The 71,111-nt window shown below is 35.0% G+C and overlaps 8 protein-coding genes across 12 annotated transcripts; 3 read left to right on the top strand and 5 right to left on the bottom strand.

Moving 5' to 3' along the window:
- Positions 1–839: 839 nt before the first annotated feature.
- On the bottom strand, positions 840–5,181 carry LOC111984985 (uncharacterized). Its single transcript, XM_024016605.2, has 6 exons — positions 4,666–5,181; positions 3,879–4,151; positions 1,921–2,078; positions 1,638–1,743; positions 1,382–1,507; positions 840–1,252 (listed from the first exon to the last, which is right to left on the bottom strand). Exons 1-6 carry the CDS (start codon positions 4,855–4,857, stop codon positions 1,115–1,117), a joined length of 993 nt encoding a protein of 330 aa, XP_023872373.1. The 5' UTR covers positions 4,858–5,181; the 3' UTR covers positions 840–1,114.
- A 10,903-nt stretch (positions 5,182–16,084) lies between these two features.
- Positions 16,085–18,175, bottom strand: LOC112006237 (uncharacterized). The gene is made up of 5 exons (XM_024038530.2): positions 17,780–18,175; positions 17,598–17,669; positions 17,414–17,499; positions 17,032–17,234; positions 16,085–16,240 (listed from the first exon to the last, which is right to left on the bottom strand). The coding sequence occupies exons 1-5, from the start codon at positions 17,974–17,976 to the stop codon at positions 16,085–16,087; spliced, it is 714 nt and encodes a 237-aa protein (XP_023894298.2). The 5' UTR covers positions 17,977–18,175.
- A 5,274-nt stretch (positions 18,176–23,449) lies between these two features.
- LOC111984981 (uncharacterized) lies at positions 23,450–30,943 on the bottom strand. Its single transcript, XM_024016602.2, has 5 exons — positions 30,533–30,943; positions 30,323–30,394; positions 30,131–30,219; positions 29,756–29,958; positions 23,450–23,682 (listed from the first exon to the last, which is right to left on the bottom strand). Exons 1-5 carry the CDS (start codon positions 30,721–30,723, stop codon positions 23,608–23,610), a joined length of 630 nt encoding a protein of 209 aa, XP_023872370.1. The 5' UTR covers positions 30,724–30,943; the 3' UTR covers positions 23,450–23,607.
- A 13,552-nt stretch (positions 30,944–44,495) lies between these two features.
- On the top strand, positions 44,496–46,330 carry LOC111984969 (RING-H2 finger protein ATL54). The gene is made up of 2 exons (XM_024016584.2): positions 44,496–45,760; positions 46,030–46,330. Exons 1-2 carry the CDS (start codon positions 44,794–44,796, stop codon positions 46,056–46,058), a joined length of 996 nt encoding a protein of 331 aa, XP_023872352.1. The 5' UTR covers positions 44,496–44,793; the 3' UTR covers positions 46,059–46,330.
- A 4,150-nt stretch (positions 46,331–50,480) lies between these two features.
- Positions 50,481–53,132, top strand: LOC136067456 (uncharacterized). Its single transcript, XM_065773357.1, has 2 exons — positions 50,481–51,152; positions 53,055–53,132. The coding sequence occupies exons 1-2, from the start codon at positions 50,481–50,483 to the stop codon at positions 53,130–53,132; spliced, it is 750 nt and encodes a 249-aa protein (XP_065629429.1).
- A 1,420-nt stretch (positions 53,133–54,552) lies between these two features.
- LOC136067455 (probable glutathione S-transferase) lies at positions 54,553–55,296 on the bottom strand. Its single transcript, XM_065773356.1, has 2 exons — positions 55,282–55,296; positions 54,553–54,894 (listed from the first exon to the last, which is right to left on the bottom strand). Exons 1-2 carry the CDS (start codon positions 55,294–55,296, stop codon positions 54,553–54,555), a joined length of 357 nt encoding a protein of 118 aa, XP_065629428.1.
- Positions 55,297–55,580: 284 nt separating this feature from the next.
- Positions 55,581–60,311, top strand: LOC112037329 (pentatricopeptide repeat-containing protein At3g04750, mitochondrial). 5 transcript variants are annotated; one of them, XR_010628933.1, is made up of 3 exons: positions 55,581–55,697; positions 56,074–59,281; positions 60,110–60,311. XR_010628933.1 is itself a non-coding variant. In XM_024070141.2 (2 exons), exon 2 carries the CDS (start codon positions 56,982–56,984, stop codon positions 58,932–58,934), a length of 1,953 nt encoding a protein of 650 aa, XP_023925909.1. In that variant the 5' UTR covers positions 55,581–55,697; positions 56,609–56,981; the 3' UTR covers positions 58,935–60,311. The 5 variants fall into 5 exon arrangements, 4 of the variants coding, with proteins under 4 accessions (XP_023925909.1, XP_023925908.1, XP_065629405.1 ...); XM_024070141.2 differs by having other exon boundaries at positions 56,609–60,311; XM_024070140.2 differs by having other exon boundaries at positions 56,504–60,311.
- A 429-nt stretch (positions 60,312–60,740) lies between these two features.
- Positions 60,741–70,258, bottom strand: LOC112037332 (mediator of RNA polymerase II transcription subunit 14). Its single transcript, XM_065773335.1, is given in 9 exon segments — positions 60,741–62,064; positions 63,076–63,283; positions 63,286–63,387; positions 63,389–64,141; positions 64,258–65,275; positions 65,475–65,649; positions 66,013–66,110; positions 66,427–67,506; positions 69,619–70,258. Coding segments are annotated over 9 exon segments (4,515 nt in total). The 5' UTR covers positions 69,898–70,258; the 3' UTR covers positions 60,741–61,262.
- Between the last annotated feature and the right edge of the window lie 853 nt (positions 70,259–71,111).

Below are 71,111 nucleotides of genomic sequence, written 5' to 3'. Positions count from 1 at the left end.
CAAAAAATATGGATTTGTGGCAAGTTTATTCAATTAGAATTAGCTCAATTCTCTACCCCTTTTTCGTTTTGGTGCAAACAAGGTGAAAGTCAAGTTTTCCCTAACTTCTTACAATGGTTGCATAGAGCATCCTTCTTAGAGAATGTAACCCCAAAATCTACAAGGGCGCACCATGCAAATGTTGCAGGAGTTACACCATGATGCATGGTATGGTACATCAATTAAAATTCTAGGCAATCTTTGTCCATAAAACGTAACCACAATTCTTTAAGTGTATGCAACTCTTGTAACTTCGTGCATGTGAGTCACTTTCCCAAACCATAAAAATAAAAGAGTGTGCCATTTGCAAGTGATAAAACTACCCCTTGTCACTAAAACTTAAGTTAAAAAGTTTAAATTATTAAGAAATGACAAATTTAATCACTTAACCATCATGTATGAGTCCAAAATCTCATTTGACAAGTGAAACCTAACACGTGAGATTTTTAAATTTAAAATAAAAGATAGAATGCATATTTGAACTCAAGACTAGGAAGGGGGGGGGGGGGGTGGGGAGGGATCACATATGAATATGAAAATGTGCAGCACATGGGACATGCAACAAGAATACAGATTACATGACACCGCAAGATCATTTTCCAATACTAAGAGGCTGTTTGGTAAACAAACTTCAACATATGTTTTCAGTTTTTAAATAATATTACATGCATTTCTACACATTTTCTTACCCACACATATTTCCATTCATATTTTCAAACACATGTACCAAACACCCCTTAAGAATTCATGGGGAAGAAAGATACATCATGTCCTAAAATTCTCCATTAGGAGCTAATAGGAAGCAAACAATTTCCTTGTAGTATTATCTTGAAAATACATTGACAAGATTTCCAATCTTTCTCAGCAACATATTACTCAAAGTACTCTTAAATTTCGTTAGATTGGTGTTGTCTAGAGTCTAGACAATCCGACTAAGAAGAAAGCCATTCCTTTCCTTGAAATCTTAGCGGCAGAGAATAACAAGAAAAATTAGTTCCAAATGGTAAAAATTGTAAACACCATCCTGTTTACAAAGGGGAAAAGAAGTAAACATCAACCTACTCATGAAAGTTTGTTAGAATTTATGCATTTTAGAGTCAGGGGAGTTATTTCGCAAGGGTGAAAGGGGATGTCTTGCTAAATCCACATCATTAAAATCAAGCTTCTTCTCAACTGGGCTGCTTATCTTGGGGCTTGATTTTCGCTTGTTTGACTGCAAGGAAGTCATATAGAACATTAAAGCTGAGACCAGAAACAGTACCAGAAGTGATTCAAAACACCACACAAGCTTTTTCTTTTTTAAGTAAAAAAAAATTGTGCAAGTTATTCCTCTCTTTCTCACCTTAGCAGAAGCAGTGCCAGTGTGTTTCCCACTAGAACTATGATGGCTTCTTTCTTTCTGATATTTCCTAAGCAACCTCTTATTTTCCTCATCCAATACATTGTTTTCTTCGAATAGCAATTTGACCTACATTTTATCATTAATAATTTAGATGAATATTTGGAGAACATACAATCCAATGCATGCAAATGAGAGAGAGAGAGAGAAGCGGGGGGTGGGGGCTCATCTGGCAAATGGGTTTTACTACTCTTCTCACCTCCTCTTCTGCTCTAGCAAGGTTGATCCTTAAATGTTCCTTATCGTTCTCAAGTGTCTTTGCTTCAGCAGCCAGTGATAGAATCTTCTGAGTTGATGGCCTCAAGCTACCACAATATCACAAAAAATGTTTTTTAAGTAACAAAGTGGCAACTCAAATATGGGCAACAAATTATGATGGTAAAATTACCTAAAGGCATATTGTAATTGTACAAACACAAAGTCACCACTAAATAAATCAGCCAAGGAGGAATTATGTCAAAGTAAAAGAAAAAAATACTCACCAATTCCACATTTTAAGCAATCTTTGACATGATTCATGACTGCTATTGGCCTCCAAGAATGCATGCGCAGATGAAACATCATCTTTACTGATCAATGTTGTTAACACTGACTCAAGTAAACTGTTCTCAATAATTGTGTCCTCAGCAGAAGAATCAACCTTCAGGTTAACAGAAAATTTAGGTTTGTCAGCCCTAATTCTATTTAAGATAAAATCAAGCTCTCTATATTGCTCTACCTATTACAAACTCATTATCAAAACAGAAGGTGAGAAATATCAAAGAGACAAAGACAACTTACTAGCAAATTGTTTTGACTAAAGTCAAATTTTTTTATCATAAAAATATAACACTGATATTAGTCTCCTTTGCACGGTACATTAAGAAACTTGTCATTGTAAACTGTAACTATGAATTGTTCCTCTGTTGTGCATGTGTGACACTGTTACTGGGTTTGGCAAACCAAAAGTCAGTTGTCAAAGAACTGTTCAGATGTTATTACACCATAAGGGATTATGTAGATTTGAAAGAGAACTGTTTTTATCATTTAGCTTTATAAACACCATGAATGCAGCATGACTGCTGGATTAGTAAATTTCATACATTAAGATATTTTGAAACTGCAATTCCCACATACCACAAATAACTCATCAAATTCACCTTCCAAGCATTTTTAGATGAAAATTACATTGAAAACCTTAATATTCATAAAAAACAATGTAAAATTCACCTTAGAATAAGTTTAAATAAAAACAATGTATTAAGGGAACCTCTTATAGTCAACAGGATACACGCAGCAGCACTCAACCTTAAACAAAATTGCATGGATAAGACATAATATAATACACCACACTCTTTTTCATCCAAAATTCCTCCAACCAGCTTCACACAAAAATGCTCCCTACTTACATCAAATAAAAAATATTGATTCAATTTGAGAACAGATTTGCGCCCTGCTATCTGCATCTTATCTGTTCTGTACATCTTTTCATTACTGAAAGCACATCATACTGAAAAGACTACTACTAATTCATGACTACTGCATCATATTAGGGGTATAACCAGCTGCTAAATAATTTTCACTCGAAAGACATGATGGCTTCATTAAAAACCACTATATTGTATTGAGTTTGAACAGGATTTATTGTTAATTTATATTTTTACTGTGTTTGTCAACACATTCATTTCCAAGTATTTCTGTTCTTTGAAGTGCCTGAAAGGGATTGCCCAAGATAAACAGTGAAAGAGAGAGAAAGATGAGCAGAACAAAATTTTTTTTTTTTTATTAAAAAAAAATTGAAATCATAATCTATTTTGGAGATTCAGATAACAAAGTTGATATTTCAATGTAAAGAATACAACTGAACAAAAAATGGGTTCAGTTTAATTCAGTTTAAACTTTAAACTGTGGAAAGAACACCAAGCTTCTCAAGAGTGAAACTCTTGCATGCAGAAAATCAGAACAACAAACAATTTTATTTATTTATTTGAGAAATAAGGACCTTCCTATCAATAACAGTATCAAGGAAAAGACAACACGCACACACACACACACACCCACCATACACACCAAACCATTGCATATAAAGCAACCTATGTTGATGCAAATATCATATACAAATCATATAAATACACACAGAAACTATAGTATCTAAATGTTCAACTTGACAGAATTTAAGTCACCCAAAATATCCTTACTGCAGATATCACAAAATTGACAAGCATCACACTGAATTCTCTACTGGCTCAATTCATTGAATAAAAGAAAAATAATTCCACTTTATAAACCCATCTTCCCTGATTCACACTATAAAAAAATTAAAATACCCACAAATCTATTAAATACAAAATTAATCAATTACCCAAGTACCTTTCTCTTTCAATTTATCAAATTTAAGACAAAAATAAGCACATAAACAGATCAAGTAAAAATAAAACAAGGAAGATTAAAAAATAATTACCATGCGCATCTCACATTCACACTTGTAGAACTGCAATTCCTCCGACAATTTTCTGACCTCCTCCTCCAACTCATGGACTCGAATCTCAGCCTCCTTGGCACGCTCATCAGCCTCATTCCCAAAATCCATCAAGGCTTCCCTATCATGATCATAAAGCGAGCACTCCCTCTCCCACTTATTACACTGGCTCAAAAGATTCGCACACTCCAAAGCCAATTTATGATTCTCCTCCACAAACTTTTTCAACGCTTGAGCATTCATGCTCGCCTCAGCCTATAACATTTCCCCCATCAAAAAAAAAAAAAAACTTTAATTCATCAAATAAAACACACATACATATAAATATAACCACACATAAATACATACATGAATTATAATTCAGCCAATTACATTTTCAAATCAAATAAAAGACACATCAAATTTATATATTTGATGACAAAGAACCACTTCAAGGCAGGGTCACTTCGTGTACCCACCCTTGTCGAGTAAACCCCAGATACACAACCCCGCCTCATACATAACTGTGTATCCAGTAATTAACATTGAGCTAACCCATGTGGGCATATATATATGTATGAATTAAAATTCAACCAATTACATATTCAAAAACACTACGAAAATCTAAAAATCAACAAACAGAACAAACATACAGAAACATAAACATACATACCAATTAAAATTCAGCCAATCACATCTCCAAAAGCATTAAGGAAAAAAAAAATCTTTAAATCAAGAAATAAAAAACATACATACATACATAAAATGGGTAAAATTGAAAGGTACGAACCCTAATGCGGTCGATGAGTTCGTCTTTCTCTCGAAGCTTATACTGTAAGGAAAGGCACCGGTTGCGAAGTCGGCGCTGTGCTTCTTGGGAGACACTAAGCTTCAATTCCAGAGTCTTAGTCGGTAAAGGGAGCCCTAGTGAGTGATCAATGGAATCTTTGATGTAATCATCGATTTCTTGAGGAAGATCCATCTTTTCTTAGAATTTTTTTTTTTTTATTTTTTATTTTTTATCGGGACCGATCAAAACCCTAGAATTTCACAATTGGGAATTGAAATTTTAGGGTTTTGGGAGCCAAAAACGAGAGCGTTTTGAAACCCTAGAGAGAGAGATGAGTTTGGGTTTGGTGTGAAGTCTGAAAGATCGAAACGACAGAGTTTTAGATTGTGTGAAAATTTTCTTTGTTTTTCTCAATCTATGGGGGGGTTGGGGTGTTTGTTAGTTTGTTTGTGATACTGATATCTCAGTTGGGTTTTCAAATGTGAGGGGCTGGCTGGGTAGCCGTTAGGGCGCGATTTCAAATGAAACCAAAATTAAGCTGGGCCCCACGTGGATGGTGGATGGCGCTCCAGTTTAAAAAGTGAAACGTAAAACATATTACGTGGCCCGTAATAAACCATTGGAGATTAGGATTTAAAATAATAATAATAATAATAATAATAATAAATGATAAAAGGTATTGCTATGATCTGATTGGGTAGCGAGGGAGTACATGAGATCAGAGCAGACTGTCTTTTTTTTTTCTTTTTTTCTTTTTTTTCTTTTTTTTTTTTTTTGAGGGGAGGAGTAGATTAGAATTAGGTCGGTACAGAACGAACTTGGAGTGAAGAGGGGGCCTGAGGGGCAACTTGTTGCTGTCCTCTGGTTTTGTTGCTTCTTACCCGCTAAGTGGGGTTTTTTTTTTTTTTTTTTTTTTTTTTTTTTTTTTTTTTTTTTTTTTTTTTGTACTTCAATAGGTAAAATTAGTTGATTTTAGCTTAATTTTTTAGCTTTGTTATTGGTAATTCTTGTTGTTGGACTAATTTTTTTTGGGTTTGTATATTTTGTTTTTAGATTTTAGATGTATAATCAACAGTTTGTAAAAATGTTGTAGAAAAGTTTATACTTATAGCATTACTTTTAAAAGAATTAGCAATATTGTTTAGGGGGGCAAAGTGCAGTGGTAGGTCCAGGAATATTTTTCATGGTGGTAATTAAAAAACTTAAATTACACAAAATTTAATTAAAAGAGAACTTCATATATTGACCCAAAAAAAAAACACACACACACAATGTTGCAAGTTATACCTCTATCAAAATTTTAGTTAAATAAAAATTTTCTTGGGATTTTTCTTTTTGTTTGTAAGGATCTAATATATTGTTAAGAGAACTAAAGTTTAAGGATAAAGTTTAGCTATAAATTTAATTATACCATAAGGCTACAACTCTCATTAAATAAATTAACATGATCAATTTTGAAAATCTAATTGTTGAATTGCATATTCTTTAATCTTTATATTCTTAAAACGCATGTCAAATTTCATTTTAATCACATGTTATTTACTTTTTATCCATAAATTTATTTTTTATGTATAATTTTAGACTACAAAAACTCAAATTTAAAGATTTGATTGATGACATAGTTATTAATCTTTGATCTTTTTGAAGTTTTGCAAATATGGAGGTTATAAGAAGAAAATGTATCTATTTTTGGATTTGTCAAAATTCACGTACAATAAAAAAAAATTTGAGTAGAGTTATAATCTTAAATAAAAATTTTCTTGGGATTTTTCTTTTTGTTTGTAAGGATCTAATATATTGTTAAGAGAACTAAAGTTTAAGGACAAAGTTTAGCTACAAACTTAACTATACCATAAGGCTACAACTCTCATTAAATAGATTAACATGGTCAATTTTGAAAATTTAATTGTTGAATTGCATATTCTTTAATCTTTATGTTCTTAAAACGCATGTCAAATTTCATTTCAATCATATGTTATTTACTTTTTATCCATAAATTTATTTTTTATGTATAATTTTGACTACAAAAACTCAAATTTAAAGATTTGATTAATGACATAGCTATTAATCTTTGATCTTCTAAAAATTTTGCAAATATGGAGGTTATAAGAAGAAAATGTTTCTGTAGGGACTCAATTTGGAAAAACCTTCTAAAATGAAAAGGAAAAAGGGTCCAACAAGCCCAAACAATAAATTTTTAGAGAGTGGGTTCAAGGACTAGGCCCTAACAAACGAAAAACGCCCCAAAATAGGATTTCCACCCGTTGAAGGTCGGCACACTAAGATTATTCATCAAGATTCCTCCTCGGCGTTCATTCGAGGATCCTCTCCTTCGACCCCCTTCCCTGTTCCGTTGGTTCCCCTTATATAGCCCTCCTCTCACTATCTCTTTCTTCCACCTGTTGATCATTCGTGCGCTTCCCTTCTGACTGTCCGTCCCATCAACTGTGTTATCAGTAATCATATGACTTGTAATGGCCAAGGTTACCCTGTCCAGGAGTTACATCTCTATTAGTGTGGTCAGGGGATTAGGTGAGCGCATTTATTGTGGAGATGACAACTTGTCCTGGGCTTGTTCCCCCACTTGGTGTTGTCCTCGGTCCACCGAGGACAGGGTCATCCTCGGCAGGGTCCTTACAGCTTAGGCCTTTATACAACGTCCTCGGGTTATTCCTTATCCTCCGCAGGGGCCTTGGGCCGGATGTAAAATGGGCCGAGGTTATCAGACTTTCAGGCCCCACAATAGCCCCTCAAAATCCTGCTGCCCGTACTCTCGGACGGGGAGGAAGGTTTTGATATCCCCGGGCCTTTATCATGATTCGCCCAATATCGGTTGACGTCAGTGTTGGAGTCTTTTCGCCTGCCCAATGGATGTTTTTGGCGCCTCGATATTCGGCACGCGTTTGTATTAAATTCTCTGTGGCTCCATGTTCCCCACGTCCAACGGTGTGATGGCAATCAATCAGTGGAGATTTCCTGCCTTTATGGGCAGGAAGTTCCGCCTGGTTAATTTTAATTGGGAATATAAATAATCATTTGAACCGCTTGGTCTCCTTATTTGTACATTCAAGAACTTCAGCGCGCACATTCTGAATCTGGTCCAATCTCCACACTGACTAGTGCCCCTTTTTAGCATAAAGAGCCTGTCCGAGGAGAATCTCTCCATTTCTGTAAGTCTCCTTATATCTGTAGCACAAACTTCTCTCTCTAATTTCTTTTTCTCTTTTGTTCTATCTCTTTCGGGTCTTTGAGTCATTACTAGGGATGGGTAAATTTAAGAAGTTAGTTAAGTTTGAAGAGATGATAGAGAAATTCATTGCTGATTATGGGATACCCGGTAATGTCGGCTTGAGGTATTGCGAGGAAGGAGAGTGGTACACTAAGAGGAATGAGGGCGAAATTGTGATTCCCATAGTAGCCTTCGTAGAGAGAGACATGAGAATCCCTATGGGGCCAGTGATGAGAGGTTACCTTAGGCATTTTCGGCTAGCTCCTATCCAGTGCGCCGTTAATATGTTTAGGATACTAGGGTGTGTAGATGTCCTGAATGAGAAAATGGGGTTGAGGTTAACCCATCATGATATGAATTGGTGCTACAATCTTCAGCACCTGAAGGGTAAGTCATACTATATGAAGACAAGGGACGATAGGGTTCGGCTTATCCAGTGCCTCCCCGATTCTAGTAAGGGTTTGACTCAAGATTTTCTCATAGAGTCGGGGGAGTGGCACGAAGGTCTCACTGCCCTACAGTAGAGGGAGAGCCAGGTAGGGTATTTGAAGTAGAAGATGGTCTAACTTCTTTTCTTTTTTCTTTGTCGTATATCTTATTTGTTTGATTGATCATAGGAGTTTTGTTCCTCTTTTCTCAGATCCGCACGCCTTCGTGCGTCATTTTCACCTGGTCAACAAGCAGGACCTAGAAGCCGTTCTTAGGGCGGAGTTTTTTCTGAACGAGACCGATAATCAGGTTAGAGCTGCCCATAAGATCCTCGGATGTAACCCGGCCCAGAAGTCGTTTCTGATCCCAAAGCACGTTATTGGGGCTCGTGATCCTCGGCTTAGGCAAAGCACCGTGCTAGAGGACAAATTTTTATTTTTCGAAGGAACTTTTATTCCGGAAGGCATCCCGTTAGTAGGTTCTTCCTCATCCCATCAAGCAACACAAGCCGAAGAAGGGAGCTTGGAGAAGAGGGAAAAAGTGGTCGAACTAAGCTCATCTGAAGAAGAATTTGGTGTATTTGGTCGAGCTGATCAGTCTGAGGATCCCTCTGGTGATTTGGGAGACCCCCAATTGTCCGAAGCCACCTTCAGCCCCCAAGGGTTGAAATTCAGACGGAGATGGGTTCCAAGAGACAGCCCCAAACTAGTCTTCTTAACCTGCTTGAAGGTAAGTCTGGGAAAGGTATGCCGAGTAAGTCACAGCCCAAACCCCTCTACCCCTGCTTAAGCCTTCGCCTGCGCAGGCCAGGTCGTCCTCCATCCCTCAAATCTCGGACTCTCGGCCTGAGTCCTCCTATCCAAAAAGAAAGAGGCCTTCAAAGGGCAAAGACCTAGTGGATAGGGGGCAGATCCCATTCCTCTCCCGAGGAAGGTGAAGCCCGCTGACCTTCTAAACAATTGAGGCTTGGTGGTCAGCGTAAAGGACAAGAAACCGTTCAGCAATCCGAGCCCCAGGCCTGGCTACCCGCTGCCATGCGCCATAGGCAACTTTTGATGGATGACGCTACTCTCCGGGATTTCTGAGGAGGCGAGGGGGCTCGCGTAGCCAATGCCCTTGAGAGGTCCCTTCTCCTCCCCATTGACATGGCTGAGCTTGGGGAGCATGGGGGGCAAGAGGTTGCCTACGACCTTAAGAGATACTTGGGCATGGTAGGACCTTTGGTACTAGTCTATTTTATTTGAATTTTATTGCCTAGCACCTCCGTTCCCCTTAATGGCGTACTTGTTTTGGTTGGCAGGCTATCCAGGCTGTTTTCAGGTTGGACGAGGAGGCAACTTACAGAGTTAGCACTCTGGGGAAGGAGTGCGATAAGTTCCTACAGGCTGTGAGTACCTTAAGAGATCTAAGGCAGATCTTAAGAAAGCGATTGACAGTTTGGAGGAGATGACAAGGGCTAGAGATAGCGCGACTTCTGACCTGGCCGCTGCTATGAAACAAGCCGAGGACCAGACGAAGCGTTTATAGGATGCCGAAGGCCAATTGCAGGCTGCTCAGGAGGACATCGCCGACCTGAAGCAAAAGTTGGCTGAGGCAGTTGGGGCGAAACGTATTGCCGAGTACGCTAGGGACGAGGCTATGAGGGCCAAAGATGAAGCCCTGTTTGCGAGAATGAATGCCAAGCGGTCCGTAGAACAAGCGGAGGAAGAGGCCTTTGCTGAGGGGGTGGCTAAAACTAAAGCTACCTTTAAGGCTCAAATTCCTGAAGTGTGTAGGCGCTTCTGTTCCCAGACATGGAATGAAGCCCTCAACCAAGTAGGGGTTGATGCCTCATCTGACCTTAGGAGAGCAGAGAGGGTGTATCCCCCTGCAATTCGCGAGGTTATCCCCGTTACTTATGAGGCGGAGTCCGCTTTGCCAGCGGTAGATGAAAGTCAAACTAAAACTGCCGAGGATGCATCTTCAGCTGACAGACCTGTCGAGGGGGCTGAACTTCATGAAGCATCGAAGGGGGCAGGAACTGACGGTCAAGAAGTGCCCCAGGGTGTGGTGAAGCCTCTTGTTGATCCTCAAGCCACACTTGTTGCCCTTCAGATCCCTCCTGTGGGGGAGGATCCTCTGAAGTAGCCCCTCGGAAGCAGGGTCCCGAGGTGTGAGTCTAAGTCGTCCGACAGGCTCCTTAAAGCAAGCTGCCCGCCGATTTGGGGAAGTAAGCCATCTCAGTGGACTATCCTGTTCTGATGGTGTGGACATTCTTATTTGTTTTCTTTTTCATTTCATTTCGCTTTTCGCCTTGGCGACATTTTAACAGAATTACACACTTTCTTATTTGAAATACACATTCAGTAATTCACTTTTATTTCTTTGATTGATACTCCCTTTTACTTGTTATACTTTAATGTTTCGCTTAATATCTTAGTTCTGTCTAATACTTAGAATCTTTTTGAAGTAGTTAGTTTCCCTATGGGCTTGAGTCCGAGGACCATGCAAGGCCTTGGTTCTGTCTAACACTTAGAATCTTTTTTGAATTAGTTAGTTTTTCCATAGGCTTGAGTCCGAGGACCATGCAAGGTTTTGGTTCTATCTAACACTTAGAATCTTTTTTGAATTAGTTAGTTTCCCCATAGGCTTGAGTCCGAGGACCATGCAAGGTCTTGGTTCTGTCTAACACTTAGAATCTTTTTTTTGAAGTAGTTAGTTTCCCATAGGCTTGAGTCCGAGGACCATGCAAGGCCTTGATTCTGTCTAACACTTAGAATCTTTTTTGAATTAGGTAGTTTCCCCATAGGCTTGAGTCCGAGGACCATGCAAGGTCTTGGTTCTGCCTAACACTTAGAATCTTTTTGAAGTAGTTAGTTTCCCCATAGGCTTGAGTCCGAGGACCATGCAAGGCCTTGGTTTTGTCTAACACTTAGAATCTTTTTTGAATTAGTTAGTTTTCCCATAGGCTTGAGTCCGAGGACCATGCAAGGACTTGGTTCTGTCTAACACTTAGAATACTTTTTGAAGTAGTTAGTTTCCCCATAGGCTAGAGTCTGTGGACCATGCAAGGCCTTGANTTTTTGAACTTCGTTTACGCACTTTTTTTTTTTGGTATGTATCATCATACTTACCTATAAGAGATTCTCCTAGCATTGTGTTTGTGTGTGTGTGATTAATAAATTTATTAACTAAAGAGTGTTTATAACATGGTCACATGGTGAACCTAATTGGCCAATATGAGATAGAGGGTGATCATGGGTTGGTCAATCTCTCATGTTGGTTGATCCTGATCACATCAGTTTGAAATTCTTCCAATCATTTTTTACACAGACATGTGGGTTGTAGATAAATTTGGTAAAAGATTAAATCGACAATGGATCATTGAACTCGCAAGTCTCTCGTCAATGCTAGCAATTTGAGTGGTGTTACAATAGGTGAGTTGATGGAGATCTCAGTAGCTAGTGAATATGGTGAAAACCTAGGTATGCCCGCTAGATTTTAGTGAATATGGTGTGTATCTTATTTAGTTCAAGGTTATAGATATGTATCTTATTTAACTCAAACTGATTTGCATTCCATGTAGAAGATGCCACTGCTACTGACAATGATAATGAAGATGCTTTGCGAGAGATGACTACAATAAATCAGCTTAGCGACCACTTGCCACTTGTCAGTGCCGAAGTTGATGTTGGCATGGAGAATTTTTTTTATTTTTTATTTTTATTTTTTATATATTTTGCTGTGTTTATGGTGTGATTAAGATTGTAAATATGATTTGAATTAATTTGGACATGTGGTGTCATATTATAGGGCGTACTGAATAATTTCTCTCATAATTTCGCTAGTAAAAATAAAATATAGTTATTGATTGGATTTTTCAATAGATTACATGACGTATAGAGCATGATGGTCAAGGATTATTACAACAATAAAAAATGGTAAACTCCCAAAAAAATTTCTAACCCTTTAAAGAGAAAACTTTCCATTAACTTCATGGGTCACATAATATTTTCAAAATATTAGTCTTTTGATAATTCGATAGTTATAATGGGGGAGAGGGAATTTGAACTATGAATAAATCACTACAAGAAATCTGAGTTTAGGCGACGTTTTTAAATCCGCCACTATAAGTAGTATATTGTGACGTTTTTAAAAAACGCCGCTAAAGAGTGAGCCTTTCGTGACGTTTTTTGAAAACGTCGCTGTAACCCAAAACAATAGCAGCGTTTCCTAAAACGCCGCAAAAAGTACAGTTTTAGTGGCGTATTTTTTGATTATAGTGACGTTTTTCAAAACGTCGCTATAGTTATTAAAAAACACCCCAGCTACAGGCCAAAAAATTTTGGGAATGCATATAGTGACGTTTTTTGGAAACATATAGCGACGTTTTCAAAACGTCACTATATTTTTCCCCAAAATTTTTATCCTTTTCCCACTCAAAATTTCGCTGAGTGGGAAAGTTCCCGCTGTATATATATATATATATATATTTTTTTTATGGTCTCTATTTTGTCCTTTTAAGCGTTATTGTTGGTTTTTTTTTTTTTTTTTTTTTTTTTTTTTTTTTTTTTGAAGTCAGGGTACCTTGCGCAAGCCCTCAACGGTGGAAATTGCTAGCCGTTGCGCCTGCTAACGCCCTAGTCCTCCCCACAGACGGCGCCAATTGTAGGGACTCAATTTGAAAAAGCCTTCTAAAATGAAAAGGAAAAACGGTCCAACAAGCCCAAATAATAAATTTTTAGAGAGTGGGTTCAAGGACTAGGCCCTAACAAACGGACAATGCCCCAAAATAGGATTTCCACCCGTTGAAGGCCGGCACACTAAGATTATTCATCAAGATTCCTCCTCGGCGTTCATCCGAGGATCCTCTCCTTCGACCCCCTTTCCCTGTTCCGTTGGTTCCCCTTATATAGCCCTCTTCTCACCATCTTTTTCTTCCACTTATTGATCATTCGTGCGCTTCCTTCTGACCGTCCGTCCCATCAGCTGTGTTATCAGTAATCATGTGACTTGTAGTGGCCAAGGTTACCGTATCCAAGAATCACATCTCCATTAGTGTGGTCAAGGGATTAGGTGAGCGCATTTATTGTGGAGATGACAACCTGTCCTGGGCTTGTTCCCCCACTTGGTGTTGTCCTCGGTCCATTGAGGACAAGGTCATCCTCGGCGGGGTCCTTACAGCTCAGGCCTTTATACAACGTCCTCGGGCGATTCCCCATCCTCGGCAGGGGCCTTGGGCCGGATGTAAAATGGGCCGAGGTTATCAGACTTTCAGGCCCCACAGTATCTATTTGTGGATTTGTCAAAATTCACGTACAATTAAAAAAAAATATTGAGTAGAGTTATAATCTTAGTTTATAACCAAGTTTGTTATCAAATTTTGTCCAAAATTTAATTATGTTGGGCCTAAAAAAATTTAGGGTGATCGCAAATATTTTTTATAGATTAAAAAGTCATAAATTTTTAAAATTTATATATAAAAAAAATTTCAAGTCAGAGTGGTCCTGTGACCACCCAAAATTGTACGTAGAACCACCAATGGCAAAGTGTAATTTTAAGTGTAATTTTATAGACTAAAATTACTAAAAGTAGTACCTATAATAAATAAGATTTGTAATTAATTTTTTGTGTTATTTTTAAAATTTTATGCATTAGTCTTTAAATTTATGTAGTAAAATTTGTAAAATTTCTAACATCACTTGAAAATGTGAGGATAAGTTCATCTTATTGTTTTATTTAAATTTAGGATTAGGGGTCTTTCTTTGACTTCGTTACGCATTTTTTTTTTTGGTATGTATCATCATACTTACCTATAAGAGAATTCTCCTAGCATTGTGTTTGTGTGTGTGTGATTAATAAATTTATTAACTAAAGAAGTGTTTATAACAATGGTCACATGGTGAACCTAATTGCCAATGATGAGATAGAGGGTGATCATGGGTTGGTCAATCTCATGTTGGTTGATCTGATCACATCAGTTTGAAATTCTTCCAATCATTTTTTACCACAGACATGTGGGTTGTAGATAAATTTGGTAAAAGATTAAATCGACAATGGATCAATTGAACTCGCAAGTCTCTCGTCAATGCTAGCAATTTGAGTGGTGTTACAATAGGTGAGTTGATGGAGATCTCAGTAGCTAGTGAATATGGTGAAAACCTAGGAATGCCTGCTAGATTTTAGTGAATATGGTGTGTATCTTATTTAGTTCAAGGTTATAGATATGTATCTTATTTAACTCAAACTGATTTGCATTCCATGTAGAAGATGCCACTGCTACTGACAATGATAATGAAGATGCTTTGCGAGAGATGACTACAATAAATCAGCTTAGCGACCACTTGCCACTTGTCAGTGCCGAAGTTGATGTTGGCATGGAGAATTTTTTTTATTTTTTATTTTTATTTTTTATATATTTTGCTGTGTTTATGGTGTGATTAAGATTGTAAATATGATTTGAATTAATTTGGACATGTGGTGTCATATTATAGGGCGTACTGAATAATTTCTCTCATAATTTCGCTAGTAAAAATAAAATATAGTTATTGATTGGATTTTTCAATAGATTACATGACGTATAGAGCATGATGGTCAAGGATTATTACAACAATAAAAAATGGTAAACTCCCAAAAAATCAATGGTCACATGGTGAACCTAATTGCCAATGATGAGATAGAGGGTGATCATGGGTTGGTCAATCTCATGTTGGTTGATCTGATCACATCAGTTTGAAATTCTTCCAATCATTTTTTACCACAGACATGTGGGTTGTAGATAAATTTGGTAAAAGATTAAATCGACAATGGATCAATTGAACTCGCAAGTCTCTCGTCAATGCTAGCAATTTGAGTGGTGTTACAATAGGTGAGTTGATGGAGATCTCAGTAGCTAGTGAATATGGTGAAAACCTAGGAATGCCTGCTAGATTTTAGTGAATATGGTGTGTATCTTATTTAGTTCAAGGTTATAGATATGTATCTTATTTAACTCAAACTGATTTGCATTCCATGTAGAAGATGCCACTACTACTGACAATGATAATGAAGATGCTTTGCGAGAGATGACTACAGTAAATCAGCTTAGCGACCACTTGCCACTTGTCAGTGCCGAAGTTGATGTTGGCATGGAGAATTTTTTTTTATTTTTTATTTTTATTTTTTATATATTTTGCTGTGTTTATGGTGTGATTAAGATTGTAAATATGATTTGAATTAATTTGGACATGTGGTGTCATATTATAAGGCGTACTGAATAATTTCTCTCATAATTTCGCTAGTAAAAATAAAATATAGTTATTGATTGGATTTTTCAATAGATTACATGACGTATAGAGCATGATGGTCAAGGATTATTACAACAATAAAAAATGGTAAACTCCCAAAAAATTTTCTAACCCTTTAAAGAGAAAACTTTCCATTAACTTCATGGGTCACATAATATTTTCAAAATATTATAGTCTTTTGATAATTCGATAGTTATAATGGGAGAGAGGGAATTTGAACTATGAATAAATGACAACTAATTAAGTTATAAGACTCTTAGTTCAAAATATTATAATTAAATATCTTTTTTTTACCAAAGATATTATAGTTAAATAAAAAACTTCATTTCATGCACCAAGATTTTTTATATAAAATAATTACAATTATTCATCCAATACATCGGGAAATATGATAATCCATCACCAAATGTTCACATTTATGTGTATTCTATAAGTAGCAGGAAGTGTTTATTATTCCTCAGATTTTATGCCTATATATCTTTCACATCTTAATCATTCACAATTTTGATGCCTCAATTTCAAGAGTCGCATAATAGTTTAGTTTTCGAATTTCTAGTTTTTCAAATTTAATTGAAGTTACAATAGATGTCTTCTTGGCTTGATCAACGACAGGGTCAATTAATGATTCCACATCTTTCTCCACTGCTTCAAACTGCAAATTGTATTTGATTAATTAACTTCCCATAAACAAATTGTAAAACAAATACCTTTTACTTCTACTGATAAATTGGGGGAAATATGGATATATAACTGTTAGGAAGGATTTGCATCTTTACTTTTAGATTCAAATTATAAAATGAGAATATTGGTCTGGTTCAAATTACATCATTCAATAACATTGTAGTAAATTATTTCTTTGTCAATCTTTTTTTTAGATCACGTAATCTCTTCATACTTATCATGTGATATTAACCAAAAGTTATACAATGTATAACCTAAATTAACATTGTTAAGAAATGTTTTAGTTCTACGAAACTGCACGGCAATAACAAATGAAATTACCAGGCTTTGTCATGTGCACCGCATTAGAAAACAAAATTAGAAAAATATACAAATAAACAAGTGGAAGGCTATATAGTATTCTTCTCATTGATAACCGTGTGACTGATTGTTAACCTAACCACAAGACTTGGTCAAATGACAGGATTGCAAATTGCAATAATGAATGAATTCTCCATAAACTACAATAATAAGAAGCTAGCATCTATGAGATCAGAAGCAAGGAAACTGGATCACATGGACCCAGTTAATGCTGATCCTAACCCTGTCTGTTTCAATTCAAATACCATAGCGGTCCATTTTTTGCATAGCCTAGGAGAAGTGATTAATGAAACTTAGAGATAATGAAACAAAAATATAATAAAAGATTATGCAATTGATAGTTTGATACTATTGGTGCTTTATTCACTATGACTTTAAAAAAAGAAGGGTATTAGGTATGACCTTGTCAATGACATCTTCTACTAGCTGGGCATCCTCGGCTGTTTTTTCTGCTACTTTTTCAATAATTTTTGCAGCGACTCTAAGTTTTCCTCCTTCTGGAAGGTGCTCTGAAATTTCTTCTGCGACTTTATCCACTTCCTCCGCCACCTTTTCTACGACCTCCGCAACCTCTTCTGCAGCCTCCACCACGGTATCAACTTCCTCTGTATGTCAAATCCAAGCACCAAATTAAACCCCCCATTAACAATGACGATGTAAACCTTAGTCCCAGAAATTTTTGGGGTCAATTATGGATCCTCAACAGACTACTACAAGATGCATAAGTGATGCAGATATGCATTATAATTGACAAAATGGAGAAGAACAGGTTAAGTTTCCTTACCTTTTAGCTTGAGTAGTGGCCCAAGTTTGATCCCAAGGAAGGGTAGAATTGCTGACACTATCAATCCAACAATCCAATGTTTCCTGCTAAGATATTGGCATAAACTTTTATTGTCTCTCAAGGGAGAGGGAAAAAAAAAAAAAGATAGAATTACAAATCAAAAAGATTATATGATTTTTCTTACCATGGACCAGGAGAAGCTGGACTTGATGGAATTGGAGGTACTGGTGGTATACTGCTACGGACAGTCACATCCCTGCACCAATACATTCATATAGAATTACTTAAGCTGAAAAACACTTGTATGAAAATAACCCAGAAATTGTGAGGCAAAACTAAAGAATTATAAAAAGTAAAAACTAGTACATCTTTCTTTTGCTGACAACTAGCTCTCTCGGCCCAGTTTTGAGAAACTGTAACCTCTGATCAGTACCAAGAAAAGACCTTTTCTCGTTGCGTTTTGAGATAAGCAGAAGCCGACAAGGATTTGGGATTAATTGGTATCTGCGAGAGGCACCAATAAGAGTGCTGGTGCAAGAAAGAATTGATTTTGATGCAGACATATAGAACCTACTTTGTATAACTCTTTACAACAAGTGCTTGCTGCTGTGATAATCAATCTAATCTTACAAGTTTGTGTTAAAAACTGAAAGGGTTTCAATCAAGAAGAAGACTTGAAAGAGGTTTGAACTTTGAAATACAGATTGGCAAGAACGTGCCTGTTAAAATAAGAATTGGAAAAATTAATTAATGTGACTTGGAGGAATGGTTAAGGCAAATATATAATAGTTTCCCAAACACGTTTTCATCATGGATTTGTCACCGAGTCAATATTATAACCTTTTCAAGGTCAAGTATTGTATAATCCTCGTTTTTCTTTTTTGTATTTTGTTGCTGAAAATACTCTAATTGTTTGCTTCACGTTACTTGTTGCTTTTAAATTATACATAGATTTAACACTGTTTAGAAATTTCTTGGTTTCCTCGGAGGTTGTATATTCTAATAGACCTAGTCCATTTTGGTTCTAGATAATAATAAACCATGCCCACCTATATATCCACCAATCTTCGCACAAGTTAATCAACTTGTGCAATGTTGAAATTTAGCTTGTCTGACTAAGGACTATTTGATGGAATCCTCTGGGTATAATTTTCTTCCGTTTCACATGTGCATGAAGAATTATTCATGAGAAGAAAGAAAAGGCCAATTCTAGATTCCATCTGTCTCGTACTGGGCAATGTACCGTAGTACAAGTACTTGCCCACGTTTAAGTCACATTGGGCATGCACAATACAGTAACGAGATTATGACTGGGCTTTGTAATTATAGATTAACCTTTGTTAATGTTGGGCTAGTGACATACTTAAAATCTCTGCTAGTCCTAAGATTTTGTCAACATTTAGTAATGTCATCCTAAATCAATATTGAGCTTTGCTAAAATGAGTTTGGTATGAACCACATGCATTTATTATACATTTCTGTTCAGATATTCTCCTATAAAGATTTCCCAGCAAATATAAAATAAGAATCCTTTTTGGACAGTCTCTTCAATCTATAGAAAGCTCAAAATTTGGTAATGGAAATTGGAAATGGAGGAACTATTATTTTGCGCTTGCAATATGGATAACAGTGCTAAATTTCTAACTAATTCAAACTGATGGACTTGCTTCATATTTTTATCTTAAAAACTTTTTTCTTTTTTTTTTTGAGACACTAGCTCTGCAAAACAGGGTGGAAAATTGTATTAATTAAATTATCACTCTTGAAACTTATTTGCCTTAATTATAATCTTATAATAATGCTATAAATATAATAAATTTCACAACTTGTTAAAATGACAAGTTGTAATTAGTGAAACATCATTTTCATTAAGACAACTACTAATCAGTAATCACTTTTATTATATATCAATTGCAGTCTACTATTTTAAATGTTATATATTTTTTTATAGATAAAAGATAGAAAAAAAAATTGTTGTGTCGCAGTACTTATTGACAATATTATACTTATATCAGACGCAAGGATAGCCAAAATTAGGTATTGCACCTTTCTTTTCCTTGTCTCTTTTGGCCTTTTTGGTGTATATGGTCAAATTATTTATGAGCTTCCTTACTCAATGGGCCAACGGCTTCCGAGGACATACATGGTTACATTGCTAGAGGAGTCTTCCATCCTCTCACAGAGAGTGGGGTCCTTATCTTATGGAGCCAGAAAATTGATTAAACTTGAGCATTCACGCTAAGTTTAATACGCTTCTGCACAAATTTGGTCTTAAAAACACACTTTCAACGATTTTTATATTTTATCAACTAGACCACATGGGCCTGCTACATTTGGCTCTTTATTTCTTCAATTCTTCAATGATCACACTACTGAAATTGTCAACTTGAATGGTAAATAATCACTTTCATATAAACTTATAAATTTTTTTCTACTATTTACAGTCAACCACATTATAATTATGATGAAAGTTGTCACACAAAAGTTGTTTCCCTATGCTAAGGGTTTGGCTCGTTATTGAACCTAAGAAGAAGGGAATCAAGGGATTGGCTCGTTTAGGGTTGCATGCCATGAGAAAGATATCTTCACAACATTTTTTCTTAATTTACTAAGGTAATAAGTTGTGATTCAAGCAATATCATTTCTACATGAACCCTACCATTATCGACATCTTTATTATACTCTAATCACAAAAAGTCATACTAAGGGTCCGTTTGGATACAACTTATTTTTACTCAAACTGAAAACTGAAAACTAAAAATATTGTAGCAAAATAATTTTTAAATGTGTGAATAGTACTGTGGGACTTATTTTTAATATATATTTTAAATAAAGTGATTGTGGGTCTCGTGAACAATATGTGAACAGTACTGAAATAGTGCATGAATAGTGACATTTGTCTGTGAACAGTAAATTTTGTCTCCCTCAAACGCATGAAAGCAAAAAAAAAGAGAAAAACGCAACGCAGGATTCAGTGGAAACGCTAAATCCAAACCCACACTAAAAAGAAAAAATAAAAAAATAAAACTCTAATCACAAAAATTCATACTAAAAAGAACAAAAAAAAGTTGTGAAAAGTGTTAGTGTCCTTAAACTTACACTCTTCTAATCACAAAAAGTCATATTAAAAAGAAAAGAAAAAAGTTGTGAAAAGTGTTAGCGTCCTTAAACTTGTTGAAAATACAAATATAGTGAGTCACGGATATACAAGAGATTCCTAATAACTTACCTAATAGTCATGCTCTTGAATGCGATTTCATGTAAAAATTATAATTTTCATTGCTTCAACCTACCACTTCTGTGAAAATTAAGTGAACTTTATTTCACATTAAAGCCTTTTTGGTACCTAGTGCTGTTGAGATTTAAGAGTTCAGACTAATAAATGGTGTTCTTTGCAAATTGCTATAAGGACAAAATTTAACTTTAAAATTAGTTGTAGCCTTAGGTTACAACCTTATTTAATATTTTTTTATTGAAGATGAATTTTGACAAATCTAATATTGGATTACATTTTATTCTTATATCATCTATGTTTGCAAAATTTCTAAAAAATTAAAGATCAATAGCTATGTCATCAATAAATTATTTAAATTGCACGTTTTTGCAATTTAAAATTATGCATTAAAGATAAACTTATATATCATATAATAAATAATATTTGATTGACATAAAATTTGACATGTGTATTTAAGAGTGTAAAGAACATGTAATTTAACGGTTAGATTTTCAAAATATGAAATAATGTTTATTTATTAAGTAAGGTTGTAGTCTGAGTCTACAACTAATTTTATAATTAAACTTTGTCCTTATTGTAAATTGCTTCGCTAGAAACAAGTCTAGCATAAAATATTTAGCTGTAGTATCCATGACTATGAGCATCCCATTCTCAATAACTACTATAGTAGAATTGATGGGATAATGAACGTAAGAGATGAAAAAAAATATATAGTAAAATATAATAAATAAGATTTTTATTTAATTTTTTGAGTTATTTTTAAAATTTCATACATTAATTTGTAAATATATAAAGTAACATTTGTAAAATTTCTAACATCACTTGGAAAGGTGAGGATAAGCTCGTTTTGATATTCTATCGAAATTTAGAATTATGGGTCATTCTTTGTTGCACACTTTTTATGGTATGTGACTGTGTCATACCTGCCTTTTGGAGAATTCTCCTAGCATTACGTGTGTGATTAATAAATTTATTAACTAAAAAAAGTGTTTATAACAATGGTCACATAGTGCACTCAAATTGCCAATGATGAAATAGAGGTTGTTCAAGCTCATGTTGATTGACCTGATTACATCAGTTTGAAAATCTTCCAACTATTATCGATCGTGGGCATGTGGGTTGTTGATCAATTCTATAAGAGAGTTGAATCAATTGAACTCGCGAGCCTCTCGTCAATGTTGGCAATTTGGTTGATGTAGCAATAGGTAAGTTGATGAAGATCTCAATAGCTAGAGAATATGGTGAAAATCTAGATATCCCTACTAGATCTTAATGAGACCTCAAGAAATCTATTGAAGCTCATGTAAAAATTAAGTCGTATAGGGGAAAGCGAGGGACGATGACACGTGAAATAGAAACAAGGCATAGCAGTGACTAGGGAAGTATGGTATTGGGTGAATCACTTTCGATGGATCGAGTTTATTGAATTCCGATACTGATTGGGTTTCATTGATGCTAAAAATTGTGTGATTAGGATTGGAATTAATTTAGTCATGTGGTGTCATATTATAGATTGGATGTACTAAATAATTTCCCTCATGTTTCAGTTAGTAAAAAGAAAATATAGTCATTGGTTTGATGAGATTAGATTCAAACAACTCATGTCTCATTGATTGGATTTTTTTAGTAGCTTATATTACAAGCACTGCTTTAAAAACTAGACTGAACCGGTCAGTTCAACTAGGAACTGGACACTAGTTTGGTCTAGTTAAATGCCCTAAAATCGATAAAAAAATCGGGTTAAATTAAGAATCAAGATTCAAACGAGTTCTTTGACCATACTGGTTTTTAAAATCAAGATTAGAAGTCATATGATGACAAACTCCCAAAAAAATTTCTCACCTGACAAAGATAAAACTTTACATTAATTTCACGGGCCACATAATATTTTCAAAAATATTATAGTTTTCTGATAATTTGATATTTATAAAGCAGAGAAAGGATTTGAACTCTAGATATAATGTACATACCAAGAGGTGTCAACCAATTAAGTTCCAAGAATTTTTGCTGAAAAATATTTTAATTAAATATCTTTTTTTGACCAAAGATATTATAGTTAAATAAAAACACTTCATTTCATGCACTAAGAAAAAAAAAAAGTGGGTTCTAGTTAGCTCAACTGGTAAAGTCTCTGATGATTGAATAAGAGATCCGAGATTCAATCCCTATCTGCACCAAAAACTGATTGGTGTCTTAGTTTTATTATAAAAAGTTATCATCAGAAACGGACATCATAGGTTGAAACTCTCTCCCAAAAAAAAAAAAAAGATTAAAAAAAAGTTACATATGATAATCCATCAATGTTCACATTTATGTGCTTTCTATAAGTAGCTGAAACTTGAAAGTGTTTATTATGCCTTAGATTTTATGCCTATTTATCTTTCATATCTTTATCATTCACAATTTTGATGCCTCAAATTTCAAGGGTCACATAATAGTTTGCTTTTTCTAATTCCTAGTTTTTCAAATTGAATTGAAGTTACAAATAGAAAAAAGAACTAATAATATTGTCTCATTTAATTTTAGTCTCTTTTCAACAAATTACTCCATTCGTTCCAATTTGTTTGTCCTATTTGAAAAGTCAAATTTTTTAAGAGAATATCATTTATTGTCTTGTATATCTTATAAAAATGTATAAGTTTACAAAACAACCCTTAAATAAATTTATTAGCTTTTTTTTTTTGAAGAGTTATTCTTAATGAGACAACTAAAAAGGTGCCCCAATTAGATTGATTTTTTTAATAATTGTTAGTTTTATTTTCAAATAATTTTGAAAATAAAGTAGGGGTATAATAGAAACATTAGTAAATTAATAACTTTTACTTTTAGAAATATGATAATATTTTGAGACATTCCAAAATAAAATAGAGGACAAACAAACTAAGACAGAGGAAGTACAAGTCAAGGCTCACATGGCCTGCCCTAGAACCATATTTCACCAAGTCTAATTTAGGTTATTTTATTCTTTAGATGTCTTCTTGGCTTGATCAATGACAGCAATGAATGATTCCGCATCCTTCTCCATTGCTCGAACCTGCAAATTGTATTTGATTAATTAACTTTCCATAAACAAATTGTAAAACAAACAACTTTTACTTCTACTGATAAGGGGAAATATGGACTTAGTTCTTAGGAATTGGCACCGTTACTTTTAGATTCAAATCATAAAATGGGAATATGGGCTTGAGTTCAAATTAGACCATTCAAGACTCAATAACTATGTATTAAATTACCACCGCACACCCTTAGCGCGATGGTCACTCTATAAGCATAAGTACTTGTGGAGTGTTGGAAGTGGCGAGGCAACGGTCAGGGTTCAAGTTTTCAAAAGGGAGCTTCACACCATATTCACTTAGATTATGCTAGAGTAGAATTTCTATCTTATATTTAAAAAAAAAAAAACTTTGTATTAAATTATTTCTTTGTCAATTTTATTGTTCAGATCACATAATCTCTTCATACTTATCATGTTAGGGAGATAAACATCTTAGAGAGACTCCTTGAGTGATTAACATGACATATAGAGACACTTTAACCTAAAAGGCCTAAACCTAATGGGTGTGTGCTTAATTATATTATATTAACCACTCATTCTTTCTTATCATTATTTAATGTGGGACTTCACTTACACGTGTACACCCAACAATCTCCCCCTCACGTGTGAGTCTCTGCCTCTCTGTAAGTTTCAAGACCTCTCTATGGGCCATTGACAATTCCTACTTTCTCTCCCTTGCCTTATGGGTTTTTTCCTTCACTAGTGCATCATCCATGGGCTTTCATGTGTCAACCCCGCATGTCTTTTATCCTCCATAGGAACCTCACACCTTACCATTGTCTAGCATCATTGGCAATAATACTCCTTTGCTGGTCCTTTTCCAAGATCATATGTGTGGGCTTTATAGGCTTGCTTGGTGCAATATACCCACACCAACTGTGAAGAGGACCCATCATTGCTCCATTGCGAAATTACTCAAAGTATACACACCTCGTTCCCACTCCAACTGGAAAAGGAACCTCAATAACCTTACCACTTTTGCCCCACACTACCATGGACTCTGATACCACTTGCTGGGTCCCAAATAATATTATCACCAATATTAGAAATCCAAAATAACAATTACATACAAGAACACAAACATTTATGTGAAAAACCTTTTTTCTTTGAAGAGAAAAATCACGAAACAAACTCTGAATCAATTTACTATTATCAAATCTGTTACAATAATTCTCAAGTTTATGCCTAACTTGAGATTCACCAAATACAATAATAAATCTTCTAGTATATGTCTCACGACTAAAGAAAAACTTCTTGTTTTCTTTGCTCACACACACACACACACACACACAAATTATTTTTCTCAAAAACGGCAACACTTTGCACTCTCTTCTTTATTTTTTTCTTCATGCACAGCTCTCTCTCTCTCTCTCGCTTGTCTTTCTCTCTATGCAACTATCCTTTTTGCATTCTTCTCTTCTGCAGCACACCTTGTTACTGCTATCACCCACTTTCTTATGCGAGTTTTCACATGAGTCCTGTACATACTGCGAAATGCATGTCCTCTTGCAACAACCAACAATCTTTTAGTAAGTTTCAATCTTTCATTGCCAAGGTAGTTACAATAACTTGCTCGATCCATAGCTAATGTAGAAAACACATTCATCCTTAAATCCGAAACATGTCGCACATTCTTCGACATCACGGTGCTACCAACATTGGTTTCAATGCACACATTGCCAATTCCCACAATTTTTGAGTAATTGGAATTACTCGTCTGCACAGTACCAAAGTCCCTACTTTGTATGTGGTGAATAACCCTTTCCTAGGAATAACATGGTGGGAGGCTATCAAATTAACAACACATTCAATATCACTATTAGCAACATGCTCACACTTTTGCTCTTCAATAGAAAGCACCACAACATCCTTAACAATCATAGCAGTTGTAGTATTTTTCTCACTATCATTCTTTTCATCTTTGCTTTCAGTCTGTTCTTTATTCCAATGCCAACAATTTTTTCTTATGTGACATTTTTTTACACAATAGAAGCATTCTCTAGTTTCCTTAAACTAAGATTTATCTCTTGATTGTGACCTATTATTGAACTTAGCCCAATCATTAAGTCCTTTGCTTCTACCTCTACTTTTGAGTTGAGTTTGTGGTGTGTCTTTATATTAGAACTTCATTCTCTCTCCCTTGAGTGAGTGTGTGTGTTTGTTTCTTAAAATAGTTAACATTTAACTATTTTTGGTCATTTTTTAGGTTTCAAGTTTTGTTTTGTTTTGTTTTGTTTGTTTGTTTTTTTTTTTTTTTTTTTTTTTTTTTTTTTTTTTTCATTATAAAGTTTTAGGAGTATTTTTTGTCATTTCTTAGGTTTGGGGGTATTTTGGCCATTTTAAGGTTTGAGAGTATTCGGCAATTTAAGAGGGGTTTAGGATTTATTTATTTATTTATTTTTTTGTCATTTTCAAGTTTTAGAGACATTTTGGTAATTTTGATTATTGGGTAATTGGGTGGGTTGAGATTTAATCGTAATAATTGGATTTGGGTTAGAAGTAATTGGTTAAATGGGTAATAATGGATAAATGAGTTTTATGTCCCCAACCCAGTTATGCCCACCCCAACCTAAACCCACCCATTTGACACCCCTAACTTTAACCTAACTACATGACTTAGTCAAATTACAGGATTGTAAATTGCAATAATGAATACTATGAGATTAGAAGCAAGCAAATTGGATCTTGACCTAGTTAATGTTGAACCTAACCTTATCTATTTCAAACACTTTAGCGATTTCAAACACTTTAGCGGTCCCTTTTTTGCATAACCTTGGAGAAGTGATTAATGAAACTTAGAGATAATGAAATAGGATATAATAAAAGCCTAACTATGCAATTGATACTATTGGTAACTTAGAGCATCTGTATCCGGAGTTGTAAAACTCCGGATATGCTAAATTTTAGCATTCAACCACTAAAAAAATGCATTATTAGAGCACTAGTATTAGGGGGTTTAAACACCCTCCAGTTGCTATTTTACAATCAAATCTTCAAAAATGTTGCTCAATTCAGGTTTAGGTTCTTAAAAAATTTAAGAACTTGTGAACTGTTGGTTTTTATATATAGAACCAACTGTTCACTTGGATGTAAATAAAATAATATTATTTTAATTAAAAAAAAAATCTGATCTTCTCTCTCTTCATTTAGTGACTCTGCATTATCTCTCTCTCTCTCTCTCTCTCTCTCTCTTCCTCACTTAGACTCTCTTCTTCCTTTTCTCCCTCTTCGGATTCCTTTTCTCCTTCTTCGGATTGGCATTATTATAGAGGCTAAAACATAAAAAAATAGAGAAAGAAAAAGAAGAAGAAAAATAGAGAAAGAAAAAAAAAGAAAAAAAAAAAAGAAAACCCAAGCCTAGAAATCCAGTGAAAAGGAATGGAAAAAAAAAGAAAAAAAAATGCAACCAAACCTAGAAGCCCAATATGAAAAAAAAAGAAAAAAAAAAGAAAAAAAGAAAAAAAATGCAACCAAGCCCAGAAACCCAGTGAAAAGGAATGGGAAAAAAAAAAAATGCAACCAAACCCAGAAACCCAATGTTAAAAGGAAAAAGAAAAAAGAAAAAAGAACCTAAGCCCAAAAACCCAATGTTAAAAGGGAAAAAAAAAGAAAAAAGAAAAAAGAAAAAAAAAAAGAACCCAAGCCTAGAAACCTAGTGAAAAGGAATGGAAAAAAAAGAAAAAGGAAAAAAAAATGCAACCAAACCCAAAAAGCCAACGTGAAAAGGAAAGAAAAGAAGAAGAAGAAGAGAATAGAGAAAGGTGATCGTCCTAGACCCAGCGTAAAAGACAAAAAAGAAAAGAAAAAAGAAGACAACGTGTGTTGGAAAAGGCAAAAGGTCTGACCGTGAGTCCCATGTATGTGTGTTTATTTACCAAAATGTCATGAAAACTTAGTTTTGATAACTTGAAAACATCTAAAATATGTTTTCAATTTTCATAACTCATCACTCAAAAATCAGAAAATTGAGTGATGGAAACAAAAACTGAAAACACATCCAAACAAACTACTCAGCTGTGGGACCCACCAATTTTGAGTTATGGGTGATGAAAACAAAGTTATGGATGGTGGAAAACTATCAATCCAAACAGCCCAATGCTCTTATGATTTGTAAACTCAAAAAATTCTACAACTTTGCTAATCATCTTAAATTTAGAAACTATTGTCTCAATTGTAAACCTAAAAAATTCTTATTTTATTCTCTCTTTCCTCTGACTCAACACTCTCTCTTTCTTTTCTCTCATCTATGTCATCACTCTTTCTCTCTTTCTCTTTCAAATCCTTTGGTATTTTTTCACCAAGACTCCATGACTAAAGCTAGCTTCTCCTTTAGTTTATTGATGGGACTTTATTGCAATGGTGGCTGAATTTTTCTAGTGTGGGTCATGGGTCCGGCATGTGGGTAATGGTTGGGTTGATGGCAGATCGGGGTGGTGGTGACGGCGTGGTTCTAGTGTTTATATGTGTGTATAAATGTGAAGTCTCACAAAAATAGAAAATGGGTGTCTTTTAGGCTGCGTTTGTTTTGGGTATAAATGATTTTCGGAAAATATTTTACACCCAACAGCGTGTTTGGGTGTACATGTAAAATAAAGTTTTCTGAAAAATCTTAAACTTTGACTGTAAAATAAGCCATTTGACCCGGAAAATCATTTACACTTGTATTTTACCTTCAAATGATTTCAGAACTCAAACACCCAAAGAGAGAGAGAGAGAGAAAGAGCAAGAAGAGAGAGTAGAAAGAGTGAGCTAGTTCGTACCAGATCGCGCCACCGCCCCAACCTCAGATTGCATCAGTCTCGTCACACCCCAGCACTACTGAGATCGCGCCGCCGAGATCGCACCCCTGATCGCATCGCCAAGATTGCACCGCTGCCGTTGCCTTCTAAATCGGACTCTCGTTGTCTCAATGACGTTGGTGAAGCCTATCTCACTTCCAACATCTCCGATCCGTTGCTTCCACGTCGCCGGCGAAACATTTCTCTTAAACCCACCCTCTACAATACCCGATCCACATCTCTTCAAACACATCTCCCTTTTCTTCTCTTCTCTCATGCAGACGCTGGTCCAAGATCACGCCGCCAAGATCGCACCGCCGAGATTGTCTCCCATGACCCACCCATGACCGATCTCTCTCTTTCTTGATCTACCTGTCCCTTTCCCTCAATTTTTGATCACTCTCTCTTCCCCCTCTCAATTTGACCGAATTGTTTAAGTTAGACGAATGGTTTTGTTTTGATTTTTGTTTTTTTAAGTTTTTATATTGAAATTTTCTATTATAAAATTTGTTTGGAAACTGAGAAAATTGTTGAGAAAATGTAAGAAACTAGTAGAAAAATAGCATTTTCAGAATACAATCAAACACATGAAAACATTTTCTAAAACTATTTGCATAATACAGCCAAACACTTGAAAATATTTTCATCTGAAAATATTTTACATTCAACCAAACGCAGCCTTAGTTTTGTTTGTTTGTAAGTGAAATGGGAAAGTTGGATCTGAAAGAAGCGTGATCTTGATGAAATTGAAGGGAAAAATGGAACAGAGAAATTAGATTTGGGGTCTAGTTGGTTGTTGATTTAGCGAGAATGGGATTTGGGTGATGAAGAAAGATATCAGATAAGGAAAGATGGTTTCTTTCAAGGGTAAATTCAATCAAAGATCTCTCTCTCTCTCTCTGCTAAGTCTCTGTTTCTTGGTCTTCGTCTATGGCTTTCTTTTCTCTGATGCGCTTGTGCGTGGGAAGCTGGGTAAACGTGGAGACTATTCTAAAACGATGAGTGGCTTGCCACAATATGTGGCTCATGGTGGAGGCTCTCTCTCTCTCATGATGTTTTTGGGTTTTATTTAGTTTTAGGTTATATTATTATTTTATTATGTAAATATATTATTATAATATGTTGGAGAGTAAAATAAAAGTTTAGAAATTAAGTATATTGTAATGTGATATAGCATAATAAATAAATTAGTTTTTAATACGATGAAATGAGATTTTTTTGAGGTGACTTATGCACAAAGGCTTAAAAAAAAAAGGGTATTTATTAGGTATGACCTTGTCAATGACATCTTCTACCAGCCGGGCATCCTTGGCTGTTGTTTCCGCTACATTTTCAATAAATGTTGCAACAACTTTAAGTTTTCCTCCTGCTGGAAGGTGCTCTGCAATTTCTTCAGCTACTATTTCCACTTCCTCCGCCACCTTTTCTACGACCTCCGCCACATCTTCTGCTGTGTCCACCACAGTATCAACTTCCTCTGTATATGTCAAATCCAAGCACCAAATTAAACCCCCGTTAACAATGACGATGTAAACTCTGGTTCCAAAAAAATTTGGGGTCGGCTAGAACAGACTGCTATAAGATGCATAAGTGATGCAGATATGCATTATAATTGACAAAATGGAGGAGAACAAGTTAAGTTTCCTTACGTTTTAGCTTGAGTAATGGCCCAAATTTGATTCCAATGAAGGGTAGAATTGCTGATGCTATCAGTCCAACAATCCAAACTTTCCTGCTCCTGATATTGGCATAAACTTTTATTTGTCTCACAAGATAGAGGAAAAAAAGAGAAGAAAGAATATTACAAATCAAAAAGATTATACACCTATGATTTTTCTTACTGTGGACCAGGAGAAGCTGGATTAGATGGAATTGGAGGTACTAACGGGACACTGCTATGGACAGCCACATCCCTATACATCCAAATAAAATTACTTAAGCTGAAAAATACTTTTATGAAAATCACCCAGAAAATTTTCTCAAGAAAAAAAAAAAAAAATCACCCAGAAATTGTTAGGCAAAATCAAAGAATAAAAAGTAAAAACTAGTACATCTTTCTTTTGCTGACAACTAGCTCTCTCAGGCTCAGCCCAATTTTGAGAAAGTGTAACCTCTGATCAGTACCAAGAAAAGACCTTTTTTCGTTGCGTTTTGAGATAAGCAGAAGACGACAAGGATTTGGGATTAAAGATTGGAACCTGTGAGAGGTACCAATAAGTGCTCGCTGCTTTGATGCAGACATAAAGAACCTGCTTGTATAACTCTTCACAACAAGTGCTAGCTGCTTTGATAATCAATCTAATCTTACAAGTTTGTGTTAATAACTGACAGGTTTTCAATCAAGACGAACACTTGAAAGAGGTAAGAGGTTTGATCTTTGAACTATGAAATACAGATTGGCAAGAACGTGCCTGTTAAAATAAGAATTGGAAAAACTAATTAATGTGACTTGGAGGGATGGTTGAGACTAATTAATGTGATGAGGGATGGTTGAGGCTAATTAATGTGACTTGGAAGAATGATTGAGGCTCGGGTAGAAAACAATCCGAGCCGAGTATTAAATATTCAAGTTTGTTCATTTAATTTTATTTTGAATACGAGTTGAGCTCGAGTTTATTGTTAAATAAGATTTTATGTTTAAGTCTGACTCATTTTCTAGTCAAGCAAGCTTGAGCTTGTTCACAACATGGACGGAGTTAGATTTGGACATTATGGGGCAATGGCGCCCCCTAATTTTTTTTATAAAAAATATTAGTATATATATAGCTACTAATTTTAGTAATTTTGGTCTATAAAATTACACTTCCCCCCTTAACAATATCATTAATTCTTTTAAAAGTAATGTTATAATCACAAATTTTTCTACAATATTTTTACAAACTATTGAGGTAGTAAATTTTTATTGATTCGTATTTAGACCCACTACTTACATAATTTTTTTACTTACTAATAACCACACATCACATCAGCAATTTGTAAAAAAAAAAAAAGTATAGCTCTAATATTTTCCTTTTTTTTAAAGCCATAAAAAATTATAGGAATAAAATCTATAAAAAAAAATACAAGCCCAAAAAGAAAAATAACTCAACAACAAAAATTACCAGTAGTAAAGCTAAAAACAATTAAGTTCAATCAACCAATTTTACCCAAAACAAACAACCCAATCCTTTTAAAAAAATTAAATAAAATAATTTCGTCCTTAGCCAGCATCAACAACACACACATCAAAATCACAAAAAAATAATAAATAATAAATCTTTTAACGGTTAAGCAACAGAATTAGAGGCTGAAACTGCTGCATATAGCCAATAGTAAAGCAATCTCCCCTAATTCTAAGTCCTAGCTCCGTTTTTAGTTCACGAGCTTATTGATTAACTTATTATTTTCCTATGTATGAAACCATGACTAAAATTTAGCTTGTCTGACCAAGACTATTTGATGGAATCTTCTCGCTACAACCTCCGTTTCACACATGCGCATGAAGAATTAATGAATTATTCATGCGAAGAAAGAAAAAACCAATTCCAGAATCCATCGCCCTCATACTTGGGCATTGTACTGTAGTACAATTATTTGCCCACGTTTAAGTCAACATTAGGCATGCACAATCCAGCAGTGAGATGATGACTGGGCTTTGTAATTATAGATTAACCTTTGTTAATGTTGGGCTGGTGGCATACTTAAAATCTCTGCTAGTCCTAAGATTTTGTCAACTTTTAGTAATGTCATCCTAAATCAATAATGCATCTATTATAAATTTCTGTTCGGATATTCTCCTATAGAAATTTCCCAGCAAATAAATGATAAAAATCCTTTTTGGGCCGTCTCTTCAATCCAGTGGCAAAGTCAGGAATTTAGGTCAGGGGGCAAGATTAAAAGACAAGATTGAAAGTAAAAAATTAATCTAAAAATTATTAATCAATATTAATAACAAAATAAATAAACAACTATATGCTAATGTAATTGTCATACATAATCTAACATAAAATATAAACTTTAATTTATTTTTTCACACCTAGCTTAATTTACACTAATTATCCTCGATGATTTTTCATATTTTGAAACCGCTGCATGACTTCTTCACACTCAATAGTCTTGAATAAAAATATATATATATATATATATATAAAAATATATATATACACATTTCTCAATATATGTGACTAAGCAATCATTCATTCATTGATCTCTCATTCGATTTTTTGTAATCGACTTTTAATTATGTTCATTGCTGGAAAAACTCTGTCAACAGTAGTTGTTGCAACTGGTTAAATCAATGCCAATGTCACTAATAAGTAAACCAATGGATATAAAACATCAATTTTCATTTCTATCATTTTTTTTTTTGCGAGTTGTCCAATTCCTTTAAGAGTTAAAAACTCTTTAGTGAACCGCATGTCATAGATATATATCACAAGTTGGTCATCTAAGAGAGCAGAAGTATAACTCTATCAGTATCAGGGGGTAGGAAAAGCTGACGTGACCTGTGAGAATTGAAAAAAAAGTATGACAAAAGTAGGATTTAATCTCAACCATTAAATATAAAAAATGAATAAAAGTAAGAGTAAAAAGGTCAAAAAAGGTTGTGAGGGAATTGCACAATGCAATCGTATTTAGCAATTGCACCGGATCCTAATCTGACAAAAGTATGACAAGCTAGTACAATAAATAGAAAAATTACTTGTCCTTGGTGAGGGGGGGGGGGGGGGGCAAGTAAGAATTGTTACTCGTTCTCAATTGGACTCATTACATACATCACTTTTTTACTTTTCAATAATCACTTATCACATCAATAATTTGTAAAATAGTTTGTTATTTTAGCATTTTCCTCTTGGACTTGCAACATTGATAACAGTTCTAAATTTCTAACTAATTCAAACTGATGGACTTGCTTCATATGTTTGTTTAAAAAAAACCTTTTTTTTTTTAAGACACTAGCTCTGCAAAACAGGGTGGAAATATTGGACTAATTAAATAAGCACTCTTGAAACTTATTTGACTTAATTATAATCTTATAATAATGCTATAAACACAATAAATTTCACAACTTACTGAAATAACAGGTCGTAATTAGTGAAATATCATTTTCATTAAGACTACTACTAGTCGATAATCATTTTTATTTATATCAATTGCAGTCTACCATCCTCTTAGTGAGAGTGTGGGTCCCTATGAAGCCAAAAAATTATTTAAACTCCAGCATTCTCGCAAGTTTAATACACTTTTACACAAATTTGGTCTTAAAAACACACTTTTACTATTTTAATACTTTTATATTTTAGCAATGGTCCTACTACACCAGGCTCTTTATTTCTTCAATTCTTCTATGATCACATTATTGGTCACAATTTACTGAAATTGTCAACTTGAACAGTAGAGAACTTTCACATAAATTCACTATTTGTTTTTTCCACTACTTACATTGAGCCATATCATAGTTATGATGAAAATTGTAGCACAAAAATTGTGTCCTAATGCATAGAAATTGGCTTGTTGTAGTTAAGTTGAACCTTTTTTTTTTTTTTTTTTTTTTGAAACTGTAGTTAAGTTGAACCTTAGACAAAGGGATTGGCTCGTTGTGGGTTGCATGCCATGCCCGAGAGAGATTTCATTACAAACTTTTTTCTTAATTTACTAAGGTAATAAATTGTGATTCGAATAATATCATTTTTACATGGATTTATCATTAACAACACCTTTATTATACTCTAATCATTAACTACATTTTTATTATACTCTAATAACAAAAGGTCATATCAACCTTTGTGATATATATATATATATATTTTAAAGAAAAAGTTGTGAAAAGTTTTAATGTCCTTAAACTTATAGAAAATGCAAATACGGCGAGTCATGGACATGCAAGAGATCCCTGGTAAGTTACCTAAAATAGTCATCCTCTTGAATGCGTTTTCTTGTAAAAATTATAATTTTCATTGCTTCAAACTACCACTTCTGTGAAAATTAAGTGAACTTTATTTGACATACAAGCCATTTTTTTGTACCTGGTGCTGTTGAGATTTCAGAGTTCAGACTAATAAATGATGTTCTTAATTAGCTAATTAGTAATTGCCACAAATTGCTTCACTAGAAACACGTCTCGCATAAAATATGTAGCCGTATCCATGAGTCCATGACTATGAGCGTCCCATTCTCAATAGCTACTGTATCAGATTCAGCAAAAAAAAAAAAAAATGACTACTGTATCAGACACCTCCTAATTAAGTCACACTGGCAAGTGGCAACCTTATCTACAATTACAAATGTCAAACTTGGTTTACTTTTAAGTTTATAGTAGTTTAGAAATTAACGAGTTAGATTAGTTAGGCAGTTACTTTCTTTTGTTTCATAAGGATCCATATGTGCCTGCTACTCAAAGGCTATTTGGCTATCATAGCTTAATTCTTACAACTCTCAAAATAAAAATATGAATTGTCCATACATAAGGATAACATGAATCCCACATAAATTTTACGTAGATTCATATATTTTTAGATGGCTGATAGCCTGAGATTTGCGTAATTACAAGGTTTCATTCTATAAGCGATGGGTCCCCATTACAAAATAATGCTTTTTTTGTTTGTTTTTGTTTTTGATAAACAGATAAAGATGCTTCTTGATCCTTAAACATGGAGTTAATTTCATTAATCATACCACTAAGTCTTAGGTAACCTCCATTTTTTTTCTTACAAAATCATAGTTAGAGATAATATCAAATCCTACCGGCCCCAAACTCTGCACCAGCAAGGTTAATTACTTGCACGTTTATAAAAAGAATCTCAGGCATATCTAAAGGTGAAATTTTTGCCCAGGTTGGCGCAAATCCACTCTGCAATTTTTGTTTTTTCCTCTCAATAATCCACTTTGCAATCTTGTTAATATCTAAGGTAATATATATTTTTTTTCCACCAAGTTCATTGCTATATAAATTTTGTCTAGTTTTATTTATCAGGGAAAAAAAAGTCTTAAATAGTTTGACATTTGAATAAAAACCCTTTGTCCTATATTGTGTTTTCTTCTACTTTATGCTTCATCAAACACACGGTACTATACGTCTTTCCCTCCCTCCTATAAAGTAATAAAAGTTTAAAATGGGAAAAGTAAAATGAGAAAAGCAAATATACGAATTTTCATTATTATAAACAAGCCCTTTTATTATAACTCTAGTAAAGAAAACAAGACAAAATTTTTATAGCAAAGAACTTGGGGAAAAAAAAATCAACTTTGATATCAACAAGATTGCAGGGCGGATATACGTGAATATTGGCCCTCTAACTCTAAGCACTTTTGTGTTTCTTTATGTTGTTTACAATTATACAACCAATTCCATGCAGCAAAAAGGACAACCAATTCCAACTTAAATAGCTAGGTACTCTCCAAATAATTAGACAAACATTTGAACTCTTATTAACAATTGTGAAAGAGACAATAAATAAAAAGGAAGGAAAAAGAAAAAAGAAAATAGTGGTGAAAGAGACACTTCATAGCGTTGAATTTTAAATTGGCTTAGCAAGTCTTATAAGCAACAAAACACCTTGAATAAATGGCAAGGAACTAAAGAAATGTAAGGTTATAATCAACATTACATTTGTGGATTTTAATTAGTTCAATTGGTAAAAAATTTATAGTTCAATAAGAAATAAGGGGTTCAATCTTTGCTTACATCTAAAATTAATTGATGTTTTAGTTTGATAATAAAGAGTAATTATCAGAGCAGATGCCATTAGTTAATACTAAAAAAAAAAAACTCAATAAATGTCAATCTCTCTTTATGACCTTTTCTTATTATTGTCTGATAATCCTTTTGTCCATGGAGAAACACCAGCATGCATCATTGGATCATAGGAAAATTGTATGTCATTTACATTGAATATTAAATTATATATGGAGGCCTAAAGTGTGCACAAAGTTCTCACATATAATTTTCTTCGAATTTTCTAATCACCTTCACACGCATTCAGTCATGAAGCATCAGCATAGAAATTAAAAAATAAAAAAGAAAAAAGAAAAAAAGGGAACCGAGTAATGTCATATATATCTTTGCACTTTTATCTGCCACCGTGGTACATGCTTATCCAAATAACATCGTCACAAGGGACCAAGGGTTAACGATTTGACTTGAAAAAAAGAAGAAGAAGTCGCAAATGTATATTCGTGGAAATACTGTCTATAGAACAATCTTTTATTGGCCATCTGAAAAGTATATTGGATAGGTAATGTAAAATTAATGATCAGAGAAGAAGTCAGGATAATTTTTTTTTTTTAAAGTGAAATATCCTAAAACTAATAGCACGGATTGAATTTGATGAAAAAGCAATTTGAACACACATTCAATTGCAAATATATCAAAGTTAGAAGGTGTAACTTATAATATTTAAAAAAAAAAAATTTATTCAATCTTATAAAAGCTGGGACTATTCGTTTCACTGGATCCACACAAAATCAAACGAATTGATAGTCTTAAAATAAACTAAACCATGGTCACTAAATTTTATTAAGCTCTCTTTTTCTTTTTCTTTTTTCTTCTTTTTTGAGATAATATTCACTTTTTTTTTTTTTTTTTTGATGAGAGATAATATTCACTTTTAATTACAAAGATTAAAATAAATAAATTTGGAGTAATATAATCCTTTCATCTAAATTGATGATGTGATAAATGTTAAGATAAGTTACGTTACTAATTTATATGGTGAAATTGTTCAAAATATTAAAAAAAAATATAAAGATTAATCTAGAACCTTTAAAAATCTAAGTATCAAAATTCAATCAACTCCATATTTCAGATGATCAAAACTACAATTTAGTTTATTTTTGAAATCCAGATCCATAAGCCCACTATTCAATATTGGGCCAAATGGCTGTGGAAGTACAGAGTTTACTATATAGAAGCCCACTGTTTGAGATTGGGCCACTTGGTTGTGGGCGTACATTGTTTACTCTCATAAGCCCACCATTCAAAACTATTGGGCCACTTGGTTGTGGGAGTACATTTTTTACTTTTTTTTTTACTGCTTGGCCCAAAAATATAAATTGCATGTAAAGAACAAAAAAAGATTAAAAATTGCTAATCATACAACTTTTTCATAACTTCCTAAGTAATATGTTGCAATTATCATCACTTTCATATGTGTCCATTATTGACACCATTTTTTTTTTTTAAAATAAGTAGATAATGAGAAAGAGGAAAGGTGAGGTAAGGTTTGAATCACAAATATGAAGTATTACAAAAGATATCATTACCATTAAACAATTCCTTAAATCTCGATACCATCTTTATTATTTACAAATCATATCAATCCAAGTCAATAATTATAGAAAAAGTTGTGAATTTTTTTTTTTTTTGAAACAATGAACTTATATGGAATAAATTAAAAAAAGCCAGCCTAGAGTTCATAAGAAAGTGACCTTTCCCTCCCTACCAATAAGTAAACAACCTCTTCTTAAAAATTTTACATACAAATTTTTAATTTTTTTTTTTAGAAGGAAATTACATGAAATTTAAAGTACTATGTTTGCTAGCACTTTCCTAAGATGATTTTTTTTTTTTTTTTGTTTTTTGTTTTTTTTTGTGGAACTTTCCATTAAGATGAAATTAGAAGAATAAAATTATGTCACACCACCACCCCCATTGGCTCACAATTGTGTTTTATCTATAAGAGTAACTTCTGCATCGCAGCTATGTGGTCCAAAGAAGGGAAGAGTTATAATCAACGTTACATTTGTGGGTTTTAATTAGTTTAATTGGTAAAAATTTTTATAGTTAAATAAGAGATTTTGGAGTTCAATCTCGGCTTACATTCAAAACCAATTGGTATCTTAGTTTAATGATAAAAAACAATCATTAAGAGCGGACATCATTAGTAAAACTCAAAATAAATGTCACATTCTCTCTTTACAACCTACTCCTATAATAGTCTGATGATCCTTTTGTCCATGGAAGAAATACTAACATCAAGGACGGAGCTACATATGGACTAGGGAGCAATGGCCCACCCCTAAATTTTTTTTTTTAAATATTAGTATATTAATAGGTACTAATTTTAGCAGTTTTATTCATTAAAATTACATTTTTCCCCATTAACAAATAATTATTTCTATATTCTAATCTTTTATTTTATTTATATATATTTTATATTAATAATTTTATAGTAATAAAAAATTAATGCCATCTGATGTTCCTGGAAGATCAGTGGGTTAGAAATCTTCAGACTTCGTCAATTCTGAGAACTGGGTCCTGTAAAACCAAAACCAATCAGAGCGAAGACCGGTGGAGGCCGGCCTATAACCCTCCGATGATGAAGTTAGAAGGCTTTTATGGAGAGGAAAAATATGTAAGTGTTTTCTTCCTTCTCTAGATCAAAAGTCCAGAAAGTGTCTCAATGCCCTTACCTTTTACGCAGGATTACATTTATATAGTGCGTGGAACGGTTATTGGCTCTGATAACCGCTCCTATTGTTAAGGAGTTCATCAAAATCGGAGGTAACTTCTTTTAGACGTCGTTTCATCTGAACCGATGCCTCTTTACGAGCAATGGAGGTTTCCATCCTTTTTGGTTAAGGGCGCTTGGCTCGTCTATCCCTAATTTAAGGGTGGTCGAGCCATGACACGGCCATGCTTTGCTCGTCCGTCCTTTGTGGCGGACGAGGAAGCGTTACTCGTCCGTCCTTTGTGGCGGATGAGACATTACTCGTCCATTCCCAAAGAAAGGACGACACAACTTAGCTATGCTCACTCTTCTTATCTTTCTTCTCTTTCTATAGACGAGCCATATGGACAATTTGAGGTAGTATAATTTTGTAGCATCATCACCATCAATTCTTTTAATAGTAATATTATAGCCACAAACTTTTTTACAACATTTTTACAAACAATTGAGATAGCAAATTCTTATTAGTTCGCACATCTGCATTACTCTTTTACTTACCAATAACCTTTCACCACATTAGCAATTTGTATTTCTCAAAAAAAAAAAACATTAGCAATTTGTAAAAATTTTGTAGTTTTAGCATTTTTCACCTTTTAAAGACAATAAAAAACTAATAGATTAAACCTAAAACAAAATATACAAGCCTAAAAAAAATTTGCCCAACAACAAAAATTACCAATAATAAAACTAAAAAAATTAAGCCCAATCAACTTATTTTACTCAAAACAAACAACTTGACCCTTTAAAAAGTTTTAAACAAAAATCCTTTGTGATAAAATAATAGAGTCAAAGGTTAGAGCCGCCGCACACAATGAGTAATAGAGCCGCTCCCCCTAACTTCAAGTCTTGGCACCATATGAAAGTTGTATGTCATTTACGTTGAATGTTAAATTATATATGGAGGCCTAAAGTGTGCACAAAGGTCAGAAAACGTATCTCACATGTAGTGACCCTTTAAAAAGTTTTAAACAAAAATCCGTAATGATAAAGTAATAGAGTCAAAGATTAAAGCCGCCACACACAGTGAATAGCAGAGTTGCTCCTCTTAACTTCAAGTCTTGGCACCATATGAAAGTTGTATGTCATTTATGTTGAATGTTAAATTATATATGGAGGCCTAAAGTGTACACAAAGGTCAAAAAACGTATCTCACATGTAGTTTTCTTCGAATTTTCTTATTACCTTCACACTAATTTAGTCATGAAGCATCAGCATAGAAAATTAAAAGGAAAAAAAAAAAAAAAACCGAGTAAGGTCATATACTATATGTATCTTTGCACTTTTGGCTGCCAACGTGGTTCATGCTTATCTAAATAACATCGTCACAATTAACGACTTGACTTAAAAAACAGAAGTCGCAAATGTATATTCGTGGAAACACTTTATAGAACAATCTTTTATCTGAAAATAAAATATATTGGATTGGTAATGTAAATTAATTAATGATCGGATTCAGAGAAGAATTCAGGACAAATCCATTCTTTTCCTAGGACCTAATGCTATAGACTAAGTCAAACAGAAACAAAGCTCAGCTCTTGGCATTGTTATCAAATATCAAATGCTATCAAATTCAGCCTTTTAAATCGTTGAACGCATACGTTTAAGCCCAGCTACCAAAATAACATTGTCTTGAAAAGTGAAATGTGCTAAAACTAACACCAAGATTGGATATAATTAGATGAAAAGGCTAATTTGAAGCCTGAACAAGTATTCAATTGAAAGTATATCAAATTTAGAAGGTGTAATTTATAATTTAATCTCTTTTTTTCTTTCCAGTCTTATAAAAGTGAATGCTGAGATTTTTTGTTTCAGTAGATCTACTCAAAATCAAATGATTTGATAGTCTTAAACTAAACTATATTTTTGGTCCTTAAAATATGGCTTAGGTCCACCATGGTTACTAAATTTTATTTTCAGCTTTTAATTATGAAGATTAAAATTCTAAAAAATTTAATTTGTCGTAATATAATCCTTTCATCTAAATTGATGATTTGATAAATGTTAAGATGAGTTACGTTACTAATTTATATGGTGAAAATTGTTCAAAATAAAAATTAAAGATTAATCTAGAACCTTTAATAATCTAAGGATCAAAATGCAATCAACTCCATATTTAATCAAAACTATAATTTAGTTTATTTAGCAATCCAGATCTATAAGCCCACTATTCAAGATTGGGCCAATTGGTTGTGGGCATACAGTATTTACTCTTAGAAGCCCACTATTCAAGATTGGGCCAATTGGTTGTGCTCGTACATTGTTTACTCTTTCTAAGCCCATTATTCAAGATTGGGCCACTTATTTGTGGGCGTATATTGTTTACTTTTATTTGACTGCATGACCCAAAAAAATATAAGTTGCATATATATAAAGAACCAAAAAAATATTAAAAATTGCTAAGCACAAAACTTTTTCATAACTTACTAGGTAATAAGTTGTGATTAGCATCATTTTCATATGTACTCATCATTAACGTAATTCTTTTTTAGATAAGTAAATAATAAGAAAGAGAGAATGTAAAGTAAGGTTCGAATTACAAACATGAAGTATCATAAGATGTCATTACCACTAGACAATTTCTTAAATTCAACACCATCTTTGTTATTCACAAATCACATCAATCCAAGTCAATAATTATAGAAAAAGTTGTCAATTTTTTTGAAACGATGAACTTATATAAAATAAAATTAAAGCCAGCCTAGAGTTCATAAGAAAGTGACATTTTCCTACCCACCAATAAGTAAATAACCTCTTCTTAAAAAATTTACATACAAATTTTTAATTTTTGAGAAATGTTAATAAGTACCGTGCGGTACTTGTGAAGATTTTCTTATATGTGTCTCACTTAAAAATTAAAAAAAAAAAAAAAGGAGAAAAGTTGTCAAAAAAACTACTGTTATTGCCAAAAATTGCCAAAAAATTGTTGTTAACTAGCACCTTACAGACAGTACCCGTTAACACAACCCTTAATTTTTTTTAAGAAGGAAATTACATGAAATTTAAAGTACTATGTTTGCTAGCACTTTCCTAAGATGATTTTTTTTTTGAACTTTCCATTAAGATGAAACTAGAAGAATATAATTAGGTCCCACCACCACCCTCATTGGCCCACAATTGTGTTTTATCTATAAGAATAACTTCTGCCCGGCAGCTATGAGGTCCTTCTCTGGATTATTACTTATCCTAAAGTGTGACTGGTTTTTTTCTTCTCAAAAAAACAAAAGTGTACGTGATTGCTTTTGGCAAATTTTATTATTCATGAAGTGAGAACATACCGACTTCAGGATAGAATGTAGTCGTCATGATTAGGACTTGGAACCAAGAATTGTGAGACTAAAATGAAAACATTGAAAAGATATGTCCCATAAAAAAAAAAAAAGAATATGTAATATAGTATACGTAAAGGAAAAGAGAGAAAGAAAAGTAAACGTTGGGGGTTTAATTTGTATTGAATCAAAAAATTAAGCTTATATTAATTTTTGAACAAAGAGGGATGGGAGTGGAGGGAGGGAAACCATAAATCACAATTCAATAAATTTTTTTGGAAAAAAAAAATGCCAGTAAAAATTTATCATTTACCTTGGTTATATACGCCAGGTTATTTATATACTTGAAGGGAAATATAACAAAATAGTAAATACAATGGAAAAAATTTATAATTTTTGTTAGAAAAACTATGACATATGCATTTATGATCTATCTATTGTCCTTATACCCTAATTTGTATTGATTATATAGACGTTATAAAATCTTTGCCAATCCGAGATGTAAAACTAAATATTCATAGATTTGCAGGAGGTCTTTTTATTTTATTTTATTTTTTTATTTTTTTAATTTTTTTTAACATGTATATTAATTTTGATATGTGGACCAGTTTGGTGGTTGTCTAGTTGACCAGTTCAATTTAAAACTAATCATGCATGGGTAATGAGTCCAAATTATATTTGTAAAAAAAAATTGTACTTATTTTATTGATCAACTCAACTAACATAGAAGTACACCCAAATAGGATTTTTTTTTTTGGGCGAAGAAGTACACACAAATAGTTAATAGAATTCGAGGTGAAATATATAGATGCAATGCTTATAAAGTAAGAACAAAACTTAGGTGCAAAAAGATCTTGATTGCAATCAAAATTTTAATTTTTCATTTTTTTCAAATACACTAATAAAGTGCATGACTTTATGGACTAAAAGAGTAAATAGAATTCTGATATGAAATTCAACGTGAGCATGGAGAAAATCTATGATTTCACGGTATTGACTGACATATTTTCTTTAGTGTAGAATACTTGAATTATTAAGTAGTGTGAGTTTTACTAAAATTAAACTAAGCGTAACACAGTTGTAACACACACATTTATGAAAGTCACACCATTAAATAAGTTTTTTTTATTAGATTATTATTTTAATATCTTATTATTAGATTGCATGAATTCATTATTTTATAATCTAATGTTAGTTATTCTTTGATCAATAATTTCTTGTTTTATTTGTAATTAAAAAAATATATATATATATAATATGAGATGGTTTTGATTTTTAATCATCTTTAAATTTTACAAATGTAAAGAGAATAAAGAGAAAGTGTATAATCCAACGATTGATTGGTAAAAATTCACTTAAAAATGTTGAGTTATGCAAATTTTTAAATGTACGTACAAAACATAACTTCAACTCAACTTATATAAGTTTCTCACGAAGAAAAAAAAAAAAAAAAAAAAAAAACTCCACTCATATAATATATAACTTCAACCCACCTCGGATAGGTCATTGATTCATTTAACATTTTGAACATACACATCAATTAATCTTGTGAACATTGAAAGTTAAACTATAAACGTTATAAGTAAGGAGCACGCATCAACAGGTGAAGGGACAGACCCAAGGGGGCCCGGGCCCCAATGCCCAAAGAAAAAGAAGGAAAAAAAAATTGTGTTCCCCTACACCAAAGAACAAAGATAACATTTTTTTTTTTTTTTATTGGTTATATTTTTTTATTTATTTCTAGAGTCACGCTTCTCTCTTCCAAAAATTTTAGACTCCTTCCATTTTAATTAGCCTAGTCCAACTAGAAACTATCAAATTCAAAAACTTAATAAAAACAAAACTTTAAAATAAAAAATAAAAAATCTTAGTTAGCCCAATATTAGAGTACTAGCATCAAGTATTCTAAATAATAAATATATAATATTTAGAATACCAAATACCAAAAACACTATTGTACGAAACATTTTAAATGCTATATTAAAATAGCAAAAGTAAGTTTTGATTTGTGAAAATTATTTATTATTTTGTTTTTTGCAACAACTGATGCTCTTAAGAAATAATATTATTTTGTATTATTTTGGTTTTATTGGTAGATGTTTACATTTTAAATTAAAAAACAATAATTTTGTATATTTATCTTTGTTGATATTTTGTTAGTACTATATAGATAATACTATTTGAATTTGAATTTTTTTATGTTCCAGCCCCTTAGTTTGAAATCCTAAGTCCGCACCCTAAATAGGTGTGAGATAACAATTATCCGCCCATATATACTTGTGTTTCTTTCTACTCCCTCAACTTTCCCTACCTGTGTCTACCTTATATGTGGTCCATGCCGAATGGAGCTAATTGGAGGAATTAATACACTATAACACCTATACGAAACCATGGTGAGGCAGAGGGTTTAACTTGGTGTCAATCACCAAACACAGAAAACAAATCAAAATCCCCCACTAAACCTCTGAAAGAGACATGTTAACTTTCTTAACGTCTTCCATTTCGTCCCTTCCAATTCAAACAAAAGCTAAACACCTCTCTCTTCAAAGAGCCACTCATTCATGTATCTTGCTTCTCTTTCTGCCTCTCTTGACTCGCTTTTTTTTTTAATCTCCTTCAATGGCTAGAAATTATAGAATACTCTTCCCTACACTCACTGCAACAAGCCCATCCTCAAACTGCGAAGTTAATTGTGACCTAACTTGCCCTTATATCTGCGACCCACCTTTCCCAGACTATAGCTATTTCTCACCACCACCACCTCCACCACCATCTCTCACAGCCTCTCATAGCTCAAAATTCTTAAGCCACCACTTCTCAACCGTCCTTATTATCTCCCTTTCTGTCTTAGTCGGCCTTCTTGTTCTTATTAGTTACTATGTTCTAATAGTAAGGTCTTGTCCAAGTTGGTGTAGCCGAAGAAATAATGGACGTACATCCTCTCAATCAGACGGTACAGATGAAGATTTTCTTGATGAGAATCATGTTGATCATCCTATATGGTTCATCACCACCGTTGGTTTACAACAGTCTATTATAAGCTCGATTGCGGTTTGTAAGTACAAGAAAGACGAGGGTTTGATTGAAGGGACCGAGTGTTCTGTGTGTTTGAATGAGTTTCAAGAAGATGAAACACTTAGACTCTTGCCTAAGTGTAGCCATGCCTTTCATATACGTTGCATTGACACTTGGTTGAGGTCTCATACAAACTGTCCTCTATGCCGTGCCAATATAATTGTGAGTGATACTGTCAGTTTAGACCTTGTTAGTCATCTGGGTTCAGTGGATCAGCATGCTAACAATTTGGACAGAAACCAAGAGACCACTATGATGAACTCTGGGAATGATGGCGACATCTCTGAGAACCCGGCTGGAATAACTGATGAAAGCGAATTACTAGAGGTTAATGGTGAAAGAACATCAAAAGAGGCTGTGAATTGTAGTGGGAATAATGATTTTCAGGCACTTGGTGATGATTCAATGGATAATGGTATACAAGTAATAAGGTCTATTTCAGAAGGGAGCTTGGTTATTGAAATTGAAGATGCTGAAAATTCACAGTTAGATATTGTACCAAAGCAAGATGGTAGGTTCTCAAGCATGCCTAGATTGATGGGTCATTCTTCAATTGAAAATTTTCTGCATATTAGGCCTGTTTCTATGAAAAGATCGTTTTGCAGTGGTGGGAGGTTTTGGTCCTCAAGATATAGCAAGAGCTTGAATTCAATTCTACTCTTGTAATAAGTTGGGGGTGTACCAATTCTTCTCCTACTACCGAAGCTATAAGAAAATATAGATGAGTTCCAGGACGAATTGTCCACTTTAAACGAATAAGTTTTCGTTTTTGTGCTGCAGTTTCAAGTTCTGAAGTGGAGCTGGAGTAGTCTTTTTGTATCACGAAGTGTGAATATCGCAGGACAGAATTATGCCTCAAAAGGCAAAGGTATCACCTCCACTTGCAAGCACTAATTACTTTGCCATTCAATTTACTTGGCTATGTTTCTGCAAAGGGATAAACCATTGGATTTTGGCTGTGCCTAAAAATATATATATTTTTTCTTTTTTGAGAATGCATTTCGGACCCTTCATCCATTCAAAGATAAAGGGGTTTGTAGAGTTATTATCAATATATGCATATATACTCTTTTTTTTGTTATGTTTTATTGGTGTATTGTTGTGGTTCGTGCCATTAGCAGTATATTAATCTCATTCTCAATATCTTTTACAAGAAACTGAACATCTTTATCTATGTTCTTTGACAATGAGAACAATTCTAGAGCCCACAAGCACAATTGCTTCATCCTAGGATGAAAAATTGGCCACAATTTTCGTTCCCTAGTTTGTAGCATCAAATATAGGGATATTGCCGGTTCCACCCTTACATCTTAGAGGAAATAATTTGTTGTGACTTCACACTTATTATCCAATGTCTCTTTCTGTTTCTCAAAAAAAATTATCCAATAAAAAAGTGTGGGGCCATTGCAATGGGATATATATTAACTTAAGCAGAAGTTAGAGAGTTCCAGCTAGATAAACCATGCACCGTCCTGGAAAGGTAGCTGTTGTGAAAAAAAATTTCAAAATGTTGGCATAATGACATATGTAGTAAGTAGTAACCAATGGAAAGAGGACATTGTAAATGCTGACTAATGACTAGAACTTGGTAAAATGAAATGGTTTTTTTTTTTTTAAATTCAATTATTACAACAAATGATTATGGGAAGATATGAAACATGATTCTCCTTATAAAACGAAATAGTTGAATAATTATAAAAGGAGATTATTAAGGAACATAAATTTTCTACCACTTTTTATGTTCTATTACATATTGAATACTAAGATTATGTAGCTTACCAAACCTAACATGTGATTCTTTTTGTTTAAAAAATAGCTCAAATTGAATAATCGACTGGCCCAACTTCCCTTCAAAAGGTCATCTCAAGTATTATATATATAACATCATCTTCAGTATCAACTAATTTAGCCTATCTAGCTTTTAGATGTAGCAAACCATTTGAATTTTTATAACTTATGTACCAGAAGCGATTGATCTAAGCGAATCATGTCAATTTTGACAAGTTTTCACGTCGAAATCAGTTCATAAAACCTCAAACCTAATTGCTCTAAGCCCCCCTCCGTTTTTGCTCCAACTTTTTCTTTTAAAAAAAAAAAAAAATTAAGGGTTGAGAAATAATTTTAAAAAGTTAATCAAAAGTGATTGTGATGAATAATCTGTATGGGATGAACTTTGTCTTCATTTTTTTTTTTTTTTTTTAAAATTTTTATTTTAAGATAAGATGAGCATGATAATCCGACCACTCATCCGAGGGTGAAGTGTGGATAGTTGCTTTCGATCCATTGATAATGATTTATAACAACCCTTATCTGACATGCTTAGGTCAAGTCATTAAACCCAAACCTACGGCAGGAGCCCATGATCAAGAATCTTTAGGTAAAATTTGATGGTAATGTCAATAAGTCATTGAAGGAACTCATAGTGGAAGATAATTTTTTCAACAGGGATTAATAATTATTCAATACTACTTTCAGGCAAGAAGTCATTATCCTTATTAAATTTTCTTCCAATCGGAGGGATTACTAACTTGATTCCCAATCACAACATAAAAGGCTATATTCTAAGCTAGTCAGCTGTCTCTCAACTACCACACCTTCCTAATCCCATTGAAATGGAGGTTACTTCTTTTTCCAGATTGCTTAAAGTGCCAAACAATGAATCCATACAATTTAGGCTTTTGATTTAAACACGTTATCTGACTTTCAAGTCTCAAGCTGATGTAAGCCTAGCTACCTGCTCTATCTATGTGCTCTATTTTACCAATATCCTGAGCAAACCAACAATAACGGCCTAACTCTATGGTTCTTGCAGCGAATGAAAGCCAAGCTCAAATACGAATTACAGTACTATAATTGCTGAAGGAGTTGTCTCAATGTTGACTTGACCCTACATAAATTTTGAGTTTTATTTCTAAGCAACACTTTTTTTTAACAATCTGGTTATATTTCCAGTTAGGAAAATGCTAAATTTACTGTAAATTTATTATAAAATGCTAATAAATTAATTTGCTAATGAATGTAATTGAAATCATGTCAATAATATAGTAAATAATTATATATATATATATTGTTAATTCTCTAAATTAAAACTTGCAGGAAATTCATTTGTTAGTCTCTATATGAAAAAGGGGTAAAAAGTGCAACGTTTTCAATAATTTAGAAAATTAAAATTTAAAAATGGAAAACAAACTTCAAGCAAACTGTATACAGAAGCAAAACTTTTGCCAAATTTTAAATTATTTTTCTTGTATTTGAAAGTTCTTAATAATAGCTGTAGCATCATTATTTCAGCAAAATAGTTGTGTGCATGGTTTCTTCATCAATCTATTCATGAAAAATCATGTAGTTCGAAAAACATGAGTGAAGTGTGTGTGAAACCAATTTTTTATTAAAAAAAAAAAAAAAAACTACAACCATAAATTGTAATTTTACACCGAGATGCTTGCTAAATTATAAAGATATGTATAAAATAAGAAGAAAATGAGACACAGAATTATGTCGGTATGAACAAATTTTAAGATAGTTTTTATTATTATTATTATTATTATTATTTTTTTTTTGGGAAAGCTTGAGGTACTCCTACTCTTATTCTCTCCTCTCTCTTTCTCTGATTGCTCACTTTCTTGACGTACGTAGGCCAATGCATTTGAACTTTATCGATAAAAACACTGAATGTCACTTCAAGCCCAATCGATTCAGTCATGTACTTCGATTGATTGTACTAAGTTTTAGCTCTTTATTGGGCAGGGACGATAAAGCCCGCAAAATTAGTTGAGCCCAATTCCACTACTTGTCTCCAAATCCAACCCACCTTTGCGGCGCGTGCTGCACACACACACAACTCCATTGATTACACAATAAACACTTTCAACTTTATCTAGTACAAATCAACAAAAGCTTTTCTATATTTTATGCAAGAGTTTTACTAACATAAGGTCCTATGTTTGTAAATTATTTTAGAAATTTTTTTATTAAGAATTGAAAATTTTGTCAAACTTTTTGACAGTTTTTTCAATTTTCGATAAATTTTTTCTTAAAATTGATTGTTAATATATTCTTGTGGGAGATAAGGGGGTTAGGCCCAAGTTAATGGGCCGAATACCCAGGAGAGGACTGTTTCACATCCGAAGAGAAAGATGCGGAGAATGCAGGGCCCAGAGTGAAGTAGAATCCTCCTGTAGAGAATCATCGCTGTCCGAAGAGGATATCTCCAGTCCGAGGAAGATGTTTTACTTTGATATGATATCGGAGACTAATTGAGTAGGGGAAAAGCCTGATTGATTGTCCGAGGACTCCACCTGATCAAGATAAGCTCAAAACATATTCAGGAACGATAAGGATGAGGAAATATCTGAGGGAAAGGCTGCTGCCACCGTATTCAATGCATTGCAACAGCTTTTCTGGCCGCATTTATGTGGAGAAGACCTCTGAACAGTGCTTCATAACCTACCGCCACTCACACAAAGGTGAAAAGAAGCTGCCTGACGTGACAGGTACTTGAGCAAGTCCATGGATGGGGAGCACGTGGACGATAGAGATGAGGGTGAGAGTGGCTATATAATAGAGGGAGAGGGTTTGAAACGAACCATGGAATGTATGGAAGCTGATCAATGAATAGTTGAAAGAGTGATAATCCTTTGTTATTAATCCCTTGCCAACTCTAGTTCTTTGACCCATACTCTACAAATTAATTGTCTTTGGGTTTACGTAAAGAAATTGAAACCTACAATTGGCGCCGTCTGTGGAAGAGCTTGAGAGTGAGGGAAGAGTAGCAGCGGTTGGTCATGGCTGGTCAAGGGCAACAACCGGCAGAATCTGGGGCCTCGCAACATATTGACCCTTTTCTTAACCTGGAGCGGAGGCAGGACCGTGAAGGTAGTGTGCATACTACACACACTGAGCGAACCCAGCCTCGAAGTGAAAGTCGTGCCCCCCATGCAGAGAAAAACAGCATGCTAATAGAGATCGAAAGGTTGAAGAGAGAGTTACGCCATGAGAAGAGGAAACGCACTGTGACACACCCTGATGACGACTTGGACGACGGGCAGGATATCACTTATGAGCAGAACTCTCAAACTCCAATCAGTGAGACTTTCTCGTATGAAGCTGAGCGCCCTCGTGAGAAGCGATCTCGAGGACCACCATATGGAGCGGTGGGCAATGATGCCATGAGTAGGGCCCTGAGTTAGATTTCCAGGTCACCCTTCACCCGTAGGATCGAAGGAGCGGAGATGCCTCGGCGTTTCAACCAGCCAACCTTCACTATCTATAACGGCAAAACTGACCCTGTGGAGCACGTTAGCCATTTTAACCAAAGAATGGCTGTCTATGCCAGGGATGAAGCTCTGATGTGCAAGGTATTCCCATCCAGTCTGGGCCCTGTAGCCATGAGATGGTTTGATAACCTGAGGGCCGATTCCATCGACTCTTATCAAGAGCTTACTCAAGCTTTTGGTTCGCGATTCGTCACCTGCCGAAGAGTGCCCAGGCCATTATCCTCTCTTCTGTCCTTAAGCATGTGTGAAAGGGAGACACTAAAGGCGTACTCGGATAGGTACTGGGAGATGTTTAACGAGATGGAGGGCAACTTCGATGCCATGGCCTTGGAGACGTTCAAGTTGGGTCTCCCCACTGATCATGGTTTAAGAACGTCCTTGTCCGGTAAGCCAGTTGTTAGCATGCGCCAGCTCATGGACCGCATTGAGAAGTATAAGAGGGTTGAAGAGGATAGGCAGCAGGAGAAGGGTAAGGATAAGGCTATCACCCAGGACAGGAAGGACTTTAGGTCGGATCGCTATAATAATAATAAGCCGAGGAGAGATTTCGCTGGGCACTCAGGTTCAGCAAATACCCAAACAGTTAACACCGTGTTCAAGGAGCCCGTTCATCAAGTCCTGGATAAGGTAAAGAATGAACCATTCTTCAGATGGCCGAACAAAATGGTGGGAAATCCGGACAGACGCAATCGTAACGTCTATTGTCAGTACCACTAGGATCACGGGCATACGACTGAAGACTGCAGAAGCTTATGGGACCATCTGGACCAACTGGTCGGCGAAGGTAGATTGAAGCATCTGCATGCTAACAGTAGTCCCTCCGGGGGGCAATACCTCAGATTTACCCCCTGTGGGATATGGTGGGTTCTCTTGAACTCCTCAATCAACGCCGGACTATCGACGAGATATTGGAATTTACCCATTTCTAAAAGACTGAACGAAACAGTGAGGAAGATGGTGTTAATGGAAGGAAATGGTAGCCGAGAAGGAAAGAAAGGTTCAGGAGGCACCGAGACTTACACTAGCACGAGTAAAGCGAATTCCCTAACTCGAAATGTAATTTGGGGTGGGATCCTGAAGGCAGAAAACGCAGAAATCTGAGTGGGCGTGAAGTGCTTTTGAAGAAGGGAACTCTCCGGAGGCTCTGAGAATGCTCTGAGTGTTATGAAAGTGTGTAAAGTAAGAAAAGTAACTGCCTACAGAGGTTTATATATGGGACAAATGGAGCGGTATCATTCATCTCGCTCGAATTACGAGGGCAAACCCTACCCGTTTGATCAATAATCCACCGTTGGATGCAAGGGACACAGCCGCTTGAAGTAGTTGATGCGCTACTTTGGGAAGGAGAGATTTACAGCGGTAATAATGAGGCGCGCGTCTCCACAATCTCATGCGTGTAAACAGGGGCATTTATGACTTTTTACTTCTGTTGGTTTCTTTTGTTTTAGTTTATTTTCATTTTTATCCACTCATTCCCGCGTACCAAATCAAAATCTTATTCTTTCTTCCCGTTTGCGTGGGAAAAAATAAAATTTTGAGGGGCTATTGTGGGGGATAAGGGGGTCAGGCTCAAGTTAATGGGCCGAATACCCACGAGAGGACTGTTTCACATCCGAAGAGAAGGATGCGGAGAATGCAAGGCCCAAAGTGGAGTGGAATCCTCTTGGTAGAGGATCATCGCTGTCCGAGGAGGATATCTCCAGTCCGAGGAGGACATCTCCTGTCCGAGGAAGATGTTTTGCTCTGATATGATATCGGAGACTAATTGAGTAGGGGAAAAGCCTGGATGACTGTCCGAGGACTCCACCTGGTCAAGATAAGCTCAAAGCCTATTCAGGAACGATAAGGATGGGGAAATATCTGAGGGAAAGGCTGTTGCCACCGTATTCAATGCATTGCAACAGCTTTTCTGGCCGCATTTATGTGGAGAAGACCTCTGAACAGTGCATCCTAACCTACCGCCACTCACACAGAGATGAAAAGAAGCTGCCTGACGTGACAGGTACTTGAACAAGTTCATGGATGAGGAGCACGTGGACGATGGAGATGAGGGTAAGAGTAACTATATAATAGAGGGGAGGGGAAAAAGAAGGAAATGACAGAAAAAAAAAAGAAAAATAATAGTGTTTCAAACTATCAATGTATTCAAACTGATCAATGAACAGTTGAAAGAGTGATAATCCATTGTTATTAATCCCTTGCTAATTCTAGTTCTTTGACCCATACTCTACAAATTAATTGTCTTTGGGTTTACGTAAAGAATTTGAACCCTACAGTTAGCAATTGCAGCCACCCAGCAAAGTGTTTCTTAGTTCCCCAAAAAATTGATTCTTGCATCTTGATCTTCATTTTCATTGTTTGGTTTCATATATATGTTATTTTATTTAACAAGAAGAGTGATTCTTGCTAAGTCGATATGCATGCATTTGAATTTATCGATCTAAATATGATGTAATTAGATGTGAGTCCATTTCTAGACCCACTTTTGTCTACTGACTTGTGTTATTTCTCTCTGTTGGTTTCCAATAGGGAGGATTGAACACTGAAAACATAGTAGTTATTGGTGTTGCTGGCAAGGACTGTCACTGGATTCATGGGACACAATAATGATAGCATTTTCATTGATTATGAATTTATACTTCGATCCCTGTAATCGTTACAAGTATACTTCTAATATGTTGTAATGGAACAAGATAAATGTATTGTACAGCAGTTTGTAATTTTCTCTTGTTTGCTGTGAAATGCATGCTATATAATGTAATCACACGAAAGAGTTGTATAAATCTATCTTGAACATATATTTCCAACCCTTTTACCACATTGATTGCTTTATAAGGAGAAAGTCGTAAGAAATTGGTAAGAAAAGAGTTTTAAACTTCTTTTGAACAGTTTACTGGCGTTGTTATTCTTAGCTGTTCTTTGATTGGCTATTTATTTTATTATTTCTTTTTTAAACAAAGTATAACAAGAGATTCATTCTAATCAGAGATGATATTATTTCACTAAACTTTGTAGCACTGGCTGCTCTACTTGCAATGACCACCCTGACTTGCAGAAAATTGCATATATACACTCGTCAAAAAAAAAAAAAAAAAAAATATATATATATATANCTTTTACTTTTATTATTTATTCAAAGAGTTGAAGGCTGTAGGAAACAAGGTGGCTCTGGATGGAGTTTAGGAAGAAACTCTCATTTGTGTAGTGTAAAGAGATCCCACAAGAGAGCTGTTAATATGCCTACGAGAGGAAAAAAAAAAAAAAAAAATCTTAAAATTGTAAACTAATTGAAACTAGGTTTAACTCACACCCATTAACAATATAATAATGGACAATAATCAACACTTAAGTTATAGATACGGGGAAAAAGTGGGATACTACTCTCTCTTGTAGGTAGTTTAAGAAAACGGGTAAAAAAAAAAAATTCTACACCGTACACAACGTTTATAAGGAATTATAAATAATGCAGTGCACCGTGGACGAGCATGCAGTAATTAAGAGAGAATGGCATTATATGGATGCAAGTAAATACTATATCTATATATGACATTTAACAATATATAGTAGAACTATCCTTTTATTGTGAAATTATATTTCTTTCTAAATACAGTATTTTATATTTTTCTAATTTATTGTAAACTCGAATTATGCATATAAACTTAAAGCAGAGTAATCATTATTTTGTTATAGAGATGCTCAATAATTAGATGAAAAAGGTCATTTTATATCACAAATAGTCTACATCGATAGTCTACACACACAAAAGGCATAAGGATACAATTTCATCTAAAACACAGCAGACACAACAAAGTATGATTCTTATTACAATACCCCTTTAGATTCAAAGCTTAGCAGACACACCGATGTGTCTTACAAGTTCCACGGACCCATATGAAACACAACCATCTTTATTTTTTTATTTATTTAGCCAAAACAAACTCGAACTTAAAACATCACAAAATGTAATCAACAAGATTACACAACCATCCAAAATCATTAAGAAATGCAAGTACTTCCAGATTTGGGCTTAACCATTGCCAAACCTTTTCCTTAATTGTTCAACATATTCATAAACCTTCTTCTGGTCAGGAAGAGTCTTGGCCACAGTCTCTTTCTGCAAGCACCTCTTAGCCCATGCAACAATCTTGGGGCACTCTGCCTCTATGTTGAATTCTCCAAAGGTCTCCATTGCATAGAACCAACTGTAGTAGGGGATAAGAGAAAGATCCACAAACCCAAATGTTTCACCCCCAAAGTAAGGCTTGTCACCAAGCTCTCCCTCCAATATCTTGAAGATTTCAAAGAATTCCTTCTTGCCTGCCTCTTTTTCTTCTTTCGTGAACAATATCTTCCTTAAAACTTCAATAACCTACATATTCCACACATTTTACTACCACTTCCCAGATATTATATAACGTGCTTGAACAATGACATTGACCGTAGTGAATTTCAAATCAAGTCCACTGGACTAGGAGATTATTTCTTTAAACCTTAGCAAAGGCGGAAGGCCCATATAAGGTGCTCTTAGTTGCAGGACATTAATCTTACTCAAATATATTAAATCCGTGGTAAATCAACTTACATTATTGACGGTAGGATAGAAGAACAAGACTCAGTATATTGGACTTAAGATCACTCCTTTTTTTTTTTTTAATCACAACACTTTCTATGATCTGCTAGAACTCGCAAACTTTAATCATGTTTGGTCAAAATGTCAAATTAAGTACTAAAGTCATCATGTCTAATTGAATCTTACAAGTATCATAGCCATTATAAGACCTGCAAAATACTAAACTCTAATAGAATCTAAACATTAAACACATAATAGTTTTTCTTTTTCTTTTTCTTTCCTTTTTTTTTTTTTTTTTTCTTTTTTTTTTTTGGAGAAGAAGTGTATATATGAGCTAAAGATTAGAATATATATTTAAAAAAACAAAGAATAAGATAATCAGCTGGGCCATCCGTTGGATCTAATAACGTGATTCAGTTCAGCCCAAAATGAAAACCCAACCCAATCAGAATAGTTAGACCCGACTCTCTCGAAATTTTAGGGCTTTTTCTATCACGGCTAAGGTTTTGATCTTTATTCCTCTTGACAAGATAATCTAAACCCTTATTGAAATTTTAGAGCTTTGATCTTTATTCTTCTTTCACACATTTCAGTAGCAATTGGTAAGTTTTACTTCTTCTTCTTCTTCTTCTTCTTCTTCTTCTTTCCATAGAAACCATGTGCTTATGTTTGAGCTCGAATTTGGTATAATTTCCTAGCATTTGAGTTTGATCATACTTTCTCTTTAATTTTTCAGCTAACCCATTTCTTTAAAAGTTTATTAGTACAAGTTTTTTAATGAAACAAGGATTTTTCTACACTTAGTATAATGCATATGTAGTGGTGAATTATTATTGCGCGTTTAACATCATTTCTTGGTTACATTAGCTTGATACTGTATTATTTAAGTTTTACAGAATTAAAGATGCTGTTTTTGTTTTAGACCAGACAAGAAATTATCATTATTAATGTATGTTGATTGAAATTCTGGGAATGTAGGTTTTGGGGACCCTGATGTGATTTCTACTGGGAAATGGGTGTGGATCAAGATTTTTTTTAGAACATGTAGAATTAGAGAATTTTGTCAAAATTCTTGAAGCTACAGCTGAAATCAGATTTTGTTTGTGAATTTGATAGGATTGTCTGTTTGGATGCTTTGAAATGGAGCAATGTACAATGATTTATATAGAATGTCTGTGTACACTGTTCATGTAATGCGAGCATTCTGCATAGTTTGTGTTTGATGGGAAAACCGTTTTGAAAAAATGGTAATAACCCATGTAGAAGTGGGAGAAGCCTTCAATGCATATTTAAAATTGGATTTCTTAGTTGGTATTCATTGACCAACTGTTTTGATACCCAATATGGTCCTGGGGTCAGAAATGATATCTGCTGCCTTTTGAAATTGATTTTTCCTATCGGATTGTAGTGAGCATTTTTACTGTTCATTGTGGAGCTCTGCATGTTTTCATCTCAAGCACGAGGATGGGTTCCTGAGAATTGAGAAAGCTATGTGCATTGTATTAACGTGCAGACTTTTAACCTTGAAGTTTCAACAAGGAAGTGAAAGTGTCTGAATAAATGGAGCTCTTCAAGGTCATGGAGAAAAAGTATGCTCTTTGGCTTTTTAGGTGGTGACAATTTCAATATTAAAGATATTATTGGTCATTTTAAAGCTGGGGACTACAATCTGCATGATTGCTTTCCATTTGATCCAAAAAAAAATTTCATGTTGATAGAGATATGGTCATCATTGTAGAAAAAGTTATTTGTAGTAGTCAACACTGCTATATTTTCACAACTGATCCAAAAACAAAAGGTGATATTTTAGACTATTTTGAATATAAAACAAACTATTCTGTTCCCAGCACATATAGAGCTTTTTAGTATTCACTGAATGTTTATTTATGCATCGGTGTGGCCGAGGTATTCGCTTTCTTAGTTCATCTTCAAACACCCGGATCAACTGGGATCCAACTGTATCACTTGAACTCAATCACCCTACCCTTATTTTGCTTGAGAAATGTTGCATAAGGGATCATTTCAAGCAGATATTGGGCCAGATGATGAGGACCAATCTCATTGGGCAAACATTTCCCATGAGCAGGCTCCTCTTATACTCAGCAATCTCACATCCTGAAAATCTAGACATGGCCCTCCTCCTTTTCAACAATTATACTCCACATCCAAATCTCTACATTTACAATACCATGATCAACGCCTTATCGTTCTTGACAAATCAGTCATTTGCTCTCTATAATTCAATGCTCCAGACAGGCATATACCCAGATAAACACACTCTGCTTTACCTGCTACAAGCCTCCCAATGTATATTAGAAGTAAAACAGATCCACTGTCATGCTGTTGTGTTGGGTTTGTTGTCTTATGGTTATCTGCAAAACTCCCTGATCAAAATGTATTTGGAGAATGGACTTGTGGGGCTTGCATATCAGGTGTTCCAGCATATGCCTGTATTAGATGCTGTCTCATTTAATATTATGATTTTTGGTTATGCTAAAAGGGGATACAGTTTAGAAGCACTGGAACTATTTCGTGAAATGTCGGTTTCAGGTCTTGAACCTGATGACTTTACTATTGTAGGTCTTCTTGTGTCTTGTGGGCAGCTAGGAAATGCAAAATTGGGGAAGTCTGTTCATGCATGGATTGAGCAGAGGAAATCCAATAGTTCTTCAAATTTGATCTTGGGCAATGCTCTACTTGATATGTATGTCAAATGCAAGAAATTGGAGTTTGCTCAAAGAATATTTGATGCTTTAGTGGAAAAGGATACCATTTCATGGAACACCATGATTGCAGGATATGCCAAGGTTGGGGAATTGGACCTTGCCCACACTTTTTTCGATCAAATGCCTAGGAGGAATCTTTTTTCTTGGAATTCTTTAATTTCTGGCTATTCCCAGAAGGGTGACTATATGATGGTGATGAGTTTATTCAGCAGCATGGTTGTAAATAATGTTATGCCTGACAATGTCACAATGGCAATCTTGGTCCATGCTGCAGCAGAAATAGGAGGACTGGACCAAGGGAAATTGATACACAGCCGGGTGGTTAGGATGCAGATGAAAGTAGATGCGTTTTTGGGTTCAGCATTAATAGACATGTACTGCAAGTGTGGGAGTATTGAAATAGCTTTCATGGTTTTCAGGGGGCTAACCAAAAAGGATGTTAATGTATGGACTACCATGATTACCGGATTTGCATTCCATGGTTATGGAAGCAAAGCTCTTGAATTATTCTCTGAGATGCAAGGGGATGTAATGCCAAATAATGTGACTTTTGTTGCTATTCTTACTGCTTGCAGTCATAGTGGACTTGTGGATGAAGGGATCAAAATATTCAATAGCATGAAGGAAAAATATTGTATTGAACCAGGAATCGAGCATTATGGGTGTTTGGTGGATCTTTATGCACGATCAGGTAGGCTGGCTGAAGCAGAAAAAGTGGTTGACAACATGCCAATGAAACCAAGTCGATCCATATGGGGATCAATTGTGGGTGCTTGTAGAGCTCATGGAAACATGGAACTTGCAGAGAGAGCTTTGAGAGAGCTAGTAACGTTAGAACCTGAAGAACCAGGTGGATATGTTTTGTTGTCCAACATATATTCTACCTGGGGAAGATGGAGTTGTTCAGACAAGATTAGGGAACACATGGAAAGGAGGGGAGTAAAGAAGACTGCTGGTCGCAGCAGTGTGGTTATTGATGGAGTTTTTCATGATTTTGTGGCTACAGATAAGCAGCATCCAAGATGGGAAGAGATTCAGTCCATATTGAATTGTATGAAAAGTGAAATGACGTCCAGCCCTGCTTTTTCATTCTTCTTGCAAATGTTACTATAGACCTATGTTGATTCCCGTTTGAGGCCTGACACTTGCTTTTTGACTTTGACGACAGTGATGCAGATACGGAATATTTTTAGTTTGCTGGTCATGAGAAATTAACTTTTTGTATGCTGTTCTTCTAGCATTTTCTCTTGACCATGCACGTCTTAGGAACTCTCTTCAAGGAATTTTCCTAGTGGGCTTTTGTTTTGCATATAATTTCATATCGAGCCTAACCAAAAAATATTTACTGGCTTAGCATTGCTGTTTGTTCATCACTGTATTTCCATTTTATATTATTGCATTTGTTGGGATGGTGAACATGTCAGTCTAAGCTGGAGGAAATTACACAGAGTAGGCAACAGGTATGTCAAACCTAATGCAGCACATTATGGCATTAGCAGATAGTTTTCATGCTGACAGTGTATGAGTGAAGGTAGTCTTGAATGAGTGAAGGTAGTCTTGAATGCTATGTGACTCATATTTTGGTTTCACTTATTCGTCTTTGACTGTTCATGGTCAGGTGTTCTTTTAAACAATGAATTTCTATATAGTTACAGTTTTGTTAGGTCTTACCCAAAATAAATGCTTTGTAACTGAATGTTATAATGCTCAAATTGGGACTATTTGTGCCTTATGGGCAGTAAATGTTTGAGCAACCATTATATATGATATAGACACTAATTGTTCACCTGTGCCAGTGAAGTTAGATACGAAGGCAAAATCATGTGATTGCTTGCTTTTCTAAAATTTCCAACATACTATCTTTGGGGTGGAGATTACAATACAATTGTATCCCCGAATCGAAGGCCATGGGCTGTTCACCTAGAACTATTGAACCTCCCTCCTTTTGGGGAGAGGCAGGAAGTGCTAGTCAACCCACAGGCCAATGACTGCTGACATGAATCAGTAGGGTCTTATAATTCCCTTAATACCTTCAGATAGTTCCATTATACACATGCAAACGTACTCCCATATTTATTACGTTGCATATGCACATAATTAATGACCTTCTACCCCCATTTTTAAAGGAAGGGCCTTTTGAGCCATCATTGGTCTCTGTATGATGCTGTGCTACGGCTTCATTACCCAATCAATGACTATAAATTACTTGCTATAGTTATTGTTATTTTTTAATTATTTGCTAAGAACTTATTATATGAATTAATTATGCTTCTTTTCGTTCATTTCAGGTGTAGCTCAACCTAACTACTTGGAAAGCTAAAGCCAGCTTTGGGCATAAAGAGCAATGCTGAGAGGACTGAAGGCTGTAAATACATTAATATTTGCGTACTTGAAAGGTTTCTCTTGTCAGTGTCTTTATTAAGAGTGCATCTGAAATCCGTTACTAATTATTAAAGAAATCGTGTGATTATTAAATGGATTACAAGTAAATCTTTTGAATTGCCACCTAACCATTTGAAAGGATTTCTTCCAAACTGATATGGAAGAAAATTCTCGGTGAGAAATATTGAAGTTTATCAAAACCCATCAAGGCAAATGTTACCTAGATCCTTATATACTGCTGACTGCAATTTGGTTTTTATAATGAACATGATCACATTTTTCCTTACATTTGATCATTTCCAATTTTCCATAACTAACATTTCATTCGGTGCTTTTGGCACTACACAACATTGAGAAAGTGAACAAGTTCTCGCCCTAGTATATATATTATAAAAATCATTCTCCTACAATACAGTACAAGTCCTTAAGTCAGATTTGATGGATTTACTAGTCGAGGTAGAACACCGAGTAAAGGCATCTTAGGTTTGAACCTTTTTGCCAACAAGGACTCTAGAAGTCCACAATGAAGTCCTTGACTAAAATTGTAATCAGAGGTTAATTATCCTTGAATCGCTTTTAGAGAAAATGAGCATCCTTAAAAGTGTCCCATAGGGGTATACAACTCCAGCTGAAACAAATTTTTTACAAAGTTCGTATCTAATTTGTCTAGTGTGACCTGTACAAAAGAAACCACTGCCCCAAAATTATGTTACCAATGACAAAATATACTAATCTTCAAAAACATTTTACACCCTAATTATCAGATGATCTACGTCCAAAAACATCATCCGCCCTACTTATGAGAGGTCTACGTCAGCTCTGTCAATCTCCCCCGCCCCGCCTGCGAGTTCTGTGAGTTCATCATTCAAACATCTTTAATCACGTTTTACCTGGACTCTATTCACCCATCACTGCAAGTCCCTCCATCGACTCAATTGCATTACCTAAGAATAGAAGAAAGCACATTCCATAACATATCTATACAAGACCCCCAAGAGACTCGCTGGCAAATACCAATATTTCAGAACCATATATTGCTACTGACAGTGTGCCAATTAATCACGTTGACCCAGAGCTTGCTGTAACCCCACCACCATCCCGAAGGAACATATGCAGTGTTCTTTGCACACTATCTGCAACTATTCTCAATCTACCTTGACTAACATCTGCTGTCGAAGATCCATTAACCTCCACAGCTCGAGCCACCCTCAGTCTACATTTCTCCCAGTCATCAACACGGAACCAGCAAGCTCGGCCTCCATGGCTTCCTTCCATACCAAGAAAAGACACGTTCTGGTTTTCTCCAAATGAATATCTTAACCTAACAGAAACACAGTAGGGCAACCAAGCAGCACCACCAGCAGCATTTATGTGAGGTATGTGTAAAGGATCCAGAACAACAGTGAGAGCAAAATCAACAGAATTATGGGGCCGATCATAATGGATATTGCTTTTCGCTACAGATGAGTTCTCAGAGTTTTCTTCCGTACTCAACCCTGTGTGGTTTTCAAGACATAATTCAATACGTGGTTTCTGCGCAGGGGCTAAGTCTCCACCTTGTACCTGGGCTAATCCTTTTTTCCATGCTATTAGTTTCAAGAATTCTCTTAGAATTGATATGGGTAAGGTGAGAAGAGTAATGAATGAAGCAACACGTGAAGCATCATATGGCTCTGATGCAACACGACGGCTGAAGTAGTCACATATCTCACTAATTTCAGGTTGTGTAAGTTCCTCCTGTGCAGCAGCAGAGTTTGGCTGCTGTTGTTGTTGCTGCTGTTGATGATGATGGAAGCGCTTCACACTGAGGACTTGAAGAAGAAGTTGAACTCTATGGACACTTACAGCAAATACATAGCCCCTGCAGAAAGGGGGGCAATCAGATTTAGGAATCATATGCGATGAGCAAGGAATTAGCAATTATCTTTCTACATTATCCAAGCAGCATTAGAGTGCTTCCATTCCCTTTATACAATGCAACAACTTATGAGAACGCAAGCTTTCAAGAATTTTCTTTTTTCTAATTCATGGCTTTAACACCTCAAATTGCCAACAGAAGTAAAGTGCGGACAAGGTCCAAGCAGTCAATTCAAAAACAACCAAAAAGGGTGGGGATCAAGCTACAATAATGAATTTGAGGGTAACAACTACATATGAGAAGTTGAATAATACAAACAAATTAAAAAAAAAAAAAAAAAAAAAACAGTAGATCAGGTCTCTCAATACTGATGGAGAAGGTGTCTTGTAAAAAAGTTTTACATCCATACATCAGAAAATTGATACATAGAACATGGTGGAATTTGTGAGGAGAAAACTGGAATTTATAAATAAATCCACTAAAAGTATGTTTAAACATTTTTCAAGTTGAGTAGTGTCAAGTTTCAACAGATCTACGCATGATATGGCCTAGAGAACAATGATCTATGTCCTAAATATTCCAGAGCCAACCATGTGCAGATCAACAAACAAACTATCCACGTCTCAGCACTGCAGAATCCTCATGCCAAGAGATTTGACGTTAAGCCATAAATGGGGATGCTACATCCTAAACTCCTAACGATATAAGAAGCCGTATCCTTACATTACAGCCATAAATCTTTTAATCTTCCCATTTTTATAAACCCGTTGATGTTCCATCTTAAAAAGCCCAATTTAAGAATTCCACTAGTTAGTAATTGCATGCACATCTGTGCTTTCATTTTGATATCATCAATGATAATATGAAGAAATTGAAACTAAGTAATTTGCAGAGCACACCATGTAAGATCATGGGCACCATTCTCTAAATAACATAAGGGAAACAAAACTTAGAAAAAGGAAGGTTTTTAAGATGTGAACAGAAACAGCCAAAACAAACAGGAAACTATCTTACCCTACGAAGAATCGCAAGGCAGGCTGCTCCTGGTCCAAATTCAGAAGTGCACCTTCATTGTCTTTCAAAATTGATCCTAGGATCTCTTTCAAAAGATTTGGTAGCTGGGCAAATAGCCATAGCACTCCAAGGTACTTGAGTATACCTCTTAGAACCTTCTTTAGTGCAACCAGAGGAACCCAACCACCTCCATACCCTCCATCATCCCAAGACCAATAATGGCAGTATTCAGTTCACCTCGCAGATGTGCAGGGACACTTGTGCCTGGGGATCTACGTAAAGCCACTCCAGAGCCCATAACAGCTAAATNCAAGGAGTTTCCGCATGCCAAGGGCAAACATTCTTGCATTAGATAGCCTTCGGATATCAGCCACCAACTTCTTTATACTGTCAGCCTCAACAGATTGATAACTCAGAACAACACCATCTGGATCATATCGAATATGTGAATCAATATCAGATGTATTGGCTATGCGAACGCCAGAACCCCATGTTGTACTACTGCTTCCTTTCTGAAGCTCCCATAAATCCCTGAAGTGCTGATCATTTATTTTGACGTCCCAATGCATGCTTCCGGGTCTGCCAAGCCGCAAGCAAATGTGTTGCCATGAGTCACCTCTAGCAAATGGCAGCCGGAACCATATGTTCGAGGATACATTTCTTAACCCCACCTCTTCAACATAAGGGATCTCTAGTGCCTCCATCTGGCTAGTCAGTCTGGCATGCTTGATACAGAGTGAACAGTGTCTGACCACTTGAAGCAGAGCTGAAACATAAATGCTGGAAGGCACATTGCCTTTATTTGCTTCAGCTATAAGATTCCCATAGCTATATCCTTCACTTTTAGCAACCATCTCTGTTGATAAAAGTGCCTGAGATGAAGGCTGTTGAGAGTGAGTGGACTCCGAGATTTTCCTTCTCTTATAAAATCCTGTATTTTCTTCGAGACCTTGAAGCGAAGGAATTGAACTCAAAATATCTGAAACCATACGCTTTCGAGGATTTTTATCATGCTTGGAAACATCTTGACTAGGACTTTGACAAATTGCAGGTTCTGGTGTATGGGCTGAAACAAGGCCAATCTCTAGTCAAACATTGATATCTAAAGAGTAGAACTGAATTGGGAGAAAAAAAAGTATATATCCCAACTTAATGTAGATAAACATGGAGAAGGAATCTTACATACGGGAGTTGTAGTACATGAACTCGATCCAGCAACTCTGAAAGATCCAGCTAGAGGCCCGGTAGGTGAACTTCTAAGCCCATTAGGTTTTGCACCTGGCACAGGCATTCGAGGGCCAGTGGTTCGGGAAGGAGATAATAGTCGAGCTGACCGACTCCCATACACTGAATCCTTTGAAGTATCATTTAGCAATCTGAGCTGATCTTCATCTGTTGTGGCCTCAACCGAATGTGGAGATCTAAGTGAAGCCAAATCCTGCTCAGACTTTGAGGCTGATAGCTTTTTCCCAGTTGCACTCCTTCCTGTGACAGAAGATAGTGAACCAACTGAATTGGACTGTACAGGGCCCTTCAAATTGCCAGATGAATACAAAGATCCATTATAATGAGTTGCCATACTCGAAACTTTTGCAACATTATTAATCTGTGATATCTGTATACCTCCCTCCCACTTAGGAGAAGGGGTTCCAGCTTTTATACTATGAAGATTCATTGGAGCAGAGCCAAAATGAGAAGCAGGAGATGTGCTGTACGATGAAGAGAGATTCTGAACAGAGAATGGAGGCACAGATGACCCTTTCTCAAGTTCGAACACCTCATCAACAACAGATGAAAAACTAGAAGGAGGACACTCTGCAAGCTGCATAGAACTCTCAAGACCAATATCAGAAAGAATACCGTGTTCAGAAGTCTGATTAGGACCTCCTGCACTAGGCAGAAAGGAATGTCGTTTTCCCAAGTCAAGTAGGCTCAAATTCATTTCATCTTCGAGCATCTGCATCTGGCCAATATCAATATTCTTTATACGCATCACATTATTTAGGTCATTAAAAGAATGGGCTTTTCCAGATGGATCTTGCTGAGTCTCTAACAACTTAAACAGCGGTTTAAAATCCTTATCAAGTAACATCAACAGAAAATATGAGCTCCCACAGTCTGGAAACCCCATTAGCAACATAGATGAACCATTCCCAATGTTCTTGGGTACTTTCACTGCAGCAAAACCTTGCTCATATACCTGCAAGAACCAAATTATACAACCTTAAAGGATACAAATTGAAGTCGTAAGTTTTGTTTTAAATTTAAAAAAAATTAAAGAGTAATAATCTTTATTGAATAGGAAAGACTCTGTACACATTATCTATGAAGCTGGTGGTATGTATAATTACTGATCGCTTTTCTTCTTCAAGAGAGAGCAAAAAAGAACAAACATTTACCTCAAGGCCTAAAAACCTGCCAATAGATGCAAATAAATGCAGAGCACTTTTGCTTCTCAAGCTTATGAAAACCTCAGCTGCAGTCATGCTTCCTTGGTTCAAAGCTTCTTCACATTCTGTCAATGCTGAAGGTTCAAGAATATTCCGGGATGACTGAAGGAGAAAGCGACCATTCCTACAAGACACAAACACTTAGATATTCTACAGAAAATGATGAAATTGTGTCCTGAAACAACACAAAGTACAATTTAGAAGGGACTATTGTGTTTTCTTTTGTTTCTTCACTTTTTTCCTATGAAACAGATGACTATTTTAAAAGGAATAGGAAAAGGAAAAAGAATCCATGAAAATTTTTCAATAGCTTTTCTTTTGTAATGCCTAGCCAAATCAATTTTAATTGTGAGTACAGTTCTCCTTCATTTTCTCAATCAAAATAATAGAGCTTTTATTATGTTGCAGACCAAGTTAGCCCCAAATTAAACTGATGTCAATATAGGAAAACACAGAAGGTCACTATAGTTGTATGGGTAGAGGATACCTTATATTAATTCCAAGGGTAAAGAAAGATGAGCTATAGGCACGAACACGTAATACTTCCTGCCCCTCATAATCCCTAGTGCCAGACTTATTGTCCTTCTGCAGACAGAAATTCAAATAAAACAAAATCAAGTTCAGGAGATTCATCCCTTTAAAAACAAAAAACAAAAGGAAAGCTCATGAGCTCTAGAGAGAAAATGCATGAAAGAGAAGACAAATAAATGAAAGATCCATGATGGAATTTTCCTGGTACAAAACCATCTTCTGCAAACACATAAGAGATACCATGCAATACTTTCATTTACAAACAAGTCAACAATCTCAACAGATTTGAAACAATACAAGGCGCATGGCATTCAGCCAAATGAGAAACTTCAACACATGAGCAATGATTCCATAATAAAAGTCAACTGACCTTTCTATAGTCAATATCAGGTTCTTCCAAGTGTGACTGAAGGACAACATCACCTACCACTCGGCAGATCTGCACATTTTTCCCCAGCTCTTTCTGAATTTCAAGTAAACGAGTATACCTATTACAACATATAGCTCTTAGTAGCAACTTCTCAACATCAATGCAACTTTGGTCAAGAGAAAATTCTGCCTCCTTCCCAGTTAATGGATCTATAACAAATGTGCTATGAAAACACTTTATGTGCAGATCTGGTCCTGGCTCAATTTTAATAAATGGACATGATCCTGAGTCAGATGTCCCAGAGTTCTTATCAAAATCTAACCAGTATAAAACTTTTAATCCAGGTGTTCGGAGACCAGATGAATCAGCTTCTCCGTCTGGATTCAATTGTGTGGAACCAGCACTCCCTCCATGACCTGTACTACCATCAGATATGAGCTCAAATCGAATTGCATCTTTCCACCTTCCTTGTCGAAGAGCTTGTACTTGCCTTATGACAGTATCCATGACAAGTGCAACGCAAAGCTCATGAAGTACTGTATATAATGTTATAAATGGGTTTTCTGCTGCAGCCATTCTACGCTCTAGATCATCTCCAAGAGCATGCCGTCGTAATTCCTCCAGCTTCACAAGTCCACTTCTCTCACCAACCAGCAGTTCCAAATGTAATATCCTCCACATTGATAGATGTCCTCGGTAACCAAGCGTAACTAAAACCTTAAATTCCCCATCTACACGAAGCAGTGCAGTGCCATCAGAAACTTTTACCTCAGAAATTTCTTTTGGCAGTGAAACTTCAAGTAATTTAGACCGCACAAGCGTGTCCAACTTCTTCAAAGCTGGCTTTTGCTGATCCTCAGTTAATGTGCTCTGAATACCCACGTTCTCTATACATTTTGGTAAGCGCTCATAAGTCCCTGTAAGGAGGACTTCTATAGCAGAAGGCACATCATAGACAGGAGCACGAGCTTGCTGTAGCCCCTCATGCATGAAAAACAATGAATCTGCAGCTTGGGTGAAACATGTATCATGACTTGATAGTGTGGATCCAAGTTGCTGACAGTACTGTATCAAAGGAACCTGCAGAGTAGGCCAGACACACGAAAAAGAAACTGCATTTAAAAAATTGTATAACCTCTCTTTTAAATATCTGTAATTCTATAGAAATAAAGAATGTGAGCAAATGAAGTTTTTTCAACCAAAATAACTAAAAAAGTTGAAAACTTCATATATTTGTTCATTTTCCTCCATTCTTAACAACCAACTGGAGAAGAAAATTCTATCCACTTAAAACATCAATGAAACATCATAGGTTAATCACTTTCCAAAATAAAAACTAAACCCATCACGAATTTGAGAAGTGCAAGTGAACCGAGTTCAAAAGAACACTTGTTATCCATTTCCTCAACAATTAAAAAGTTGATGGCTTCAAGCAAGTTAACCAATTTAAGCTGAAAATGTAAATTTGAGTAGTTAAAGTCAACTGATAAAACTGAGCTGAATTTATTATTATTTTTAAACCTAGCTGGCTACTGAGACAAACTCACAAGTAGTAGAGGTTGAAAACCCCAACATGCAACCTAAATTCACATTTTTCAAAAAAAAAAAAAAAAAATTAATTAAAATCTTGAAAACTAACATATTTAAAAAACATGCATTTAACAAAAGAACCTAAATTCACATATTCTTAACCTAATTAGAGGCTAAAAGACAGAAAAAATTACATTTTCCAAACAAAATTCTTAAGTCGAATCCCACTAAACCGACCAAGCATAAAACCCAAAACGTCAATTAAACTTACATTATCCAAATAAAAGTCACATATTTTGCAAGCATAAGCTCAACCAAATTGACCTACTTGAGCCAATGAATCCAATGCATCAATAGAGAAACCTAAAACTCCCATTTCTATCAGTTCCTTCAAATTCTGCAGCAATGAAAGAAATAGCAAATCCAATTGAACCACCCAATTTCACATTTTGTTTATAAAAAAATAAAGTTAAAACAGATATTAACCAAAATGAATGAATCTCCAAACCTAATTGGTTAACATAAGATTGAATATAACCTAAATTCATAAAATTTCACCCTATTGAGCTACTTTTTTTTTTTTTTTGATAAGTCACCCTATTGAGCAACTTACTGAAACACCCTTCCCAAATCAACAATAAAAGCCCAAACTTCCATTTCTTTCTACTTCTCAGCAACCAAAGATATAGCAAATCTGATTAAACCACAACCCAAATTAGCCTAAACAAATAACTCTTCAACACTGATTTTTCACTAAACCAAAACCCACAACTTGGCTGAGTTCAAAACTCAATTTTCTTTGCATTTTTTGCATTTACTCCACTTCTCAGCAACCATTTCAAAATAAAATTAAACCATGCCAAGTCACAGTCTCTTAAAGATTGAGCTAAATTTAATTACATCCTCAATTATCCTAAAATTGATAAACCCTCAACCCTAATTCACCACCAAATCAAACATTTGCAACCCATCCAGGTCCGAAAGACAGTAGTTTTAGCAATTCTCTTTTCTTTAAAATTCTTCCTCTGGAAGAAAAGGAACACTTATTCCAATCAAAACCACCCAAAAGTCACATTCTCTTACAGAATCAATGCAATTCAACCAGACCCAAATTATCCCAAAGTTCAAAAAACCCTCAAACCCAATTGCCCATGAAATCAAACATTCACAACCCTTTCAGCTGTAAAACACCAAATTTCACACTCTCTCTACTCCTCCTCCACTTCGTCATCAACCAAATAAAAAAATAAAAAACCAAAATCCAATTAAACCTCCAAGAAAATCACTTTTTAAAAAAAATAACCAATCCAAACCCAATAAAAAAAAAATTTAAGAAAAACACCAAATTTCACATTCCTCCGCCAACCCCAAATCCAACTAATTCAACCCCAACACAAATAAACCAGAAATTCATAAAAAATTGTCACTAAAACCAATACACCCACACACACACACACAAATCCAAAATTTCAAATTCTCTTTGTTTCTCCTTCCACCAACCAATGAAAAAAGAAATTCAGATTCAGTTAAAACAACTAATTCAACCCCAAAACCAATCACCCAAAAACACCAACAAAAAAAAAAACCCAAAATTTCCTGAATAGAACGAACTAAATCCAAAAAATTGGACATTCTCTAACAAAAGGAACAAGCTTTCAGAACCTGTTGGCACCACTTGGCGAGGACGTTGAGGCGGAGCATGCGCTGCTGGGTTTTGACGATGTACTTGAGCAAGTTGATCTTCCTCTCCGTATCCAGCTGCGAAGCTTCGCCCGAAGACGCCGACGACGTCGACGTCGACGTCGAAGACGACAACAACAGCGACTGAGACTTCTCCTTCTCCTTCTCCACCAGCTCCTTTAGGGCTACGAAGGATTCCTCCGCCGCTCGGCTCACCAGCGCCGAGAACTCCACCGTTTGCTGCCCTAGCTCCGTCCCCATTGCTATTGCTTTAACCCTTTCAATACGGTGTCGTTTTTTTGTTGGGCGGGTTTCAGAGATTCGAAGTCTCTGAGATCTACGGTATCCACCACCTCATGGACCCCAAATTAGGGTTTTTAGAGAGAGAGAGAGAGAGAGAGAATTAGTGTTGAGATGTAATAAGAAATGGTATATTATAGCTGTAATAATAAGCTCTGTATTTCCAGCTCTCTCTCTCTCCTATTTTTTTTTCGTGTCTGTGTGCGTTCGTGGATTCTGATTTGAGAGGGAGAGAGAGAGAGAGAGAGAGAAAAGGGGGGAAGAAAAGAAAAGAAGGAAGTGAGAAGCGAAGAGAAAAATGCGATAAAATCTATAATACCTCCTCTTGTCCACCTAGGCTTTATTGCGAAATGAAAAAGGAGGCCATGGGTGGATATTGCCACGTGGCTCCATAATATTGGTTAATCTCTACTTCTTCTTCTTTTGACCTTTGCTATGAAAAATTGTAACACACGACCTATAAGTTTCAGAGAGGAAAAAAATATGACGGATTCATATGAAAATAATGAATTGCGAATAAATCTGGTACTGTTTGATATGTTATTACAAACGCGCATTTTTTTTTAGGTGCGTTTGAGTTAAGTTATTCATTTTAGAATGTTTAAACACTGGATTTAGAAAACTTTTTTTACTATTTTTTGATTTCAAACAATGTTGCTCAATGGCATTTTTATAAATATTTTGAAAAATATGAGGCCCACCTGATTAAACAATACTTGAAGCTTTCCTTTTCAAACATTAATTTATGTTTTTTCACACACTAAAACATGTAATTTAAAACATATATGGTACTAAATACATTTTTTACTTTATAAATACTGTAAACATATATTTTAATAACACTTTATAAACCACAGTTTTCACATCATTTTAAATAACGATATTAGAAATCTCCAACCAAATGGGCCCTCTTTTATTATTAAGCCACTAATTGTCAAGCACTATTTCATTGTCTAGATGTTTCATTGTCTAGATGTATGCTTTTGTTACGTTGGATTTCAACTTATGATATTTATTCCATTATGATTGTTTTTCTTTTTTAGTCAAGATACTAACTGGGTTTTAGTGTAGGTTGGGATTAAATCCTAGATCTGTTATTTGAGGATGACAAAATATTTTACTAGTTAAGCTAACCACAAACTATTACTTCGATTTTTTTTTTTTAGGACTTTGAT

This window comes from Quercus suber, unplaced genomic scaffold, assembly GCF_002906115.3.
Source record: "Quercus suber isolate HL8 unplaced genomic scaffold, Cork oak 2.0 scaffold_73, whole genome shotgun sequence".
NCBI lineage: Eukaryota > Viridiplantae > Streptophyta > Magnoliopsida > Fagales > Fagaceae > Quercus > Quercus suber.
The sequence above is the reverse complement of the archived record's forward strand: the minus strand, read 5'-3'. Positions and strand labels throughout refer to the sequence as shown.

Coding starts and splice junctions, on each gene's coding strand:
- LOC111984985 (XM_024016605.2), bottom strand. CDS start 4,857: ATGGATCTTCCTCAAGAAATCGATGATTACATCAAAGATTCCATTGAT. Junction 2,079..3,878: donor GTGAATGTGAGATGCGCATG/GTAATTATTTTT, acceptor GTTAACCTGAAG/GTTGATTCTTCTGCTGAGGA. Junction 1,744..1,920: donor TTGCTTAAAATGTGGAATTG/GTGAGTATTTTT, acceptor ATATTGTGGTAG/CTTGAGGCCATCAACTCAGA.
- LOC112006237 (XM_024038530.2), bottom strand. CDS start 17,976: ATGTCTGCATCAAAATCAATTCTTTCTTGCACCAGCACTCTTATTGGT. Junction 17,670..17,779: donor GTTGTCAGCAAAAGAAAGAT/GTACTAGTTTTT, acceptor GTATTGGTGCAG/GGATGTGACTGTCCGTAGCA. Junction 17,235..17,413: donor GCCACTACTCAAGCTAAAAG/GTAAGGAAACTT, acceptor TTTGACATACAG/AGGAAGTTGATACCGTGGTG.
- LOC111984981 (XM_024016602.2), bottom strand. CDS start 30,723: ATGTCTGCATCAAAGCAGCGAGCACTTATTGGTACCTCTCACAGGTTC. Junction 30,395..30,532: donor GTTGTCAGCAAAAGAAAGAT/GTACTAGTTTTT, acceptor TTGGATGTATAG/GGATGTGGCTGTCCATAGCA. Junction 30,220..30,322: donor CCAGCTTCTCCTGGTCCACA/GTAAGAAAAATC, acceptor TGCCAATATCAG/GAGCAGGAAAGTTTGGATTG.
- LOC111984969 (XM_024016584.2), top strand. CDS start 44,794: ATGGCTAGAAATTATAGAATACTCTTCCCTACACTCACTGCAACAAGC. Junction 45,761..46,029: donor TATTGTACCAAAGCAAGATG/GTAGGTTCTCAA, acceptor TTTGTGCTGCAG/TTTCAAGTTCTGAAGTGGAG.
- LOC136067456 (XM_065773357.1), top strand. CDS start 50,481: ATGCCTCGGCGTTTCAACCAGCCAACCTTCACTATCTATAACGGCAAA. Junction 51,153..53,054: donor TTCATCAAGTCCTGGATAAG/GTAAAGAATGAA, acceptor GGTTTCCAATAG/GGAGGATTGAACACTGAAAA.
- LOC112037329 (XM_024070141.2), top strand. CDS start 56,982: ATGCATCGGTGTGGCCGAGGTATTCGCTTTCTTAGTTCATCTTCAAAC.